Below are 72,089 nucleotides of genomic sequence, written 5' to 3'. Positions count from 1 at the left end.
ATTACTACTACCCCAAGTGTGTCGCTTGGGGTGTTCTCTTCGGTTCGAAGAGAGTTAGGAACGGCCACTTCAGTCATATCCACCATCCGTTGACTTCGATGGGAGATATCCTCGATTCCCAATGGCTCGGGGACTTTTCCCGAATCTTCCTCCAATATTTCCTCAGTTCGAGGCAGAGCTTTGTAAACCACCATCGATCTAGCTGCCTGTGGGGCATCGATGGTTTTACTCATTCGAGCCACCAGTACGGGCCCCTTGTCTTTTTTTTCTTCCTCGTCTTCATCCCTCAAATGCCGAACTAATTCTAAGGTTAAAGGGATGGTGTTCTTCTCCGACTTACGAGCCTTCGGTTTTGGGTTTTCGGAAGTATAGGACCTTTTTCTCTTATTGTCCTTCGCCGGTTTAGAAACCGGGGCCGAAGTTTCCTCCTCGCCGGACAAGGGGTCTCAAAACCGCATCCTTGCCCAAACCTACACACAAGAAAATTGATTATACGAAAAATAGTTCTAACTATCAATGATGAAAGAGAGGAGATTACCATGATTTTTGGCCTCCAATCGGCCCTTTGACAAGTCGCGCCATGAACGCTCGGCATACGTAGAAGTCGAAGCCAAGGCCCGTACCCAGTCCTTGATATCAGGGATTGCACTAGGCATCCAAGGAACCGCTACACCACAAAATGGGATATCAGTAAGAAAGGAAACGAAGAGTCAAAATAATGGAAGATAACAACCGAGTTACACTTACGCTTCACGTTCCATTCTTCGGGAAATGGCATCTTCTCGGCCGATATTAGGTCCGACGTCTTCACTCGAATGAACCTTCCCATCCAGCCTCGATCCTTGTCCTTATATATGCTCGAGAACAGAACCTTAGTAGCCCGACACTGTAGTTTTATTAACCCGCCTCGAAAGAGGCGGGGGCAGTACAATCTAATGAGGTGGTCGAGGGTGAAAGACATCCCCTCGATTTTTCTCACAAAGAAACGAATCAGAATAACGATCTGCCAGAAAGAATGATGGATTTGGCCTAAGGTTATTTGGTATTTAAGGCAAAAATCGATGATAACAGGGTTAAGGGGGCCTAACATGAAAGGGTAAGTGTACAGACTTAAAAACCCTTCCACATGAGTATTGATATCCTCTTCGGGAGAAGGGACTACCACTTCTTTGTTTCCCAAGTTACAATCTTTTTTTACCTATTCGAGATATCCCTCGGTTATCGAACACATATACCTCAATGCCGGCTCACATCAACCCGGAACCGAAGAGCCTTTGTCGACCTTAAAATCAGAGGTAAGAACACACGCCGCTGGGACGCACTCCTTAGGCCGTTGATCCACCGGTGTTTTGTCGGCGGTAGATTTGGAAGAAGAAGCCTTTTCTTTTTGGGGGACGATTTTTGATGTTTTCACCATTTTATAAGGTGACAGGGGTTTTGTGGTTTTGAAGAAGGATTTTGCAGAAAAGAATCACTGATTTCCGAATGAACTCAGAAGATACGAAAAGAAACTTGCAAAATTTGGAAGATTGAAGATGTACAAGTGATAAATGGTAAAAGGAAGGGTTATTTATAGATTGAAGCAATGGTGGTTGAACAATATCGGTGGCCGACCACCGTCTGACACTCATTAAATACCTTGGTAAGCTAAACCGATGGGACAACTATCACGTACGTCATGGTTGGGCTCGAAGCAAATGTCAGTGCATATCCAATCTAGGCATTGAGTAATCATATCGTTTCTCACCACATTCTCCTCGAGAAACGAAGGGACTATCTGTATATGGTCAAAATTGATTTTGGCCTTCGTACGATTGATCGATATGGGATCATAATGGACCAAAGGAAGACTTAGTAATATTGAAATGAGTTCCGAAGATGGTACGAACGAGCTTCAGATTTCAGGTATAGGTCAAACACCAAGTTCGAAGTCATTATCGAGCTCGGGTCCGAACCGAACTATGATGAGATGTTATGGAATACAGCTTAGGGGTCAAAGGCCAATCGATACCGAGCCCGAATCATTACCAGATCCCGAGTCGGCAACGAGCTCAAGTCCGCATCGAGCTCTAAAAACAATATTGACCAGCACCGAGTCTGACCAAGTTCGAGCTCACAGACAATAGCCATTGCAACCGCACTAAGGGAGAGAATCTCGGCAGAAATTGGGGAAAAGCTGATTTATCATGGGTTCCCCACTATGTATTTTTAATTATATCTACAGTAAGATCCTCCGCTATAAAGAGGATGGCTACATTTCTGTAAAGGAGGCCTTTTTGCTTACATTGTAACTCAAATACCATACACTCCTATATTGAAGGGTTATTCTTTTGGGCTTCAGAGATTGATTCATCTTCTTTGCAGCCTTGTGTATTTTTCATTCTTTACAATCCATATTTGATACTCTCTATTTATCCTTACGATTTGTGTTAAGTTATACCACATATCCTTAGAACTACGTATAAATTCAACTCTATTCATTTTTCGGGTAAACATATATCTCGTCCAGGAATAATATCCACAGCAAATAATAATAACACAAGAGAGTAACAATAACACCAAATATTTTAACGGGGTAAAATACGATACCCGAGCGGAGCAATATTACCATTATAATATTACAACTTAGTAGTGCCAAGAGACTACTACAACTTCGAAAGAAATAACACTCTTTATTTTAAAACACCTAGCTACAATAATATTGCCACTCACTATTTATCTCACAGACAACAATATGAGGATTACTCTCACTGCATTACTTTCTACTTAGCTTCTCTTTGTTTTTGGTGTATTTAACAGAGAGGGAAGCATCTCTATTTATAGGCAAAGTTGCCAACCTCTCAGCCAATCATATTGATTGGTTCTTTGCAATTTGCATCGTCCACACATTATTTTGGTTGCAATTTGCAACCTTTTTCCAGTCGCTCTCATTGGCAACATGCTTATCTTTTCTTTCATTTTAATTTGGGGCTGGTCTCACAAATTTCTCCCTTAATTTTGATTTTTCTTCTTCATTCTAATTCTTGATCTCAATATGTGAAAATCTTCAAACTTCAGGGTCTTTGTAAAGATATCCACAACTTGATCATGAGACTTCACATATTTGAGCTCGACTTCCTTCTTGGCAATGCATTCTCTGATGAAGTGATACCTTGTGTCTATATGCTTGCTTCGATCATGATATACCGGATTCTTGACGAGTGCCTGTGCAAATTTGTTGTCATTACAAATCTATGTAGCTTCAATTTGTGATAAATTGAGCTCCTTCAGCAATCTTCTCATCCAAATAGCATGAGATGTACAAGATGTTGCTCCTATATATTCAGCTTCACAAGTCGAGAGAGTAACGATGGATTGTTTCTTTGAACTCCAAGAAATAACGGAATCACCCAAGAAAAACACAAAACCAGTTGTGCTTTTTCTACCATCAATATCTCCCACATAATCACTATCACAAAATCCCATAAGGTTGAAATTACTAGAAGAAGAATAAAATAGCCCAAAGTCAATCGTACCTTTTAGGTAACGAAGAATTCTTCTAGTGACTTTCAAATGGGTGGAGGTAGAAGCTTCCATGAAGCGGCTTACTACTCCAACAACAAAGAATATATATGTCCTGGTATAAGTCAAGTACCTCAAACTTCCCACAAGACCTTTGAAAAATGTGGAATCAATATTTTCTCCTTCATCAAACTTGGACAATTTTGTCCCACTATCCATCGGTGTGTTCACGGAGTTGCAATCGAGCATGTTGAACTTCTTCAAGATCTCCTTCGTATAGCTTTCTTGAGAGATGAAAATTCCATCCTCCATCAGCTTCACTTCTAGGCCCAGGTAGTCTAACATGAGCCCTACGTCTGTTATCTCGAACTCACGGGACATATCTTTCTTAAAAGCTTCAAACAAAATTGGGTTATTACCCATGAAAATAAGATCATCAACATAAAGACAAAAAAAGCAAGGTATCTCCATTAGTATGAACTTTAAGGTAAAGAGCATATTCATGGAGACAACGAGTAAACCCATTGTCTTGAAAATACTTGTCGATGCAACTATTCCATGCTAGCGGGGCTTGCTTCAATCCATATAAAGCTTTCTTCAACCGCAACACTTTATCTTCATGGTTTTTGACCACGAAGCCCAATGGTTGTTCAACATAGACTTCTTCTTCAAGATAGCCATTCAAGAAGGCTGACTTGACGTCTAGTTGATGGATCTTCCACTTTATTTGCATCACCAAAGAGATCAGCAAACGAATCATCTCCATGCGGGCAACAGGTGCAAAGACTTCTTCATAGTCAATGCCTTGCCTTTGCTTGTAGCCTTTAGCAACAAGTCGTGCCTTGTATATCTCCACATCTCCATCAGTATTTTTCTTTGTCTTGTATACCCATTTTACTCTAATTGCGCGATGACCCTTGGGAAGCGTTGTTAACTCCCAAGTGTTGTTCTTTTCTATTGACTCTCTATTGACTCGATCTCCTCCTCCATGGCTTGTCTCCACCTTTTTTTGTAACAGCTTCATCAAAGTTCATTGGTTCACTATCAGTAAATAGACAATATAAAAAATCAAAATTAGTAACTTCTTTTGTGCCATCATAGAGCTCTTTAATGCTCATTGTCCTGTGCGGTTGCTCATTTGAACTTTGTTGAGAAGAAGGAGATGAAAAATTGGTTGGAGAAGGAGGTAGAGTTGTATTCTGCACAAGTTCCATGGTCTCTGGTTCTTCTTCATCGCCAAAGTATGAAAGAAAATCATATGAAGTTTCTTCCTGAGCTTCCCAATTCCATGCCAATTCTTCATCAAATTCAACATCACGACTCACCACCGTCTTGCCGCTACTTAGGTTGTATAGCTTGTAGTCTTTTGAACTCATATTATAGCCAACAAATGCATGCTTGACACTTCGATCGTCAAGCTTTTCTCTCCCTTTATGTGGCACATGAGAATAGGCTATGCTCCCAAATATTCTCAAGTGATTAGCACTTGGCTTTCTTCCATTCCATGCTTCTTGAGGGGTTTGATCTCTAACATTCCTTGTTGGAGACCTGTTGTTCAAATAAACTACACAAGATATAGCTTCTGCCCAAAATTACTTGGGCATACTTTAAGCTTTTAACATACATCTAGCCATATTAAGAATCGTTTGATTCTTTCTCTCTGCAACTCCATTTTGTTGGGGTGAATAAGGTACCGCTAGAGGACGACGAATTCCATGAGACTGGCAAAAGTCATTAAATTCTTTTGAAGTTAATTCGCCTCCTCTATCGAACCTTAAAGCTTTTATTTCATAGCCACTTTCTTTCTCCACAAGTACTCTGAAATTTTCAAAAGCAGCAAAAGCTTTAGATTTTTGGTTCAAGAAATAAACCCAAGTCTTTCTACTAAAGTCATCAATGAAGAATAGAAATTATTTACTTTTACCAAAGGAAGGTGGATTGATTGGCCCACACACATTAGTGTGAACAAGCTGGAGCGGTTTGGTTGATCTTGACATGACCTTCTTTGGAAAACTCCTCCTTGCATGTTTTGCAAGAAGACAAGCTTCACACAATTGATTGGGATGGTTGATTGATGGTATCCCATGCACCATGTTCCTTTCTCCCAGTGATTTGAGTGCTTCAAAATTCAAGTGCCCGAATCGCATGTGCCAACACCATGATTCATCTTGCACATTAGCGTTCAAACACTTTGCATAAATTGTTTTAAGCTTCAGAGAAACTAATCTATTCTTTGCCATATGCACTTTAGCAATTATAATTCCACCTGAATCTCTAAGCCACATATGCATATTTTTCATGTGGATGTCATATTCCTTTTCAAGAAGTTGGCCCAAACTCAAAATATTACTTTTTAAATTTTGGCACATAATAAACATCTTGAATTAGCTTATGACTACCATCTTTACAGGAGATCAGAATCGTACCTATCCATTAGATTTGAATCTTTGAGGCATCTCCAAAGGACACATTACCTCTCGTCGTGTTATTGATCTCCACAAATTTCTCTTTGCATCCACACATATGATTGCTTGCTCCATTGTCCAAATACCACGAGTTGCAATCATCCATGTCTTCTTCCTTGAGTGCCATCAACAACGTTGACTCATATTCTTCTTTCTTGTCGTCAACAAGGTTAGCTTTTTTTTCAACATTGCTACGACATTCCCAAGAGTAATGGCCAAATTTATGACAATTATAACACTCAATTTTTGATTTGTCGTACCTTTGTCCATTATTTTCTTAGTAGTAGTCACGTCCTCTTCCTCCTCTATGTCCACGACCACGACCTCTGAATGTCTGGTGGATTTTTACTTCATTGTTGAACTTGTTACCATTACTTCTTCCTCTTCCATGACCGCCAAAACCTCATCCCCGTCTATTCCCTCGATAGCTCTTTTCACCTCCATAATCCTTGAAGGTTGCCTGAGTTTTAAGAAGTTGCTCCAATGACACTTCTTGTCTCCTTTTGTTCTTTTCTTCGTGGGCCTGTAAAGAGCCCTCCAATTGCTCTACCATCATAGAGTCTAAATCTTTAGACTCCTCAATAGCATACACCACAAAATCAAATTTAGGTGTTTAAGTGCGAATGATCTTTTCTACCACATGGATATCTTCTATGTCCTCACCGTATCTTCTTAGTTGATTTACAACAGCCTTCACTTTTGAACAATAATCCGAAATGCATTCGGATTCTTACATTTTTAAAACATCAAAATCAGCACTTAAAGTTTGAAGTTTTACCTTCCTCACCTTATCTACTCCTTGAAGAGAATTTTGTAAAATCCCCCAAGCTTCCTTTGAGGTGGTAGAGAATTTTCTCAAACATGGCATCATCCAAACATTGGTGGATGAGCGTGAGGGATTATTGATCCTTCTTCCTCGTCTTTTCCAAGACCTCTTTTTCATTTTGATGCAGAGCTTCCTCATTATCAAATTTTTCATACCCTTTGTCTACGATTTCCCATACATTGTGAGAGCCAAGAATGACTTTCATACATAGACAACATTCCTCATAATGATCTTTTCTGAGACGGGGGTACTGAAAAGATAACAGACCATTATTCGCCATGACTCTGATACCACGTTGTTGGGAAAATAAATATATCCCGCCCAGGAATAATATCCACGGAAAATAATAATAACACAAGAGAGTAACAATAACACCAAATCTTTTAACGGGGTAAAATGTCACGACCCGAAATTTCCCACCGACGGGACCGTGATGGCGCCTAACATTTCACTTACTAGGCAAGCCAACGTTAGAGAATCATTTACCAATTCCTTATTTCCGTTCAGTAATTAGCAATAATTAACTACGATGAAATATAACAAGTGCGGAATATCATAAATCTGTATTAACTACTACCACCCAGATCTGGAGTCACAATTCACGAGCATTCTAGAACTTACTACAAGTAATAGTCTAAAATAAATACAACTGTCTGAATGAAAGAAAATAGTAGGACATAAAAATATAGACGGGGACTTCAAGGTCTGTGAATGCCGACAGATCTTCTTTGAGTCTCCGGACATCAAGGTCTGTGAATGCCGACAGATCTTCTTTGAGTCTCCAGACAGCGGACCAATAGCAATCTCGATCAACCTGAGCCGGTATTAAAATGTGCGCAGAAAGTGCAGACTGCAGCATCAGTACAACCGACCTCATGTACTGGTAAGTGTCGAGCCTAACCTCGACGAAGTAGTGAAGAGGCTAAGGCAAGGCACCTACAATCAACCTGTACAATTTAACAGTGTATATGCAAATAACAGGAAATGTCGGGAGGGGAGACATACTGAGGGGAATACAAGATAAAGAACTCCAATAGAATGATCACCGGAGCAGTCAATATACCATGAATCAACAGGAATAGTGAATACAGTAAAGAAGAATGCACGACATCACTCTTCGTGCTTTTACTCTCAATCTCACCATAAAATTAATAGAAACGGCACGGCATCACCCTTCGTGCTTGTATTCTCATATCATGGCACAACATCACCCTTCGTGCATTAACACTCACATTATGGCACGACATCACCCTTCGTGCATTAACACTCACAATATGGCATGACATCACGCTTCGTGCATTAACACTCACAATATGGCACGACATCACCCTTCGTGCATTAATACTCACAATACGACACGACATCACCCTTCGTGTATTAACACGCTCCCTTACCATAATGCAATGCATAAATAACAACAGGGAGATAGAATAACAAGTACAAACCTTACTTTAACATTTGGTTCCATAATATCAATCTTAACTTTGAAATAAAAACTCAATTATCACCAGAAAATTCCGTAAACATGATAAGAACAATAATTTGAACAACACTAGTATAACACGTAGCAATTTGGCATAGGAATGAGACAATATCAGAAAAACAGAGAAACATGAAAAAATAGGTAAATTGGCGGCGCATAGGTACTCGTCACCTCACATATACGCCACTCACATACATTTCACTTAGCAAATAATCTAAGGTTCCTAATTCCCTCAAGTTAGGGTTAGACACAACACTTACCTCGCCCCGAAGGCCACTTAATTCTCAATCACAACTTTTCCTTTGGAATTCCAAATACTGCTAAAGGAATCAATTATATTGCATAAATTAAATTTCCCAAATTTTCCTCCAAAAGTCAAAAAATCGACCCCGGGCCCGCTTGGTCAAAACCCGAGGTTCAGACCAAAATCCTTTTACCCATTCACCCCCGAGCCCGATTATGTAATTAGTTTTTGAATCCGACCTTAAATTGAGGTCTAAATCCCCAAATTCTCCAAATCCCTATTTTCTACCCTAACCCCTAATTCTACCATGAAACTCTAGATTTCTAGGTTGAATTCTAGTGAAATGAAGTAAAAGATTGAAAGAAACGAGTTAAGGAACACTTACCTATGATTTGGGGAAGAAAATGTCTTTGAAAAATTGCCCTAGGCCTCCTACCCTTTTGAAAACGAGAAGAAAAATGGCTGGAGTCTGTATTAAATGTTCACTGCCCAGCGACCTTCGCACCTGCGGTGCTTTGGTCGCACGTGAGCATCCGCATGTGCGGACGGAATGTGCGCTTCTGCGAAAAAGGGCTGGGCCAACTGGGGCCGCACCTGCGTATAGGGTTCCGCTCCTGCAGTCTCGCTCCTGCGGAGAAAAGTCCGCATCTGCGGAAAAATGAAGTCCAGGCCTGGGTCACATCTGTGGGGCTTTCGCTCGCACCTGCGACCAAAGGCTCGCAGGTGCGGGCACACCAGATTTGGTGCACCAGCAGCCTTGTTGAGGTTTGAACTCAACTCGCGCATCTCCCGAATGGCACCCGAGCCCTCGGGGCTCCAAACCAAACATGTACGCAAGTCTAAAAATATCATACGTACCTGCTCGCGCAATCAAATCGCCAAAATAACACCTAGAACTCTAAATTTAGCACCAAATCAAATGAGATTCTCAAGAACACTTTAAAATTTCTATTTTCTCAATTGGACGTCCGAATCACGTCAAATCAACTCCGTTTCTCACCAAATTTCACAGACATGTCTTAAATATCATAACGAACCTGTACCGGGCTCCGAAACTAAAATACGGACCCGATACTAACAATGCCAAATATCAATCAATTCTTAAAAATAAATAATTTTCAAACTTTTAATTTACATAAAAAATTCATAACTTGAGCTAGGGACCTCCGAATTCGATTCCGGCCATACGCCCAGGTCCCATAATTCGATATGGAACAACCGGGACCGTCAAAGCACGGATCCAGGCCCGTTTACCAAAATTGTTGACCGAAGTCAACTAAAATTAACTTTTAAGGAAAAAATTCTTATTTTCATCAGTTTTTAACATAAAAGATTTCCGAAAACCTGCCCGGACTATGCGCGCAAATCGAGGTGGGTAAAAATGAGATTTTTAAGGCTTAAGAGCGCAGATTCGAGTTCTAAACCATAAGATGACCTTTTGGGTCATCACATTCTCCACCTCTAAAACAACCGTTCATCCTCAAACGGACATAGAAAAATACATGGGCTGGTGAAAAGGTGGGGATATCTACTCCGCATATCGGACTCGGACTCCCAAGTAGCTGTCTCAATAGGCTGACCTCTCCATAACACTCGAACTGAAGGGTAACTCTTTGACCTCAACTGACAAACCTGACGGTCTAGAATGGCCACCGGCTACTCCTCATAAGTCAAATCCTTGTCCAATTGGATAGAGCTGAAATCTAACACGTGGGACGGGTCACCATGATATTTTCGGAGAATAGACACATAGAATACCGGATGAACTGAGGATAACCCTGGAGGCAACGCAAGTCTATAAGCTACCTCCCCTACTCTCTCGAGGATCTCAAATGGCCCGATATACCTAGGGCTCAACTTGCCCTTCTTCCCAAATATCATAACACCCTTCATGGGCGATACCCGAAGCAATATTCTTTCTCCAACCACGAATGCAATATCATAAACTTTACTTTCAGCATAACTCTTTTGCATGAACTGAGCTGCACGAAGTCGATCCTGTATAATCTTGACATTGTCCAAGGCCTCCTGAACTAAATCTGTACCCAATAACCGAGCCTCCCCCGGTTCGAACCACGCAACCGGCGACCTGCACCGTCTACCATATAATGCCTCATAGGGAGCCATTTGAATACTCGACTGGTAGTTGTTATTGTAGGCAACCGCTAACGGAAACAACTGATCCCAAGAACCTCCAAAGTCAATAACACAGGCGCAGAGCATATCCTCCAAGATCTGAATAGTACGCTCGGACTGCCCATCCGTCTGAGGATAAAATGTTATGCTCAACCCAACCCGCGTACCCAACTCACGTTGAACTGCCCTCCAAAAGTGCGAGGTAAACTGCGTACCTCGATAAAAAATGATAGACACGGGCACACCGTGAAGACGCATGATCTCACGAATATAAATCTCTGCCAACCGCTCCGAGGAATAAGTAACTGCTATAAGAATGAAATGCGCTGACTTAGTCAGCCTGTCCATAATGACCCAAACTGCATCGAACTTCCTCTGTGTCTGTGGGAGTCCAACAACAAAGTCCATAGTGATATGCACCCACTTCCACTCAAGAATATCTAACCTCTGAAGTAAGCCACCAGGTCTCTGATGCTCACGTTTTACCTGCTGGCAATTTAGGCACCGAGCTACATAGGCAAATATGTCCTTCTTCATTGGCCTCCACCAATAATGTTGCCTCAAGTCCTGATACATCTTGGCGGCGCCCAGATGAATAGAATACCGGGAACTGTGGGACTCCTCAAGGATCAACGCACGAAGTCCATCCACATTAGGCACATAAATACGACCCTGCATCCTCAAAACTCCATCATTTCCAATAGTAACCTGCTTGGCACCACCATGCCGCACTGTGTCTCTAAGGACAAGTAAATGAGGATCGTCATCCTGCCGATCTCTGATGCGCTCAAATAAAGAAGACCGGGCAACTATACAAGCTAGAACACAGCTGGGCTCAGAAACATCTAACCTCACGAACTGGTTGGCCAAGGCCTGAACATCCAATGCAAGCGGTCTCTCACCAATTGGAATATATGCAAGGCTACCCATACTGACTGACTTTCTACTCAAAGCATCGGCCACCACATTGGCCTTCCGGGGATGATACAATATGGTGATATCATAGTCTTTCAATAGATCCAACCAACTCCTCTGCATCAAATTGATTTCCTTCTGGTTGAACAAAAACTGCAAGCTCTGATGATCAGTGAATACCTCACATGGCACACCGTAAAGATAGTTCCTCCAAATCTTTAGCGCGTGAACGATGGCTGCCAGCTCTAGATCATGAACATGGTAATTCTTCTGGTGAACCTTCAGCTGCTGTGAAGCATATGCAATAACCTTGCCACCCTGCATCAATACCGCACCTAGACAAATACGAGATGCATCACAATATACTGTATAAGATCCTGAACTTGTGGGTAACACCAATACCGGTGCCGTAGTCAAAGCTATCTTGAGCTTCTGAAAGCTCGCTTCACACTCGTCTGACCACCTGAATGGGGCACCCTTTTGGGTCAATCTGGTCAATGGGGCTGCTATGGATGAAAACCCCTCCACAAATCGACGGTAATAGCCCGCCAAACCCAGGAAACTACGGATCTCTGTAGCTGATGTGGGTCTAGGCCAATTTTGGACTGCCTCAATCTTCTTAGGATCCACCTGAATACCCTCTGCTGATACAACGTGACCCAAGAAAGCAACTGAACTCAACCAAAACTCGCATTTTGAGAACTTAGCAAATAACTGGCTGTCTTTCAGAGTATGAAGAACGATCCGAAGGTACTGCTCATGCTCCTCTTGACTGTGGGAGTAGATCAAGATATCATCAATAAACACAACCACAAAGGAATCCAGGTAGGGTTTGAACACCCGGTTCATCAAATCTATGAATGCTGCTGGGGCATTTGTCAGCCCAAATGACATTACTAGAAACTCATAATGCCCATACCGAGTCCGAAAAGCTGTCTTAGGAACATCGAATGCCCTAATCCTCAACTGATGGTAGCCAGATCTCAAATCAATCTTTGAAAACACCTTGGCACCCTGAAGCTGATAAAAAAAATCATCAATCCTCGGCAATGGATACTTGTTCTTGAAGGTGACTTTGTTTAACTGCCGATAGTCTATACACATCCTCATCGATCCATCTTTCTTCTTCACAAACAACACAGGTGCACCCCAGGGCGAGACACTAGGTCTAATGAACCCCTTATCAAGCAAATCTTGCAATTTCTCCTTCAATTCTTTCAACTCTAGCCGGGCCATGTGGTATAGCAGAATGGAAATGGGCTGAGTTCCCGGAGCCAAATCAATGCAGAAATAAATATCCCTGTCGGGTGGAATTCCCGGTAGGTCTGCAGGAGCCAAATCCATGGAAGGAAGCTCCGCACTAGAATCGCGGACATAAGCCAAATAAGCTAGACACCCCTTCTCGACCATATGCCGAGCCTTCACATAAGAGATAACCCTGCTGGCAGAATGGCCAAGATTCCCTCTCCACTTTAATCGAGGCAACCTCTGCAAGGCTAAGTTCACCGTTTTGGCGTGACAATCTAATATAGCATGATAAGGTGACAGCCAATCCATACCCAGTATGACATCAAAATCAACCATGTCGAGAAGTAGAAGATCTACATGAGTCTCAAGACTCCCAATGGTGACCACACACGAACGATAAACATGATCTACAACAATAGCATCTCCCACTGGTGTGGACATATACACAAGAACACTCAAAGAATCACGGGGCATAACCAAATAGGAAGCAAAATAGGATGACACATAAGAGTAAGTAGATCCCGGATCAAATAGAACTAAAGCATCTCTACTGCAAACTGAAACAGTACCTGTGATAACAGTGTCAGATGACATAGCCTCAGGCCTGGCTGGGAAAGCATAACACCGGGGCTGGGCCCCAACACCCTGAACTACGTACGTGGGATGACCTCTAACTGGCTGGTCTCCACCTCTAATGGCCTGACCTCCACCTCTAACTGTCTGGCCCCTACCTTTGGCTTCCTGACCCTTGCCTCTGGCTGGCTGAGCAGGTGGTGCAGCAACTGGTGCCAGAACCATGGCACAAGAATTCTAATGCTGTGAGCTGCTCGTTGCCCGAGGACAAAATCTAGCAATGTGCCTCGGATCACCACAAGTATAACATAACCTCGGCTGCTGACCCTGAAACTGAACCTATCGACCTGAATGACCACCCTAATAACTCTGGAATGGAGGTGCACTAATAGGAGCTGGTGGTGCACTGTAGGCTAGCTGGTCGGAATAATGCATCTGAGGGTCACGACCACCCAAGGCACCGTGGGATGCCTGGAGTGCTGAATAAAACGGCCTGGGAGGATGGCCTCTACCAAAAGTACTCCTGCCTCTAGATGAGGCACCGCTGAACTCACCGGAATGACGAGGACTCTTGTCAGACCCCTGACCTCCCTGAGTAAGAACCATCTCGACTCGTCTGGCGACATTAGCAGCCACCTGAAAAGAAATCTCACTCCCAGTCTCCTTAGCCATCTGCAATCTGATAGGCTGAGCAAGTCCATCAATAAACCTCCTCACCCTCTCTCTCTCGGTGGGAAGCAGAAGAATGGCATGACGGGCCAAATCCACAAAACGGGTCTCATACTGAGTAACAGTCATACCATCCTGCCGGAGACACTCAAACTGATGGCGATGCTCCTCTCTCAATGTGATAGGTAGAAACTTCTCTATGATGAGCTGAGAGAACTGGTCCCAAGTAAGAGCAGGCGACCCAGCCGATCTGGTCAACAAGTAATGTCTTCACCATTTCTTGGCGGAACCAGTCATCTGAAATGCAACAAAATCGACCCCATTAGTCTCCACTATACCCATGTTCCGTAGAACCCTGTGACAACTGTAAAGATACTCCTGGGGTTCCTATGAAGGAGCACCACTAAAGTGAACAGGAAAGAGCTTGGTAAACCTATCCAATCTCCATAAAGCCTCAGAAGACATAGATGGCCCATCTCCGACATGCGCCGCAATAACCGGCTGAACTAATCCGATTGGCTGAGCTACTGGAGCCTGATACTGGGGAGCTATCTGCTCCGGAGCGGGAGTGGTAGGAGTCTGGGATCCTCTTCCATCCTGAGAGACTGCTGGTGCCATGGGAAATGTGCCAGTTTGGGCCACACTCTCCATAAGGCCCACCAAACGGACCAAAGCGTCCTGAAGTACTGGGGTAGCAATGAACCCCTCCGGAACCTGATCTGATCCGACAGGAACAGTCTGGGCTGGAACCACCTCTTCAATCTCTATCTGAGGCTCCATTGCTGGGGCTGCCACTCGGGACCTAAGCTGAGCCCTGCCCCTGCCTCTGCCACGGCCTCGACCTCTGCCCCGCGTAGGAGCTATCACTGGAGGCTCTGGCTACTGCTCAGCTGAGGAAGCGGTACGTGTGCTCGCCATCTGCGAGAGAATAAGAGTAGATGAATTCAATCAGTTTTGAGAAAGCAAAATCGCACGACAAAGAAGAATAGAAGTGAAACTTTTTCCTAAACTTCATAGCCTTTGGGAGATAAGCACAGACGTCCCCGTACCGATCCTCCAGGCTCTACTAAGCTTGCTCGTGAATTGTGAGACCTAGACAACCTAGTGATCTGATACCAACTGTCACGACCCAAAATTTCCCACCGACGGGACCGTGATGGCACCTAACATTTCACTTACTAGGCAAGTCAATGTTAGAGAATCATTTACCAATTCCTTATTTCCGTTCAGTAATTAGCAATAATTAACTACGATGAAATATAACAAGTGCGGAATATCATAAATATGTATTAACTACTACCACCCGGATTTGGAGTCACAATTCACGAGCATTCTAGAACTTACTACAAGTAATAATCTGAAAGAAATACAACTGTCTTAATGAAAGAAAAAAGTAGGACATAAAAAGATAGACAGGGATTTCAAGGTCTGTGAAAGCCGAAAGATTTACCTTGAGTCTCCGGACAGTGGACCAATAGCAATTCTCGATCAACCTGAGCCGGTATCAAAATCTGCACAGAAAGTGCAGAGTGCAGCATCAGTACAACCGACCCCATGTACTGGTAAGTGTCGAGCCTAACCTCGACAAAGTAGTGACGAGGCTAAGGCAAGGCACCTATAATCAACCCGTACAATTTAACAATGTATACACAAATAACAGGAATGAAGAACTAAACAGGAAATGTCGGGAGGGGATACATACTGAGGGGAATACAAGATAAAGAACTACAACAGAATGATCTCCGGAGCAGTCAATATACCATGAATCAACAGGAATAGTGAATACAGTTAAGAAGAATGCACGGCATCACCTTTCGTGCTTTTACTCTCAATCTCACCATAAAATTAATAGAAACGGCACGGCATCACCCTTCGTGGTTTTACTTTCATATCATGGCACAACATCACCCTTCGTGCATTAACACTCACAATATGGCACGGCATCACCCTTCGTGCATTAACACTCACAATATGGAACGACATCACCCTTCGTGCATTAACACTCACAATATGGCACGGCATCACCCTTCGTGCATTAATACTCACAATACGGCACGACATCACCCTTTGTGCATTAACACTCTCCCTTACCATAATGCAATGCATAAATAACAACAGGGAGATAGAATAACAAGTACAAACCTTACTTCAACATTTGGTTCCATAATATCAATCTTAACTTTGAAATAAAAACTCAATTATCACCAGAAAATTCCGTAAATATGATAAGAACGATAATTTGAACAACACTAGTATAACACGTAAAAATTTGGCATAGGAATGACACAATATCAGAAAAACAGAGAAACATGAAAAAAATAGGTAAATTGGCGGCGCATAGGTACTCGTCACCTCACATATACGCCGCTCACATGAATTTCGCTTAGCAAATAATCTAAGGTTCCTAATTCCCTCAAGTCAGGGTTAGACACAACACTTACCTCGCCTCGAAGGCCACTTAATTCTCAATCACATCTTTTCCTTTGGAATTCACCTCCAAACCACTCGTATCTATTCAAAAATGACTCAATAATATCAAATATTTGTAAAGGAATCAATTATATTGCATAAATTAAATTTTCCAAATTTTCCTCCAAAAGTTGAAAAATCGACCCCGTACCCGCTTGGTCAAAACCTGAGGTTCGGACCATAATCCTTTTACCCATTCACCCCCGAGCCCGAAAATATAATTAGTTTTGGAATCCGACCTCAAATTGAGGTCTAAATCTCCAAATTTTCAAAATTCCTATTTTCTACCCTAACCCCTAATTCTACCATGAAACTCTAGATTTCTAGGTTAAATTCTAGTGAAATGAAGTAAAAGATTGAAAGAAACGAGTTAAGGAACACTTACCTATGATTTGGGGAATAAAATGTCTTTGAAAAATCGCCCTAGGCTTCCTACCCTTTTGCAAACGAGAAGAAAAATGGCTGGAGTCCGAATTAAATGTTCACTGCACAGCGACCTTAGCACTTGCGGTGCTTTGGTCGCACCTGCGCATCCTCATGTGCGGACGGGGTGTGCGCTTCTGCGAAAAAGGGCTGGACCAACTGGGGCCGCACCTGCGGACAGAGTTCCGCATCTGCAGTCCTGCTCCTGCGGAGAAAAGTCTGCATCTGCGGAAAAACGAAGTCCAGGCCTGGGTCGCATCTGCGGAGATTTCGCTCGCACCTGCAACCAAAGGCTCGCAGGTGCGGGCACACTAGATTTGGTGCACCGGCAGCCTTGTTGAAGTTTCAACTCAACTCACGCATCGCCCGAATGACACCCGAGCCCTCGGGGCTCCAAACCAAACATGCACGCAAGTCTAAAAATATCATACGGACCTGCTCGTGCGATCAAATTGCCAAAATAACACCTAGAACTTTAAATTTAGCACCAAATCAAATGAAATTCTCAAGAATACTCTAAAATTTTATTTTCTCAACTGGACGTCCGAATCACGTCAAATTAACTCCGTTTCTCACCAAATTTCACAGACATGTCTTAAATATCATAACGAACCTGTACCGGGCTCCGGAACCAAAATACGGACCCGATACTAACAATGCCAAATATCAATCAATTCTTAAAAACAAATAATTTTCAAACTTTTAATTTTTATCAAAAATTCATAACTTGAGCTAGGGATCTCCGAATTCGATTCCGGGCATACACCCAGGTCCCATAATTCGATATGGACCTACCGGGGCCGTCAAAGCACGTATCAGGGCTTGTTTACCAAAAATGTTGACCGAAGTCAACTAAAATTAACTTTTAATGCAAAAATTCTTATTTTCATCAGTTTTTAACATAAAAGCTTTCCGAAAATCTGTCCGGACTGTACACGCAAATTGAGGAGGGTAAAAATGAGATTTTTAAGGCTTAAGAGTGCAGATTCAAGTTCTAAAATATAAGATGACCTTTTGGGTCATCACATAAAATACAATATCCGAGCGGAGCAATATTACTACTATAATATTACAACTTAGTAGTGTCAAAAGACTACTACAATTTCGAAAGAATAACACTCTTTATTTTAAAACAGCTCACTACAATAATACTGCCACTCACTATTTATCTCCCAGACAACAATATGTAGATTACTCTCACAGTTTTGCTTTCTGCTCAGCTTCTCTTTATTTTTGGTGTATTTAACAGAGAGGAAAGCATCTCTATTTATAAGCAAAGTTGCCAACCTCTCGGCCAATCATATTGATTGGTTCTTTGCAATTTGCATCGTCCACACATTATTTTGGTTGCAATTTGCAACCTTTTTCTAGCCGTTCGCATAGGCAACTTGCTTATCTTTTCTTTCTTTTTAATTTGGGGTTGGTCCCACAATTTCTAACTCAAACTAGTTTGGACTCTGCACTCTTTCCCTTTTCAAGTTGCACTTTTGATTTCAATGTGAATGATGTGTGATCTTACTGCAGATGTTTCCCCCTGTTGAGCTGCTTGAACTTATTGAAGCATTTGAAAAGCCCCGGTCGATTTCTCTACGGACAAACACTTTTAAGGTCATATTTTTCTCTGCCTCTTTTCTATCCTTAACTTTTGTCGCTCTGATGGTCGACTCATAGTGTATTGCTTAGGCGGGATTTTAGACTCGCAGAAGGGATTTAGCTGGTATTCTTCTTAACAGAGGTGTCAATTTGGATCCATTAAGCAAACAGTCAAAGGTACAAGGCTTAACTGTGATTCACTGTGTTTTCTTTGGATTGACCCATTATTTAGGTATCGAAATTTGGATTGACCCATTATTTAGGTATCAATTTGGATATGTTATTTCGTATTTTCATACGTATCTTTACTTATTTCAATTTTCAGCATATGCATTTATGATTGTGTAGGTTGGACTAGTTGTGTATGATTCTCAAGTTTTAGTTGGTGCTACTCACGAGTATATGGCTGGTCATTACATGGTATCCTGACGTTACACTTTAAAAGATGGCTTTGCTCGTAGTATGCAACTGTAATACTTATTTCTAACAAATTACTTGCTTACAGCTCCAAAGTGCGAGTTCTTTTCTGCCCGTAATGGCCCTTGCCCCTCAGGAGAATGAACGCGTTGTTGATATGGCGTAAGTAAATAATTTTGTCGACAAATTGTTTGCTTCGATTGTCTATCCTTGAATTTTTTACTGTTCAGTTAGTTTTTAATTGAGATCCTTTTTAATCTTTTCATCATCATTTATGTATCGGTAAGAATTAACAAGTTGGATTGCTGAAAAAGTGGTCCGATGCATATTTAGATTGTCTAGGAAAAAGCTAATTTAAAAAATAAAGCATCTTTTATTCTCCTTCACTTGTAATTTCTCGTTTCTTTCTTTAAATAGGCAACTTTGTCCGTCCTTCTTAGGTTCAAGTTATCCATTTTTAATATATTTTCTTTTGAGAGGGCATCTAAAATAATTTTTTTGATAAGGTAAATGATATTATTAAAAAGGAGAGAAACTCCCATATACAAGAGGTATACCAAAAGGTAGAGAGTCTACATCAAAACGTGATTCTCTACAAAAGACACTCAATCATCTACACTAGTAGGAACTAAATGGGTGCACCAAGAAGCAATCAAAGACAAAAGACTATTCCTTAAATGGGCAAAATTATTTTTAATCTCCTCAAAAGCTCTCCTATTTCTCTCCCTCCAAACTACCCACATAAGTGCTAACAGAGCAATCTTCCATGCATTTTGTCTTCTTCTCCTATAAAAACCAGGGCCATCTATGCAACATGTCTCTAACGGGGCCTGGCATCGCCCATTGAACACCAAAAAAGTTTAGGATTACCCTCCACAAGCCCAATGACACAGAACGGTGCAACGAAAGATAATCAACTTCTTCCCCCGAGCATTTACACATATAGCACCAGCTTATGTGTGTAATACCTCTCTTCCTCAGATTATAAGCTGTCAAAATTGCTCCTCTCGCTGCCAACCATTCAAAAAAGCATACCTTCCTAGGTGCCCTAGGAATCCTGATATTTGGCTTAAAGTATGTATATTTATATGTATAATGCCTCGCATTTTACTCATGTTTCGTAGATTTCAGATGTGAAATGTAATGATTTGCAATATTTCATGGTATTTTTATGTGTAGGAATCATCCGGAGAGACAATGTGGGATGAAGGGGCAAGATTGGAAGAAAAAAGGAATGAAATGGGAAAAACGCCACAGAGTAGCGCCCATGCTAGCGTAGGGCGCTACCTGTGGCGCAGAAGTTAGAATTTCCAAAGGTCCCAGCGTCAGGGCTAGTGCCCCACGCTACCTTGGGCACTGATGATAGAAAATTCTCCTACCTCGACCGGGACAAGGTTATTTCGACCCAAGAACCCCCCTCCCTCCAACTCTTATAAAAACAAGCCTAAACATATTTTGGAGGGGGAGGGACACCACTTTGAGAGAAAAATACACATGCGGAACACTCGGGAGCAAGGATTCTCAGTCTTTCTTCATCTTTTCTTTGTATTCTCAATTATTCAACACTTGTGAATTTGTTTTGATCTTATCATGAGTGGCTAAAACCCATAGTTCTGGGATTGTGATTTAGCCATGAATATTATTTTTTGACGTTGACTTAACCTTGATTACAATTGCTAATATATGGTTGTTTCTTCAATTCTATGATTAATTGCTTAATTGTCTGGCCAACAGTTATGCTCTATTTACTATCTTCTATGCTATGCTTGGGAATGCTACGTCTATATTAGAGAAGAATTGAAGAGGGCATGATTTTAACCTGAGTGGGGGCAGATTTGTGGTTAGGATAGGAATATACCTAGTCACCATGCTCAATTTAATAACGTAATCTTAATGCGTTCTTAATAGATTGATTCCATAGAAATATATGTGTTAATCTATTTTGAATAGGCGAGTAGTAATTCAGGAGAATACTACGAGAGCAATTATTCGATTGATTAGCAACCATGAGTGAATTGTATGAAAGGGAGAGTTAATTAGAACGCAATAGGATTGGTGAATCGATCATAACTTTGGAATATTCATCTCCACTGAGTACACAACAACTATTTTGCTGCTTGATTAATTAGTTACTTGTTAGAATCGTAGCTTAGTATAATCACACTTTTGAACTCTGATTGACTCGACTGAATAATACTCTTGGTGAAACTAATGGGTATTTAACACAAGTCTCTGTGGGTTCGACACTCAATTTATCACTTTAATACTTGTACGACCACGTATACTTGTGTGTGTGTTTGGGAGGAACTAGTTTTTGGCGCCTTTTCCGAGGACTTGAATATTGACTATTTTACTAGTTTTTACTTTAGTTGTTTATTTAGTCAAGTCTAACGTTTCGTATTGGTTGTTCTGCTCTCAGGAACTTTGATTGAATGCGAAGGGTCAGAAGCCAGGATAGACTTCAAGGCTTTGACCCCGAACCTGAGAGAACATTTTGCAGGAGGTTGAGTGAAGCAAGGGACATAGATAATCTTCAGGCACTTGTTCAATTATATATGAACATGCCAGAGGAGCAACATATGGTTGTTCAGGAGGTGGCGAAGCCCAGCATTGCTAATGTCACCTCCAATATTATGAAGCCCGAAATCACTGGGCACTTTGAGTTAAAACAGAGCATGATCCAATTACTACATACAAATGGCTAGTTTATAGGTCTTCCACACGAGGATCCACAACAACACATCCTGAACTACTTGGATATTAGTGATACTTATATCACTAACAGAGTCACTCCAGACTATGTGAGGCTCACAATGTTCCCGTTTTCTCTATTGGGCGAAGAAAATCGGTTGTTGAAGGAGGAACCAACTAATTCTATTACATCATTCCATGATCTGGCGAGGAAAGTTTTAGCACGATTGTTTTCTTCAGGAAAAACTGCAAAGATTAGAAGTGAGATAGTCACCTTTAAGCAGAAATCGGGGGAGTCTTTATATTCATCTTGGGAGAGGTTCAAGGGGCTGCTCAGAGATTGTCCTCATCACAACTAGATAAATGAAGTGTAAGCTCACACCTTCGTAGAAGGGCTCCATACGGAGACAAAAATTGTGGTGAATGCTGCAGCGGGAGGTTAAGTGTTAGAGAAAAGCTTTGATGAAATTTGTTTCTTATTGAACAAATTCTCCAAAAGTAATCCTGATTGGCAAGGAGAGATGGGCAGAGACACCGTTCAAAAATCTGCGGGGTCCTCGAGTTAGATGTTATTTCTGTATTTTTAGCGCAGGTTACCACATTGGCCAACCAAGTCAATAAGATGACCTTGGTTTTTAACAAGCAACAAGCTCAGCCAGTGCAACGGGTTCAGATATTTTGTGAAGTATGTAGAGAGGGTCACACGAGAACTTATGCCCAGCTAATTCAGAGTCTGTATGTTTTGTGGGTAATGCAAATATGGGCCAGACAAACCAATATGGGAATACTACAATCCTAAAGGGAGGAACCACCCAAACTTCTCTTGGGGTGGAAACCAAGGTGCTCAAAATTAGTATAGGCCACAAGCTCCTCAACAGCAATATAGACCACCACAGGCTGAAAAACCTACAAACCCGATGAGTCACATTGAGGAGATGCTAAAGAAATTGATGGTTGATCAACAGGCCCAGGCAGCAGCCCACTCTACAACTATTCGAAATTTGGGGAGACAAATTGGGCAACTTGCCAGCGCCCAAAATACTCGACCAATTGGAGCTCTTCCAAGCGACATTGAGGCTAATCCTAAGGCATCTATTAATGCGGTGTCATTGAGGAATGGGAGATAATTAGAAGAAGTCCCATTAAAAAAAAGAAAGCAAGTGACATTTAATGAAAAACATGCCACCATAGAAGTAGAATCAGAAAAAGCAAAGGAGTCAGAGAAGCCAGTTGGAGAGGCAGTGGCAAAGCAAACCTAACCACTAGTTGCAAGGACACCACCTCCTTTCCCTCAGAGATTGCAGAAACTAAAGGATAATGCTGCTTATAAATTTTTTTTTGATATTTTGAAGTAGATGCAAACTAACATTACACTGGTAGACATCTTTAAAGAAGTTCCCAAATATGCCAAATATATCAAAGACATAGTGACAAATTAGAGGAGGTTGGCCGAGTTTGAGACTGTGGCACTCACTGAAGAATGTAGCTCAAGAATTCAAAGCAAGCTACCTAAGAAATTGAAGGATCCAAGTAGTTTCACTATCCAAATCTTGATTGGTAAGCACGCAGCCGGGCGAGCTTCGTGTGATCTTGGGGTGAGCATCAATCTGATGCCGCTATCTATTTTAAGACAGTTGGGGTTGGGTGAGCCGTGCCCAACTACGGTGATTCTACAGTTGGCCGATCGCTCCCTTGCTCATCCTGAAGGGGTGATTGAAGATGTGTTAGTTCAAGTGGGTTCTTTTATATTCCCTGCTAATTTCATTATCTTAGACTATGGGCCTGATCAGGAAGTCCCATTTATTTTGGGGCGTCCATTATTAGCCACGAGCCGAGCTATTATTGTTGTTTGTGAATGAAATAGGACAATGAGAGTGGGTGATCGAGTGAAGGTATTCAATGTGTATAAAGCACTCAGTTTGCCAGCCCACTATGAAGAGTTATCCATGATTTCTGTGGTGTAAAGTGATGTGACTTCATTGGTGTGGTATATGAGCCCCATAGATCCTCTTGAACGAGTTTTGATGGGGCATGAAGAAGAAAGTGAAGATGATATGGAAGAAATTGAGCAAGTCCTTAACATGTCTTGCAAGTATGTCCATGGGCTTAGAGATTTGAAGAGTTGGACAGACTTGTTACTCTGACCCCTCCTAAACCATCTGTTGAAGAAGCTCCAAAGCTAGAGCTTAAGCCTCTTCCAGCGCATCTGCACTATGCTTACTTGGGAAATTCTGAAATGTTGCAAGTGATTATCTCATCCAACTTGACCAATTTGCAAGAAGAAAAGCTGCTAAGAGTGCTTCGTGAGCATAAAAAAGCTATTAGGTGGACAATTGCTGATATCAAGGGGATCAATCCATCATTTTGCATGCATAAAGTTTTTTGGAAGATGGACATCGCCCCAATGTTGAGAAACAAAGTAGGTTAAATACTATTATGAAGGATGTCATGAAGAAGGAAGTAATTAAGTGGCTTGATGCAGGTATCATCTTTCCTATTTATGACAGCAACTAGGTAAGCCCAATGCAATGTGTGCCTAAAAGGTGGGGATGACTGTTGTAGAGAATGAGAAAAATGAGCTAATTCCTACTCTCACCGTGATGGGGTGGAGAGTTTGCATTGACTACAAAAGGCTTAACAAAGTAACCTGCAAGGACCACTTCCAACTTCCATTGATTGACCAAATGTTGGATAGGTTGGCTGGGTATGAGTACTATTTCTTCCTTGATGGTTATTCGGGGTACAACCATATTATCATATGCCCGGAGGATCAGGAGAAAACAATTTTCACATGTCCTTGTGGTACTGTTGCTTTCAAGCGAATGCTATTTGGTCTTTGTAATGCACCGGCTACTTTTCCGAGGTGCATGATGGACATTTTTACTAATATGGTGGAAAAATTTGTACAAGTCTTCATGGATGATTTTTCAATCTTTTGGTCTTCTTATGATGATTGTTTGAAGAATTTGGGCAAGGTGTTGGCACGTTGTAAACAAATTTGGTGCCAAATTGGGAAAGTGCCATTTAATGGTGCAAGAGGGCATCGTGTTGGGACATAGAGTGTCAAAGAGTGGCATTGAAGTTGAGAAGGCGAAGGTAGAGGCGGTTGTAAAATTACGTCCACCCATCTCTGTAAAGGGCGTCCGGAGTTTCTTGGGACACGCGAGTTTCTGTAGACGCTTTATTAAAGTTTTTTCAAAAATTGCTACTCCATTGTGCATGTTGCTTGAAAAGGATGTGACCTTCAATTTTGATGAAGCCTGCTTGAAGACATTTGAGGAGCTCAAATAAAAGTTGGTGGTTGCCCTTATTATTATGGCACCAGATTGGTCCTTACCATTTGAACTTATAAGCGACGCCAGTGACCATGCTATTGGAGCAGTGCTAGGCTAGAGGAAGGACAAGACTCCATATACTATGCGAGTAAGACTCTTAATGATGCACAACTGAATTACACCACCATTGAAAAGGAGTTGTTGGCAGTTGTGTAGGCCTTTGAGAAATTTTGGGCTTACTTGGTGGGGACAAAAGTTATAGTCCATATTGATCATGTGGCAATAAGGTATCTATTTACAAAAAAGGAATCCAAGTCTAGATTGATACGTTAGGTGTTGTTGTTGTAGGAATTTGATGTAGAAATACGAGATCGGAAGGGCGTATAAAACCAAGTAGCCGACCATCTATCAAGGCTAGAAAATCATGAGCAAGTGGAGGAAGGTGGAAAAATTAAAGAGACATTTCCTTATGAGCAACGTTTTGCTATCACCCACGACTCTCCTCCATGGGACACGAACTATGTGAATTGTATTGTGAGTGGAGTGTTTCCTACTGAAATTCAATCTGAGGCTAGGAAAAGGTTTCTTTATTATGTGAACTTTTACTAGTGGGATGAGCCATTCTTGTACAGACAATGTGCTGATCAGTTGATGAGGAGATGCATTCCTAAAAAAGAGGCAAAATTAGTGTTGTATGACTGCCATGCCTCGCCTTATGGGGGCCATCATGTAGGCGATAGGACAGCAGCAAAGGTTTTACAGTCTGGGTTCTGTTGGCCAACATTCTTCATGGATGCCCATTCATATGCTAAGAAGTATGATTAGTGTGAGAGAACAGGAACAATCACGAAGAGACAAGAGATGCCTTTGAATAACATCCTGGAGGTAGAGATTTTTGATATGTGGGGGATAGACTTCATGGGACCATTTCCATTGTCTATATGAAACAAATACATCTTGCTAGCGTTTGACTACGTGTCAAAATGGGTAGATGTGATCACATTTCAAACCAAGGATGCCAAGGTGGTAGCTACTTTTGTGAAGAAAAATATATTCTCAAGGTTTGGGACTCCACATGCCTTGATTAGTGATGAAGGGACACATTTCTGCAATCGGTTGTTGAATAACCTTCTAGCCAAATATGGGGTCCACCATAGAGTTTCCACAACATATCATCTGCAAATAAGTGGACAAGTTGAAGTGTCCAACAGAGAAATAAAGCAGATATTAGAGAAGACAATGAGTGTGAACAGGAAAGATTGGGCTGGAAATCTAGATGATGCCTTGTGGGCATATATAACTGCATACAAAACACCAATTGGGGCATCCCCATATAAGCTTGTTTATGGGAAGGTGTATTGGGCGATTAAAACGTTAAATATGGACTTTGAAGCCGCGGGCGAGAAGAGTCTCTTGTAGTTGAATGAGTTAGATGAGTTCAGGCTGCACTCCTCTAAAAATGCTAAGCTTTACAAAGAGAAAACAAAAAGATGGCATGATAAGCGTATCAATCTACGTCACTTTGAACCAGGCCAAAAGGTACTATTGTTCAATTCAAGGCTTAAGCTATTTCCTAGGAAGTTAAAATCAAGTTGGTCAGGTCCATTTGAGGCGGTGAGAGTCACTCCTTATGATGCACTTGAGTTTTAAACGGTGAAAGAAATTTTTTAGTGAATGGGCAAAGAATAAAGCACTATTAGGAGGTGTCACTGATCATCAGAAGTACAAAGTAATACTCGCTGATGAGTAAGCGAGGCCCTGCGTCGTGTCGCGATGTTAAATCAGACGCTTGTTGGGAGGCAACCCAATTTTTATTATTTTTGTAGCTTAGCTTTTCGTTTTTTTAGTTAGAGTAGACTAGAGTTGTTATTTTCTTTGTAATCGTAGAAATCATAGGTAGAATGGTGTGGGATGTGAAATAAATGGATATATTAAGTGCTCGGGGGATCGGGGATTTCATTTTTAAAAATAAAGGCAGAAAATCACAAAAGTAGCGCCCAACGCTACTTTGGGCGCTACTTGGGGCGCACAAAACAAAAAGGTTTTTTTTCCTAGCGCCAGGCCTAGCGCGACGCGCTGGGTTGGGGGGTGGAAGGTAATGTTTAAATTTGTTTTCTTTTCTTTTCCACATTATTAGTTAAAACACCCATTAAACCATAAAACCCGACTCGAATACCCATCTACCCTCACCTAATAACCCATACCTAATAACCCATACCCATTTCCACTCAAATTAAAAAATAACTCTAACCCCTAAATCTCTCTCTCTCTCTTTCTCACCCGTTCTCCCCGCTACTCTATCTCTCTCTGCCCGCTTCTCTCTCAATCTCCATCTCACTTTTCTAGTTTCTTTCTTACATTCATCTCCAATCCCTCCAGGTATGTTCTCCCATCTCCCTTCTTCTTTTATTTTGTGGATTATATTTCCCATCCCCCCCCCCCCAAACGACCCAACCCAAATTCCCCTATAAGTTGCTTCTTAGAACTTATTTTCTATGGTGGGTGGCCCTATTGTGGAATAAAATTGGTTATTAAACACTAGTTTTGAAGTTGTATACGGAATGTGTAAACTACAATTCCCTCTATTTTGTTTAAAATTTGGGAGGACCACCATGTTTCACCATTGTTGAATTGGAGTGCACACACTTAATGACCACTATGTGCTTGATAAAATGCTTGAAAGAGTAAACCGTGCACTGGTGAAGTCTGAGTAGCCGAATGTAGTTATATGTGATGTCAGGCTAAGTGTGGGGTGTTTGGGGGTGGTTTTACATAACCCGAAGCTTGTCTTTAATGTTCGCATGCCATAACTACACCACCCACACCATGTATCCTGTATTATGTATATTGTATCACTTTGTTAGAATTAGCTAGTGTAGTGTATTAGTTGTAGAGATTAAGGACCATGTGTTACTTGCTTGCACTAAGGTTAAGTCACTTCGCCATGTTCAATTACTGGATTTGCGTGGAATAGTTAGTGAATGATAATTGTGCGGCATGGGGAGGACTTGAGTACCCATCGCCTTGTGGTGCAACATTTGTGCACTTTGAACCTAAGTTGCTCGGACACGGCAATTTGGGTGCCGAACCTGTGTCGACATGACACTGACATAGGTAAGGGTATGGGATCTGTTTCGGATCCGATCACACAAGATGGGTGCGTTGACCAAAATTTTGGGAAAAATTTTGAGAATTGATTTCTCTAAGTAAGGATTTGAAGAGAAGAGAAACGATATACCTTCAATTTCGCTGCTATGTAGTAATTTATACTAGTCCTTTTGTCTCCTTTGAACATTTTTGTCTTGGTTAATCTTCTTGTTCATGCTGCATGTTTCTGAATTAAGAGCTCCTGTGTTTTTTAGGGCAGAGAAGCGGGTGATGGGTGGTGGACTACTAGATTGAGGTGTAACAAGCCGACCGGTCATTTTTGAGAGTTGTAGCCTCGTTTCCCCATTTACTGCTCATTTTGTACTTTATATCTATTATGTGACATTCCAGGGTAGTCGGTTTAAGTTCAGAGTGAATTCAAAATGGAATAAGATACTTAGTCTCAAGGTTGAAAGCTTAAGTTGAAATGATTGACCAGATGTCAATCTATGATTAAATGACTTCAGAATAGAGTTTTGATGGTTACGCTAGCTCTGTTGGGTAGTTTTGGACTTGAAATGTAATTATATATTTAACTGAAACTAACAATTAACTTTATTTGACTCATTTACCCGATAATAAAATATAAACACTATCATATGTAATTAAACAATGTATAAGGTTATATGATTTTGGGGTTTGAGGTTTGGAGTTTGATTAATAATTATATTTCTATTAAAACTTAAAATATTTTTAAATTAAAATGATAAAATCAAGTGGATAAAAATCTCATGTAATAGTATAAGTTTTGATATAATGAATTACACAAAGTTTAATCACATATTTCTTCAGGACTACAACTTAACTTTATCCAGTTAACCATTAATAAGACATTAGGATATATTTAGTTCTCAAACAAATCACATTAACCAATCAAACATGTTAGACATTTCTTTCATTTTATTAGTGTAACAACTCGATCGGTCGTTTTGAGCTCTAGCACATCGATCTGTGGTTTGAGGCCTTGAGTAGTCCCACTTCAGGTATTATGACTTGTACGTGTGGTCCGAATTAAATTTCGGAAAGTTCGGAGTTGATTTGGAAAGAAAATTCTAAATTCGGAAGCTTTAAGTTGGAAGGGTTGACTACGGTTTTACTTTTGAGTAAACGACTTCGGAATGGGGATCTGAAGGTTTTAATAGGTTTGTATGATGATTTCGGACTTGTGCGTATGTTCGGGTTGAGTATCGGGTGGTCTGAAAGCATTTCGGCGCCTATTATGGAAAGTTGGCATTTTGGAAGTTCTAGGATTTCATAAGTTTGGTTTGAAGTATATTTTGATGTTATCGATATCCGTTTGGAGTTCCAAGCCTTGGAATAGGTTCGTATAGTGATTTGTGACTTGTGCATAAATTTTGGCGTCATTCCGGAATGTTTAAGCGTAATTTGGATGCGTTCGATGAAGTTTGAAGGTTGGAAAGTTGGAAGAAAGGTTTTTCACCGCCGATTCATAATTTTGATGTTGTATGACATGATTTGAGGCTTCGACTAAGTCCGTATCGCGTTTTGGGATGTGTTGGTACATTTGGATGGGGTCCCGGGGGCCTCGAGTTTGAAATGGATTGAAAATGGATTGGAATTCAGATTTGAGGAGATGTTGTTGCTGCTGAAGACTGGTGTAATCGCACCTGAGGAAGGAGTGGCCGCAGGTGCGGTCACACAGGTGCACAGGGCGTCGTCGCATGTGATATTTTCATGAAGAAGGTTTGGGGGCGCATGTGCGAGGAAATTCCGCACCTGCGAAGTCACAGATGCGGAGAAGGGGTCGCAGAAGCGGTGCTGGGTGAGAGGCTGTGGTTCTGCAGGTGCCAGGGATTTTCTGCACCTTCGAGCATGCAGGTGCGGGCTGTTGGTCACAGAAGCGGGAAGGGGCCTTGGGCTGAAGGAGCGCAGAAGCGCAATGGTGGCTCTCACCTACGTTTACGCAGAAACGAACATTCTGTCGCAGGTACGCTGGAGCAGCTGGGCAGTGTACTTCGCAGAAGCAAGCTTTTCCTCGCAAAATCGAGATAGTAGGTGCGACAAATTCGTCCACAGGTGCGAAAGTAGCTGGGTAGTGGGGTATTTTTAATCCGAGACTTAGCCCATTTCTCTCACATTTTCATTTGGTTGGGCGATTTTTGGAGCTATTGGAGGGGAGAATTTCATCATCCATTGTGAGGTGAGTTATTCCCACTTATTATAAGTTAAATACTTGGATTCTATAAGGATTTAAACATGAAAATTAGTAGAAATTTAGGATTTTGGTATAAAACCTAGAAATTAGTATTTTTGAATTTTGACTACGAAATTGGACATGGAATTAGAAATAATTCATATATTTGAGTTCATGGCATCATGGGTAAAGTTTATCTTCGAAAATTTTCGGAACCTTGGCATGTGGGCCCGAGGGTTGACTTTATTGAGTTTTCGAGCGGAGTTGGGAATTTTTATAATATGATTAATTATAAGCATTGGAGTATATTTTGATTGATTTGCACATTGTTTGACTAGTTTCGGGTCGTTTGGCTTTGAGTTGAATAATTTGAGAGGCATTGGAGCCGGTTATGAAACTTCGGAGCGAGGTAAGTCTTCTGTCTAACTTTGTGAGGGGAAAAGTACCCCCTAGGTGATGTAATTATTATGTGCTATTAGTTGTGGGTGCTACGTACGCACGTAGTGATGAGAGTTCGTACGTAGCTAAAGTATGTTTATGTTCGGGTAGACTTAGGACTTTACCATGTAATTTGGAATATTTGGATTCATTCTGCTGGCTTAATTAATTGAAATTATAATTGAACTTGATTTAGAAATATATATATATATATATATATTATGACGAGCCTTATTACCTTGAGTTGTTGGCAAGTTATTTGAGAAACGGTAAAGGTTATACTCACCTTGTGTTCATTTACTGTATCGTAAGCTCGTGTCTCGTAATTCGGTAATTCCTTTCCTTTCTTGTGGAGTGGGCCGAACGCCTCGGCAGGATTATGTACCACACTCTCATGGAAGCGGGTCGTTCTCCTCGGCAGTATAATAGATGCATCTATGGTTCGTGCCGCTCGACCCTCGACAGTGTACACGTTATGATGGGATCTGGCCGATCGCGTTGGCAGTATCATATTCCTTCTGAGATCTGGTTGTATGACCTTGGCATAATCATGCGTTATATCGCTAGCAATCCGAATATTTGCGAGGATTTCCTTCAACTGATGCCTTGCTTTTTATATGGAAGTTTTTATCAGTTTGTTATTAGCACTTGATATTTCCGAGCTGTCGAGATAGACTATGAGATTGAGAAATTGATATTGTTAAAAGAAATTTTGGAAGATTGTGCTAGTTACAGATTTACCTCACTACTATTATTGTACTCTTATCTATTTATGATTTATCAAATTGATTTATTGGACCACTTGTAAGTGTCGATGTCGACCCCTCATCACTACTTCTCCGGGGTTAGGCTAGATGCTTACTGGGTACGTGTTGATTTACGTACTCATATGGCACTTCTGCACTAAATGTGCAGGATCTGACAAGTTCATTTGATGATCATCTTGGCGCGTAGGCACAGCTGTTGAGGAGACTTCATGTGAGCTGCATTCCAGGCTATGCATCATAGTCCACAGAGCCTCCATCATACTATTTATTTTATCATGTCTTATTTACATTCTTGATAGATGTTGTATTTGTAACAACCCGACCGAGTTTGAGCTCTAACGTGTCGCTCGGCGATTTGAGGTCTTGAGTGGCTTCACTTCATGTTTTATGACTTGTACGGGTAGTCGGAATCAAATTTCAGGAAGTTCAGAGTTGACTCGGATGGAAAATTCTAATTTCAGAAGCTTTAAGTTGGGAGAATTAACTAAGATTTGACTTTTGAGTAAACGACCTCGGAATTGGGATTTAAAGGTTCCAATAGGTTCGTATGATGATTTCGGACTTGGGTGTGTGTTGGGGTTGAGTATCGGGTGGTCTGGGAGCATTTCGATGCTTATTATGGAAAGTTGGCATTTTGAAGGTATTAGAATTTCATAAGTTTGGTTTGAAGTGTATTTTGATGTTATCGATGTCTGTTTGAGGTTCCAAGCCTTGGAATAGGTTCGTATCGTGATTTGTGACTTGCACGCAAAGTTTGGCGTCATTCCGAAATATTTAAATATGAACCAGATGCGTTCGTCAAAGTTTGAATGTTTGAAAGTTTAGAGAAGGTTTCGATCAACGATTCATGGTTTTGATGTTGTTTGGTATGATTTGAGGCCTAGAGTATGTTCGTGTTATGTTTTGGGACTGGTTTGTGTGATTGGATGGGGTCCCGGGAGCCTCAGGTGTGTTTCGGATGTGTTTGGATGGTGTCGTGCTCTTATTTGATGTTTCAGTGTCGTTTCTTTGGGCATAAAGGGCACTATATTAATAAAACGACATTTAATTTGTGATTAGATTAAACCATATCCGTATCGTAATTACAGATCCATAGCAACAAGAATCGTCGAATTCCGATGTCGTATGAGAGATTTATGTCCATTTTAGTGTTGGACGAAATTGCTAGCTTCTGGTGTGAAGCTTTGTTCTTCACGAACGCGATGAAGAATTTCTGGGTTGATCGCTCAATGCGAAAAATTTCTATTCGCGGACGCGAAGGTCTCCCACAAACGCAATGAAGAAAAATCATCTGGAGAGTGTTTTAAACCGAGAATTTTAGTATTTTGGGCATATCTTGAGTTCTAGAGCTCCATTTGAGGTGATTTTTGCGCCGTTATTCTAGTCTCAACAAGGGGGTAAATATCTGACCTTTATTTCGATGTTTATCATTATTATTTCCGTTGTTTATTATTCTTATCCGTGTTTAGATTGTGGAAATTAGGATTTTGAGCCCCATATTTGAGAAATGGTAAATCCTTGATTTGACGGTCGATTCATGGATGAAATTGGATGATTTTCTGGATATAGACCATATGAGTTATGGGTAATATTTATTTATAATAATTTTCGGAATCTGGGCACGTGGGCCGGAAGGTTGACATTATTGACTTTTCGAGCGGAGTTGGGAATTATTATAAATAAATTAATTATGATGTTGGAGTATATTTTTATTGGTTTTTCATGATTGTTTGACTAGTTCGGATCGATGTGCATTTGGTTTGAGGTGTTAGAGAGGCGTTGGAGCCAGTTATGGAACTTCGGAGCGACGTAAGTCTCCTGTCTAACCTTGTGAGGGGGAAATTACCCCGTAGGTGTTATATTCTTATGTGCTACATGTTGTGGGAGTTACGCACGTCTGAGGTGACATGTGTCCGTGCGTATGCTAGAATTTCTGATTATGTCCGGGTAGACTTGGGTTCATGCCATGCTATAATTGTAGTATTTGAGTTATCTTTGCTCGTTTAAATTCCTTTATTTCGCGTTACGACTTGAGACTAGACTTGCATATGGTGATAGATTCACTATTGTAGAGATGTGACAAGCTACTTGATAATCTATGGAATTATCTGTGCTTACCTTATGAATTTCTCCTACATTGTGCATATTCATCGCAAGGTTTACCTTAAAATTCATAACTCACACGTTTATTCGTGAGTGAGGTCAGGGATCCGTTAAAGCTTCTTATTCTAATAGGATCGGGTAGTTTGCCTCGACAGAATTATGTACCACACTCTTGTGGGAGCGGGCCCTTTGCCTCGGCAATATAATAGATGCATCTATGGTTCGTGTCGTTCGACCCTCGGCAGTGCACACATTATGATAGTATCGGGCCATTTTCCACGACATTTTTATAAAACACTCTTATGGATCAGGCTGTTCCCCTTGGCAGCGTCGTGTGTAATATCATTATAAGAAATTAGCATATCCGTGTGTTTGTTTCCTGATTTGCGTTGTGACGACCTATCTGGTGAGGTCCATTTTATATATACTCCGGTTGAGGAGGTAACTGCTAATTGAGAGCTTGAGTTTACCGTTCAGAGGACGATTGTACCTCGTATTTATATTGGTTTATACAGTTTATTTACTCTTCCTCATACTTGGTTACTTCTTACCATACATGATTTATTGGACCACTAGTAAGTGTCGATGTAGACCCCTTGTCACTACTTCTCTGGGGTTAGGCTAGATACTTACTGGGTACACGTTGATTTACGTACTCATACTACACTTCTGCACTTATTGTGCAGGTTTACATTTCTGGTGGTCTCTTGGGCGCAGAGGCCCAGCTATTGCGGAGACTTTACGGTGAGTTGCATTCTATATTACGATCCGCAGCATACAGAGTCTCCATCAACATTATTTATATTCTCTTGTCCAACTTGTATTCCAGACAGATGTTGTATTTTATTATATTTACTTGTTGATGCTCATGCACTTGTGACACCGGATTTTAGAGGTTCCTAATGGATGTTTAGTATGGTAGTTCACGTAATTATTATCATTTCACCATGGACCTTCATTTTATACTATTTAATTAATGGGAATTATGATTTTAAGTAATAAAAATGAGTAATGAAGTTGATCAATCATCGTTGGCTTGTCTGACAGCAGCGTTAGGCGCCATCACGGCCTATCTCAATATTAGGCAAGTCGACAATCTCAATAAACCACCATATCTTTTAAAATTTGAAAACATAATAATTATATTTAGCGAAAAAAATCTCACAAATACAAATATAACACTCCCAAAACCCAGTGTCACTGAGTACATGAGTATCTAATATGAATACAATGTCTGACTGATAAAAACCAATGTCTCAAAGTATAGAACAGTACAATAACTGAAGGAAAGAGAGACAAGGTCAGCGGATGCCAAGCAGCTACCTTGATAGTCTCCAACTGATAGTACTCTGAAATCTAACAGTCGTCGTGTCAGAAAGCACCTGGATCTGCAAACGAGGTGCAGAGTGTAGTATGAGTACAACCAACTCAATAAGTAACAAGACTAACCTCTGAGCTGAAAGTAATGATGAACTCCGCAGGTATAGTCTAGTGTAAATAATGGTACATAAATGTAGGCATGCTTTCAAGTTCAACAGTTAAACTCAGTACAAGTGAAATAGATCAATACTGCATGATATGAGGAATATGACATCTCAGTGGAAAGATCTCATGTAATACTGGTCATAAATCATTCGGTCACTCGGTACTGTTTATGGCCAATTCGGCCCAGGGATATTCCATCCAGTATATATATATATATATATATATATATATATATATATATATATATATATATATATATATATATATATATATATATACACACACACACATAGACTAATAGTCAGTCTCTCAGTACCGTATAAGGCCAATCCAACCCTGGGAAATTTATCCCAAAATGTAAATGATACGGACAAGATCCATGTCCAGGTAAATTCATCACATTATAAATAAGTAAGGCAAGTCCATGCCCTGGGAAAATCCATCTCAAATATATACAATCATCTATGCTCACTGGGGGTGTGTACAGACTCCGGAGGGGCTCCTTCAGCACCAAGTGTAATATAAAGCCGATATGGCCTACTGTAGGAGGGCAGTCCAGATCCGTATAATAAATAACCCTATAAGGCCTGCTGCAAGCGGGCAACCCCGATCCATATAATAATAAAGCCTATAAGGCCTGTTGCGGCGTGCTGCCCCGATCCAGAACAATAAAGCCTATAAGACCAGCTGTGGCGTGCAGCGCGATCCCATAATAATAATAATATATATATATATATATATAAAGCCGATATAGCCTACTGCAGGCGGGCAGCCCCGATCCCATAAATATCCTCACAATGGATGAATATGACTGAGTGTAAAATGTACATTTTTAAAACAATTAATTAAACAGCAACGCGACCCCATGGGTCCCAAAATATCGGCACGTAGCCTAAACATGATCTTTAATAAGAGGCTCATCTCAATTTCTCTAACACATGGAATATGTTCAGATAATAACATGATTCTTTAATTTTACAACTTCACAGTATTTATTCAAGTCACAATTTATATGGTGAACGTCCACACGCTTGTCAACTATCGTGTACGTCACCTCCAAACCATTTATATAACACAAATTCGGGGATTCATACCCTCAGAACCAAGTTTAGAAGTGTTACTTACCTCGAACAGTGTAATTCTCACTCCGTTATGCCCTTGCCTCAAGAATTGGTCTCCGAAAGCCTCGTATCTAGTCACAATTAATTCGTTTCAGCCTATAAAAGTTATAGGAATTATTCCATATGAATATACAATTTTTCCACAAAAATCCGAAATTTCACCCAAAAATCGACAGTGGAACCCACGTCTCGGAACTCGACAAAAGTTAGGAATATGAACGCTCATCTAACCACGAGTCCAACCATACAAATTTTACCAAATTTCGACATCAACTCGACCTCCAAATCCTCAGATAAAGTCTATGAAATTTCTACCATTTTCAATCCAATTCACTGATTTCGGGATAAAAACAGCAATGGATTCAGGTATTTTAACCAAAATTTAGTTAAGAACACTTACCCCATGGTTTTTCTTGAAATTCTCCCATAAATCGCCTCTTCCCGAGCACCAATTCGTCCAAAATGGAAAATGGGACGAAGTCCCATTTTCTGATCTTAAACATTTTGTCCAGGTTCGTATTTGCGGGCAAAAACTTCGCATTTGGGAATGAACAGTACCTCCCATGAACAGTGTTTTCGCAATTGCGATAAATGGTTCGCAATTGCGAATGAACAGTGTTTTTGCAATTTCGATAAATGGTTCGCAATTGCGAATGAACAGTACCTCACCAGAAACCAGCAAACTCAAACTTCTCCGAAATGATCTGAAACCACCCTGAAACTCATCTGGATACTCCCGGACACAAACCATATATGAATTTCAATCATAAAACATGCTACGGACCTGATCGCGCACTCAAAACATTGAAAAGAAGTCGTCATGACCCGATATTGACCATGGTCAAACTCCCAAATTTCTTAACTTTACTAGTCCTTTAACCAATGATCCAAAAATTCAACCAAGTCATCGGGACCCGTCAATTCATACCAACAAGTCCTAAAACATCATATGAACTTAGTCGAAACTTCAAATTACATCAAACAATGCTAGAACCACGAATCATACCCCAAAACATTCATACTCGAGACTGTACGTCACATCAAAATGAAAAATCATTCACCCAATGGCCCTTCCTTTACATTTCAAGGAAACACTTCTCATCACATTCAAATCGTCATATCACATCCCGCAATCACATCATACTCATCACAAAGCCATTCTACCGCTCATCAAGCCACAAATTTCACTCGTAGGGACATCACCGGACATATGAGTCCAAATGTACAAGTTACAACTGAAGCTACCGAGCCTAAGCTGCGGTCTAAACCTGGCCTCAAGTCCTCTAGATTGGCCCATCAGCAAAACACAGAATACTCATCTCGAACCTCATTCATGGAATTATAAGCCGGAGATGCACAACTGATATTGAGTGCTCATGTGCGCATACGAATGCGTGGAAGGAATTCAAATAGTTATATTTCAAGCTGATTCAATTTCGCATGATAAGGAAAGAAAGATGGGAAATTATCCTAAATGCCCTGTAGCCTCTCGAAGATAAGTATGGACGTCATCATACCGATCCGCAACACTCTACTACACACTTGCTCATGACTTGTGAGACATGTGTAACCTAGGCTCTGATACCAACTTGTCACGACCCAAAATCTCACCTGTCGTGATGGCACCTATCTCAATACTAGGCAAGCCGACAATCTCAATAAACCACCATATCTTTTAAAATTTGAAAACATAATAATTATATTTAGCGGAAGAAATCTCACAAATACAAATATAACACTCACAAAACCCGGTGTCACTGAGTACATGAGCATTTAATATGAATACAATGTCTGACTGATAAAAACCAATGTCTCAAAGTATAGAACAGTACAATAACTGAAGGAAAGAGAGACAAGGTCAGCGGACGCCAAGCAGCTACCTTGATAGTCTCCAACTGATAGTACTCTGAAATCTAACAGTCGTCGTGTCCGAAAGCACCTGGATCTGCAAACGAGGTGCAGAGTGTAGTATGAGTACAACCAACTCAATAAGTAACAAGACTAACCTCTGGGCTGAAAGTAATGATGAACTCCGCAGGTATAGTCTAGTATAAATAATGGTACATAAATATAGACATGCTTTCAAGCTCAACAGTTAAACTCAGTACAAGTGAAATAGATCAATACTGCATGATATGAGGAATATGACATCTCAGTGGAAAGATCTCATGTAATACTGGTCACAAATCATTCGGTCACTTGGTACTGTTTATGGCCAATTCGGCCCAGGGATATTCCATCCAATATATATATATATACACACACACACACATAGACTAATAGTCAGTCTCTCAGTACTGATCCGTATAATAAATAAGCCTATAACGCCTGCTGCAGGCGGGCATCCCCGATTCATATAATAATAAAGCCTATAAGGCCTGCTGCAGGCGGGCAGCCCCGATCCATATAATAATAAAGCCTATAAGGCTTGCTGCGGCGTGCAGCCCGATCCCATAATAATAAAGCATATTAGGTCTGCTGCGGCGTGCAGCCCGATCCCATAATAATAATAATAATAATATGTATAAAGCCGATATGGCCTACTCCAGGCGGGCAGCCTCGATCCCATAAATATTCTCACAATGGATGCATATGACTGAGTGTGAAATGTACATTTTTAAAACAATTAATTCAACAGCAACATGACCCCATGGGTTCCAAAATATCGGCACGTAGCCTAAACATGATATTTAATAAGAGCTTCATCTCCATTTCTCTAACACGTGGAACATGTTTAGATAATAACATGATTCTTTAATTTTACAACTTCACGGGATTTATTCAAGTCATAATTTATATGGTGCACATCCACACGCTCGTCAAATATCGTGTGCGTCACCTCCAAATAATTTATATAATACCAATTCGGGGATTCATACCCTCAGAACCAAGTTTAGAAGTGTTACTTACCTCGAACAGTGTAATTCTCACTCCGATATGCCCGTGCCTCAAGAATTGGTCTCCGAAAGCCTCGTATCTAGTCACAATTAATTCGTTTCAGCCCATAAAAATTATAGGAATTATTCCATATGAAAATACAATTTTTCCATAAAAATCCAAAATTTTACCCAAAAAAAGACAGTGGAGCCCACGTCTCGGAACCCAACAAAAGTTACGAATATGAACGCTCGTCCAACCACGAGTCCAACCATACAAATTTTACCAAATTCCGACATCAACTCGACCTCCAATACCTCAGTTAAAGTCTATTAAAATTTATACCATTTTCAACCCAATTCAGTGATTTCGGGATAAAAACATCAATGGATTCAGGTATTTTAACCAAAATTGAGTTAAGAATACTTACCACGCGGTTTTCCTTGAAAATCCTCCATAAATCGCCTCTTCCCGAGCTCCAATTCGTCAAAAATAGAGATCTTAAACATTTTATCCAAGTTCGCATTTGGGGACAAAAACTTCGCATTTGCGAATGAACAGTACCTCTAATGGACAGTGTTTTCGCAATTGTGATAAATGGTTCGCAATTGTGAATGAAGAGTGTTTTCGCAAATTGCGTTAAATGGTTTGCAATTGCGAATGAACAGCATTTTCGCAATTGCGATAAATGGTTCGCAATTGTGAATGAAAAGTGTTTTTGTAATTGCGATAAATGGTTCGCAATTGCGAATGAACAGTACCTCACCAGAAACTAGCAAACTCAAACTTCTCCGAAATGATCTGAAACCACCCTGAAACTCATCCGGATACTCCCGGACACAAACTATATACGAATTTCAATTATAAAACTTGCTACGGACCTGCTCACGCACTCAAAACACTGAAAAGAGGTCGTCTTGACTTGATATTGACCATGATCAAACTCCCAAATTTCTTAACTTTACTTGTCTCCCAACCAATGATCCAAAAATTCAACCAAGTCCCTCAGGACCCGTCAATTCATACCAACAATTCCTAAAACATCATTCGAACTTAGTTGAAACTTCAAATTACATCAAACAATGCTAGAACCACGAATCATACCCCAATTCAAGCTTAATGAAACTACGAAATTCCAACTTCTACATTAAATACCGAAACCTATCAAATCACGTCCGATTGACCTTAAATTTTGCACACAAGTCATAAATTATGCAACGAAGCTATGAAAATTTTCAGAACTGGATTTCGACCCCGATATCAAAAAGTCAACTCCCCGTTCAAACTTTCCAAAAATTCAAATTTTGCCATTTCAAGCCAAATTCCACTACGGACTTCCAAAAATATTTTTGGACACTCTCCTAAGTCCAAAATCACCATACAGTGCTATTATAATCATTAAAACTCCATTTCGAGGTCGTTTTCACATAATTTAGTATCCGATCAATTATTTCAACTTAAGCTTCCAAAACAAGAATTGTTCTTTCAATTAAATCCTGAATCATCCGTAAAACCAAACTTGACCACCCTCGCAAGCCATAATACACATTTCAAAGATGCTCAAGACCTTAAACCACCGAACAGAATGCTAATTCTCAAAATGACAAGTCGGGTCGTTACAACAGCTTGGTATCAGAGCTCTAGGTTCACATGGGTATCACGAGTCATGAGCGAGTCTAGTAGAGTCTTGCAGATTAGTACGAAGACGTTTGTAATTATCTTCGAGAGGCTACAGGGATGTTAGAAGCACTTCCCTTCTTGATTCCTCATCGTGCGATTTGATTCCACTAAAGCTTATGCCTTCATTTCATTCCTACTCAATTAATCGCGGCGTAGAGCACTTGTTACCAATTGGGAACCGAGGAGTTGTTGTGGTACTGAAGTCATGGTGTAGGATGTTTCTCCCTGCGTATTCGGGCAGGCTATTATCGTCGCTTTGCGGAAGGGTGTTCTATTGTTTTAGCCTAGTACTTGTTTTTCCTATGGTTTTGGGGCTATGCTCAGATTATTATGATGTTCATGCGTTGTTATTGTATAGTGTAGGTGTAATGGTAGGGTACTTGTTCATGTGTCGAGGCAGTGAATGACTCGAAAGGAGGATTTTTCAGTGCATGGTTTAGTGGTTCGACATTTAATTTCAGCGGAGGAAAGGCAATTGGAGTATGGTTGTTCGGGATCTGGTTGATGGAGTAACGAGACTTGATATTTCTGAGCGTGGTGGAATTCTTATTTGTGGTGTGGCGTCGCTATCCTTGTTGGAACACATTAAGGCCTATGGGTGTTAGGGCCTCATTTTATTTTCCTTTGGGGCAGGGTGTTGTAGAATGGTACCTAAGGAGCGGTTATCAGATATGGCGGTATATGTTGGCTTCAGAGTCGAATCAGTGCTTCTAATGTTGATGACTCGAGGGAAATGATCTTTGAGGAGGCTTAGAGTTGGTAGCAATTTATTAGTTCAGGTGCTACAGAGAAGGATTTTGATTTGGGGCAGCATTTGGGCAGCGAATGATGAGGAAGGACATGGTGGGAGGTGTCTCGCAGTGGTTGAATTGCTAGTAGGTCAAGTATGAAAATTAGAGGTTGAGAAGTTTCTTAGAGGAGACGGTTTAACCGAAGTGAGAGTGGCAGAGCACCATATGGATTCTGTGGTTGGATAGCCATGTGCCTTGAGAAATGTTTAGAGCGATTTGGGAATCGTGGTGAACAGTAACTAGGTCCAGGGATTCTATTTGGGATGTTGGATACTATGCTGGGGAAGGTTGAATATGACAGAAATGAGTTTTCTTAGAATGAAGAGGGGTGTTAAGCTTGATTTTCGTTATGGGATATGACGTGACTTTGAGTTTGGAAATGTATTGTCGGACTTTCAAACGATGTCAATGGGGAATGAACAAACTTTTATAGTTGGTGGGTGAGCATGGGCACAAGAGAGTTTACTGATTTCGTGGTAGGTATACCCAGTGCAGCGTTGTTGGAAGATATCGGTATGGAATTCCACTGGTGGGATATCTCCTATGAGCAAGTTAGCGGTTGCGTGATTTTGATAAAGTTTCTACGAGGAGTTCTACTTACTACCCGGCAGAAGGTCAAATATGCGATCGTGGCTAATAATTTGGAATGTTTATGAGAAGTTTAACAAGATATTACGAGAAATGTGGCGGGTTAACGGTGCGAGATCATGGTAATTGAGAAGGAGGAATCTTTGTGGGCTCTAGATTTATGTGATTGTAGCTTAAAGCTAAGTGGGGGAGACCACCGCCTACGATTGGATCTCGTGGTTGTTTGCTTGTGCGGTTTCTGGTTATCGGTGCATTGGTGGATTAAATATGACTAAGAAAAGAAAATATCAGGGGTAATTCGAGCAAAGAACTTGATGAATATGTGCTATATTTTGCTTTATCAATTCACGTGCATGTTTTGGGAAGACTCAGAGTTTATGCTTCTTGTGGATGTGATGTGCAATGAAAAGAATTTATCCGGTTGCTTCTTTGGGAGTGTTCATGTGCTAACAAAGCATTGGAGTTTTATTATACTCGGGACCAGGTCAAAGTGGGTGACTCCTATTAGTGGTTCTAATGGGTTTAAGGAAGTAAGCGCGGTGTCTAAGGATTTTAGATCCGTTGTGTGGTTAAGGATCGAGTTGTAGCAGTAGGTATTGAGACAATGAGATCTCGTGATTTGAGTCACTCGAGATGACTGTTGATCAAGTTTCGTTATGTTTTTGAATGGAGCTATTATTATTATTATTTCCAAGGCATGTTAAGAGTAAATTGGAGGAAGTTGGGTCGGTTGGTAATGGTATAAATCAGCATGATTATGGTAATGATTAGTTCCTTCGGCGCATTAAGTTATACAGTTGGTTATTGGTTGTACGTGAGGGCTTGACACCCACCATAATTTAATTTATTTGAGAGGTATTTGATTCTAATGGCCCTGTTATGTATAGATGGATCCCGGAAGAGTTATGACGGTTTAAACCATGACTCGAGGTTTGTATTTTCTAGGGTTATGGGAATTCAGTTACGTATTGCAATGGTTTTTCTGAAATGAGTTGAGTGAAAGGGATTCTAGCCAATGAATTGTTTATTCTACTAGTAGTTCATGGGTTATGATGAATTCTTGTACTCTCGCGTAGCGACGCGATAGGTGCAGTGAGCTACATGGGAATTGGAAGTTGAGGATCAAGGTTGCGGTTTGGTGTTGACAAAAATGTCACGAGCCCGTATGAGCAGGGAAGAATTCAGATGTTCAGAGTAAGCTGGCATTTTCTTTAGTGTCACCTGAGAACGGTGTCATGTGTAAGAGGCTTTGTGTATTGATTTGCGGACTCTTGGTTGGCTTTACAAAATTAGTACGGTTGGTGGTGAGGAGGTCCAGACTTTTCTACATGGTGCGGAAGGTCATGGGAGCGTATCCTACGGGAAAATTGTATAAGTGTGACATATTAGTCACTTGATTGTTAAAGATTGAAACCAATCATGGAGATTATGGTACTATCGTTAATGTGAGAGTTTATGTCTGGAAGGCGCTCTATTCCTTTGGTTGTGAATTATGGGAGTTTGTTCTGGATTGGGACGACTGCTCGTATGTGTCATGAATAGGGCCATTGTGGATCCTTGAAAGGCTGTTGGCCCAGTATGGGATGATCGGAATTGGCTTGGGGTCCGTTGGTGGGTCTAATGTGAATGTGTGTTCTACATCAGGTCGGATGTGTTCGTTCGGCATAGCATTGCTTGCGGGGGAGTCTTCGGGCGTTGGATGTATTCCCGTCGTCATCTATTCCATGTAATACTCTATTGTGCCATGTGGGTTATGAGATAGCTTGATTATTCACACATGTGTTGTGATCTCGTGTAGTGGTGTTATATGAGCAGGATGGCTCTTGAGATGCAGGTCATTTATTGCACCTTAGTTGTATGGCTCTATCTATCTCCCCAGGGTTATATTTTTGCACTTGGCATGTTTGTGGTCGATATTCGGGTATTTTGTAGGAATAAGCATTATGGCTTGATGGCCACTTCCTTATTTATTGTTATGTGTGGATTGGGTGGCACGCCACCACATGTATATTGTTTGGATCGGGTTGCATGCCGCAACGGTATCATGTTTGGATCGGTTTGCACGCCGCAACAATGTCATGCTTTGATCGGGTTGCATGCCGTAACAGTGAGATGTTAAGTACGGTTTCCTATACTTATTTCTGTGTATTTTGTTTCTCATTCCTTGAGAAAGGTTCATAGCATCTTTTCAGTTGTTTTATTCGTTACACGAGTTGGGTAGTTCTTTTCCAGAGTTCGTTCTTCCTTATGTGTCATATTTAAGTTGTAGCTTGTTGGCGCTGTATGAGATTTTAGACGGTGTGTGAGGTGGCTTATTGCCCAAGCAGCTTGTACTGGGTGAGACGAGGTTATTAGACCTGAGGTCAGTACAATCGGATTTATGTAGGGTATATTAAGGAGAAAATATCGTTATTCAGTTCAAAATGAGGTAATGATTCTTGTCAGGTGGAGAGACCCCAATGATTTATTAATTTGGTAGGTGGTAATGAGTTTCTACGCATCTATTTCGTCGTGGCAGCATTGCAATAGTTGGAACAGGGCTTATATGTGTCATGAGGTGTATTGCGTGCATCAGATTCGTGGAAGTTCAGCTATTATGGTCGGAGGATGTTATTATGGGCAGTCGACTTATGTGGTGCATGGTGTGATTTCAGCATAGGTGCATGATCAGGTTTTGGTACAGTGTGTAGGGATTGATGACGTGTTCGTATGTTAGAATCGGGTCTTGTGGAGATATCTGGATGTTGGAATTTAGTTCTAAGGCTTGTTAGCTAAGGTTATAGGGAGGATATTCAGTTTGGCTCGAGCTAATGTGCTCACATGGGTTGTGGTGGCACAGGTAGGTGCACGAGGTGTTAAATAGTGATTTTGGACAACTACGGATAGTCCTAGGCACGTTCGAGGATGAACGTATGTTTAAGTGGGGGATAATGTAACAACCCGATCGGTCGTTTTGAGCTCTAACGCGTCGCTCAACGATTTGAGGCCTTGAGTGGCTTCACTTCATGTTTTATGACTTGTACGCATAGTCGGAATCGAATTTCGGGAAGTTCAGAGTTGATTCAGATGGAAAATTCTAATTTCAGAAGCTTTAAGTTGGGAGAATTGACTAAAGTTTGATTTTTGAGTAAACGGCCTCGAAATCAAGATTTAAAGGTTCCAATAGGTTCGTATGATGATTTCGGACTTGAGTGTGTATTCTGGTTGAGTATCGGGTGGTCCAGGAGCATTTTGGCGCTTATTATGGAAAGTTGGCATTTTGAAGGTGTTAGAATTTCATAAGTTTGGTTTGAAGTGGATTTTTATGTTATGGATGTCAGTTTGAATTTCCGAACATTGGAATAGTTCGTATCGTGATTTGTGACTTGCACGCAAAGTTTGGCGTCATTCGGGAATATTTAAGTATGAACCAGATGCATTCGTCGAAGTTTGAATGTTTGAAAGTTTAAAGAAGGTTTCGATCATCGATTCATGGTTTTGATATTTTTTGGTGTGAGTTGAGGCCTCGGGTAGGTTCGTGTTATATTTTGGGAATGTTTTGTGTGACTGGATGGGGTCCCGGGGGCCTCGAGTGTGTTTCAGATGTGTTTGGATAGTGTCACGCTCTTATTTGATGTTCCAGCATCGTTTATTTGGTCATAAAGGGCAATATATTGAGAAAATGAGCTTTGATATGTGATTGGATTAAATATCGTAATTACGGATCCATAGCAACAACAATCGTCGAATTCCGATGTCGTATGAGAGAGTTATACCCATTTTCGTGTCGGACAAAATTGCTGGTTTCTGGTGCGAATCTTTGTCTTTGCGAACGCGAAAGAGGTTCCGCAAATGCGAAGAAATATTTCTGGGTTGACCGGTCAACGCGAAAAATTGCTCTTCGCGAACGCGAAGGTCTCCCATGAAGGCAATGAAGAAAAATCATCTAGACAATGTTTTAAACCGAGAATTTTAGTTCTAGAGCTCCATTTGAGGTGATTTTCATGGTGTTGTTCTCGTATAAACAAGGGGGTAAATATCCGACCTTTATTTTGATGTTTCTCCATTTTTATTTTCGTTGGTTATTATTTTTATCCGTTTTTTGATTGAATAAATTGGGATTTTGAGCCCCAAAGTTGAGAAATGGTAAATCCTTGATTTGAGGGTCGATTCTTGGACGAAATTGGATGATTTTCTGGATATAGACCATATGAGTTATGGGTAATATTTATTTTCAATAATTTTCGGAATCCGAGAACGTGGGCCCAAGGGTTGACTTTATTGACTTTTCTAGCGGAGTTAGAAATTATTATAAATAAATTAATTATGATGTTGGAGTATATTTTTATTGGTTTTTTATGATTGTTTGACTAGTTCGGATCGATGGGAATTTGGTTTGAGGTGTTAGAGAGGCGTTGGAGCCGGTTATGGAACTTTGGAGTGACGTAAGTCTCATGTCTAACCTTGTGAGGGGGAAATTACCACGTAGGTGTTATATTCTTATGTGCTACATGTTGTGGGAGCTACGCACGTATGAGGTGACGAGTATCCGTGCGTATGCTAGAATTTCTGATTATGTACGGGTAGACTTAGGTTCATGCCATGCTATAATTGTACTATTTGAGTTATCTTTGCTCATTTAAATTCCTTTATTTCGTGTTACGACTTGAGACTAGACTTGCATAGGGTGATAGAATCGCTATTGTAGAGATGTGATGAGCTACTTAATAATCCGCGGAATAATTTGTGCTTCTCTTATGAATTTCTCCTGCATTGTGCGTATTCATTGCAAGGTTTTCCTTAAAATTCATAAATCACACGTTTATTTGTGAGTGGGGTCAGGGATCCGTTAAAGCTTCTTATTCTAATGGGATCGGGTCATTCGCCTCAGCAAGATTATGTATCACACTCTTATGGGAGCGGGCTATTCGCCTCGCCAGTATAATAGATGCATCTATGGTTCGTTTATGGTAGGCTATAATTACATGTTTTTGTCATTTATTTCACTTTAATTTACTACACTTTAATTGAGTTAGAGCTTTAATCACTAGTGTTTTGCACTTATTGTGTGTTTTATGCCTTGTAGGAGTGATTTCGAGTGATGTAAATTTTGTGGAGCTAATTCGAGTGATTTCGAGCTTTGAAGTCTGAGTAAAAGCCTAAGGGATTAAGCCGGGATCGTGTTCGAGGGTCGAGGACCAAGTCTGGATGTCAAAATCGAAAAACAATCTGTACTCTGAGAAATTTGCACTAATGTGACACACTATGCTACGCGCTAGTGCAAAAAGTGCCCAGAAATTGTTTTGTGAAGTGTTCTGGAAATTGCCATAAGTGCGGTGCAGCATGCGGCGCGGTAGCCCAAAAATGTTAGAGTGACTTCTCATTTCCGCTAAAAAGGGTTGTTTCGTCCGGGGTTTGTTTTGGGGGCGGCTTAAATACACCAAAACACCATTTTAGAAGACTTTTTGACACATTTTCGACCTAAGAAGGCTAAGGAGGAGTTGGAAGAACACAAGCACAAGGATTTCATCATTCCTTCCTCATTCAAGATCCGGGTTTGCATTGAATTTATGTTTTCCTATACTTTAGTCACATTTGTGAAGAACTTCTCCATGTCTATGGAGTAGATCCTTTTGGGCTTTAATGGATTTGGTGTATTGATGATTGTTTGTCGATTATAACTCTATTTTTATATATTTGAATCATTTTTGAAAGATTTAATTGTTGCATCTATATTCACTTGTTCTTGTAATAGAAAGAGGCATAACTTGTGATATCTTTGCATTATATTGTTGGTTGAGTTCATATATTCTTCTAAGTAATCGAAAGAGGCTAGTTGAATCATTGATTAAACCTAGTTAGGAAAATAATCGAAAGAGGTTTTCCTAAAGATCGATCCACTATGCATTCTTGCATATCTTCACAATGCTTAAATTGGTTCATCTTGTGAGGTTAAGACTTAATCGAGAGAGGAGTTTTTGCTAAACGTTTGAACCAATAATAAAGTGAATTCGAGAGACTCACTTGATCATTAGAAGTGAATTATCTAGAGTTAGATCCCGAACAATTATCTTGCTTTTATTCCGTCAAAACCCAATACTCTCCCATCGATAACCTTAATTACTTATTCCTTATTTTGATAGTCACTAGTCAATAGCTGTAGATTTTAGATTATTAGTAATATAAATCTCAATTGTTGATCCTCCTGGATAGCAATAAAGCTAGAAACTACGAGAATATTATGTTATATCAAATCTAAATCGACCCTTGATTAAAGACCAGTTCGAGAATGCGGTACCAAGGCTTGGTAGAGCATTAGGTGACTATGCCAGACCAGTCTACAATCAAGGATTGTCAAGTGTTAGACCACCTCCAATTGCAGCCAATAATTTTGAGTTGAAGCAAGGTTTGCTTCAAACCATTCAAAACAATTGCATTTTCATAGGGAAGATGAACGAAGATCCAAACACGCATCTGATGGACTTTGAGGAGACTATGAACACCTTGCAATACAATGGGGTGTCACAAGATGCAATGTATTTAAGGGCATTTCCCTATTTACTTAAAGATGATGCGAAGTAGTGGCTTCGAAGCTTGCCAAATGGATCAATTAGAACATGGGTGGAAATGACCAGAAAACTTCTTAATAAATATTTCTCCTCAGCTAAGACGGGCAAGTTTAGAAGAGAAATCTATAACTTCTGCCAGAAAGAGAATGAAACTATTTTTGAAGAATGGGAGAGGTTTAAGGAGATAGTTAGAAGGTGTCAACATAGTAGAATTGAACTCTAGATACAACTCCAGGATTTTTAGGATGGATCGACACCGACCTCGCATAGATTATTTAGCAATGCAGTTGGAGGCCCCTTTATGAAGAAGACTCCAGAGGAGATAGTTACAATTCTTGATGAGTTATTCGAAGATGCTAATCAGTGGCCCTCTCATAGTGTGGAAAGAAGAAAATCAACCGATGTTCACCAAGTTGATGCTACTACATCTGCGCAAGTACAGCTTGATGTTATGGATGAAGAAATACGAAAGTTAATTGTAGCTTCGATGCAAAATGTGCACCATACATCTTGTGATATATGTGGAAGAGGACACACTACTCATGAGTGTCAAGCTTCAACTGAAGAAGTGAATGTTGTAGGGTACTATAATTTTAATGGAATGGGTCAGAGGCACCCCGAGTTTTCATGGAGTTCACCTGGGGGTACTGCAAAAGCATGGCAACAAAACAGCCCCAGATTCCAGGAACAAGGAGCTCCAGGTTTTCAAAATCAACAGAGGCAGCAGTATCAACCTCCACAGTCTAATCAACCCAGCATGGAAGATCTTATGGTGACCTTCATTATCAAGATGGATGATAGGCTTGATGCCCATAATGCAGCTAACAAAGAATTGGGTACATCTTTTTAAAGCCTAGAAAGACAGATTGGGCACTTAGCTACTCTAAATGTCTAAGAGAGCCCTAGGAACACTCCCGGGTGATATAGAAAGAAATCCCAAGGAAACAGTGAATGTTGTAACTTTGAGAAGTGGGCAAGTGTTGAAAGATCTCACCCCAATCCACAAAGATATGAGACATGAAAAAGAAAGTGAGGAGAAGTTGAAAAGTGGTGTCGAAAAGAAGAAGGAAGAAAACTCGAGAAGGGAGGAACCTGAGGCGAGCAAGCATATGCCTGCACTTCCTTTTCCCCGAAAGCTAAGTAGATAAAAGCTGGACAAGCAGTTCGAGAGATTTCTAGATGTGCTTAAACAGGTTCATGTAAACCTACCATTCACATAAGTGCTCTCACAAATGCCGGCTTATGCCAAGTTCTTGAAGGAGGTCTTGACAAAGAAGAGGAAAATAGAAGAGACCTCAGTGGTCAACCTCACAGAGCATTGCAGTGCAACATTGCAAAACAAACTCCCACAAAAGTGTGGAGATCCAGAGAGTTTTACCATACCTTGCTCTTTAGGCACTGCTAATTTTGATAAGTCTCTATGTGATTTTGGTGCCTCAATTAATTTAATGCCTCTATCTATTTATAGGAAACTGGAGAAGGAGATTGGGGAGATAAGGTCTACACCAATATCTTTGTAGCTGGCAGACCAAACGACTCTAATACCCGAGGAAATAGTTGAAGATGTCTTAGTTCGGGTAGATAAGTTTGTATTTCATGTTGATTTCATAGCGGTTAATATGGAAGAGAACAAGGAGGTCCCCCTCATCCTAGGAAGACTATTCCTAGCAACGGGTAGAGAAATATTAGATATACATGAGAGAAAACTCATGCTTAGAGTGGATGAGGAGACTATGACTTTTGAGATGGATGTAGAAACAGGGGTAAAAGAGGAGAAGCTAGCTGTTGGTGTTGTGTAGAAAGTAAAGGGAGAGAAAGAGAAGGTTGCAGTGAGTGAGAAAGAAAAGTGTAGGGTGTACCCCAAGAAGGCCGAGAAGAAGCTATCTGCATGGATGAGTGCACTAGTTCGAGCGCAAGGGATGGATCCCAACTTCGACTCAAACCTCGACTAGATGTTCAGGGAAGTTTTCCTTACCACTAGCTTTTATTTGTATGTCATAGGGACATGTCACAATTTAAAATGTGGGGTGGGGATGTATAAATGTCTATGTATATGTGTGTTTTTGTAATTCATTCGAATATATATATGTATAAATGTCTATGTATATATGTTTTTGTAATTCATTTGATTGAAAATTTTAAAATTTTTTATTTTTCCCGACGATGGATGTCATTCAACAGGTTTCTTGATGGATTAAGTCGAAAGAAAAAGACAAAAGATTTTGTTTAGGTAGTGTCTGAATTTCCCCCTTTGGTTTTTCTTTGTGCAACGGTTCATTTCCAAGGGTTTTGTTTGAACCGGGTATAGTTAGTTTTTATTTTTTATTTTGAAGTAGGAAACCTTGTGCTGTGATTTGAAATGAAAGAAATATCTCTTGACTGTATTATGCCTTGAGAATAGTAAGTGCTTTAGTTGTGACGCTTAGGCTCAGTTTTTGACTCTTGTGTAAGAACCTTAAATTGTATGATCTTAACTTTGCTTAACTACTTTGATTAGAGTGTCTTGATGAGCCCGATCCTTAGTGAGTTTTGTTTCATGTGTGTGTGAGGTTTTGCTCATTCTGTGCATTGCATTTGATGTCTAGAACTTACCCCGTGTGTTTGTAAAGCGAAATAGTTGTTTTATTCAGTCTTGGAAGTGATATAGGCGTTTCTTTGTTGAGCCAGTTATATGTTGTTATCCACCTAATTGTTATGTATTTTAGTTAACCCCTTTGAGCCTGTGATCCTGTTTCTTTGGCAACCACATTAAAAGCCTTACCCATTTGTTTGAATTGACCATCTAGTTGAACTTTTAACCCCTCGTGAGCACTTGAATTTGTTATGAACTTTGTAAAGGTTTAAGTGTGGGGTGGGGTGTTGAGCACTTGAAATTTGTTATGAGCACTTGATAACCTTAATTGCTTATTCCTTGTTTCGATAGTCACTAGTCAATAGCTGTAGATTTTAGATTATTAGTCATATAAATCTCAACTATATATCCTCCTGGATAGCAATCAAGCTAGAAATTACGAGAATACTGTTTAAATCCAATCCTTGTGGATACGATATAAAACTATATTATCTTTGACTAGCGAGTACAATTTAAGTGTGTGTTTTACGCTCGTCAAATTTTGGCATCGTTCGACTCTTGGCAGTGCACACATTATGATGGGATCGAGCCTTTCGCCTCGGCAGCGTCGTTCATAATATTTGATAAGAAATCAGCGTATCTGTGTGTTTGTTTTCCTGATTTGAGTTGCGACGACCTATCTGGTGAGGTCCATTTTATATATACTCTGGTTGAGTAGGTAACTGCTAATTGAGAGCTTGAGTTTACCGTTCAGATGAGGATTGTACCACATTTTTATATTGGTTTATACCGTTTATTTACTCTTCCTCGTACTTGTTTACTTTTTACTATACATGATTTATTGGACCACTAGTAAGTGTCGATGTCGACCCCTCGTCACTACTTCTCCGGGGTTAGGCTAGATATTTACTGGGTACGCGTTGATTTATGTACTCATACTACACTTCTGCACTTATTGTGCAGGTTTACATTTTTGGTGGTCTCTTGGGCGCAGAGGCGCAGCTATTGCGGGGACTTTACGGTGAGCTGCATTCTATATTACGATCTGCAGCATACAGAGTCTCCATCAACGTTATTTATATTCTCCTGTCTAACTTGTATTCCAGACAGATGTTGTATTTTATTATATTTTCTAGTTAATACTCATGCACTCGTGACACCGAATTTTGGGGTTTCCTACAGGATGTTTAGTATGGTAGTTCACGTAATTATTATCATTTCACCCTGAAATCTTCATTTTATACTATTTAATTAATGGAAATTATGATTTCAAGTAATAAAAATGAGTAATTAAGTTGATCAATCATCGTTGGCTTGCCTGGTGGCGGTGTTAGGCGTCATCACGACCTATAGTGTATTTTGGGTCGTGGCAGTATTTTTATTGTAGTCCATAGTATATACTCATGCACTTGTGACACCGAATTTTGGGGGTACCTACTGGATGTTCATTATTGTAGTTCGCGTAATTATTATCATTTCACCTTGTAATTTATACCTTATACAAAAATTGGAAAATAAAATTATGGGTTTTCTACGAGTACTAGATTTTACACTACTTATTCAATAGGATTCATGATTTCAAAAATAATAAAATGAGTAAATAAGTTGATTAATCATCGTTGGCTTGCCTGACGGCGGTGTTAGGCGCCATCATGACCTATAGTGGATTTTGGATCGTGACAATTAGTATAAGTTTTGATATAACAAATTGCATGGAGTATAATTACATATCTGATTAGGGCTAAAATATAGATTTATCTAGTTATCTATTAATAAGGCACAACGATCATATTATTCTCAAACAAATCACATTTACCATCCAAATGTAATAGAAATTTGTTTCGTTTTATTAGTATAAGTTTTGTTATAACGAATTGCATGAAATATAATTACATATTTGATTAGGACTAAAATTTAGATTTATCTAGTTATCTGTTAATGAGGCACTACGATCATTATATATATATATATATATATATATATATATATATCACATTAACAAATGTCTATTTAATATCTATTTGATTAGGACTAAACGTTAGTCTATTTAATAACATTAACAAATGTCTATTTAGTTGTTAGTGCCTATTTAAATATTAGTATATATGACAAACTACTAAAGTATATATTAGTCTATTACAAGCAAGAATTAAAATAAATTGGTAACATATTTTGCATTAAATGCTTCTGACTTGATGTTCATCCCCCACCGTTGGATTTTCCTCAAAAAGTACAAAAGCAACATTATAGCCACAAGGCTACTAATTTCCTTTCAAAAGTCTTTTCCTCACCAAACAAACTCCCTCCAAACGCTACTTCCGTCTCCATTGTGTTGCATCTTCATCTTCTTCTTTTTTTCATTTTCTTTACCTCTCAAAAATGTCTTCTTCTACCTCCTCAACAACAAATCAAAAGGGGAAAGGTTTGTTAAGACCAATAAAAAGTGTAGGCCGACTTTGATGATAAATCACTTTGGAACCATCTCAAAGTTCTTTCACTTACTCCAAGTGGTGGTGAAAATAGAATATGGTCATGTAACTATTGTAACAAAAGAGTTACGGGATCATATTCTAAAGTCAAAGCTCATTTGTTAAAAATCCCTGGTCAAGGTGTTCAAATATGTAAATAGATAAGCAGAGAAGTTTGTGAAGCTTTGAATCAAGAACATGAAGAAGTTAAAAATAAAAAAGCATATGTACAACTTGATGTGAGGAAAAAATCAGATTACATATCTCTTCCTGAAGGTTAGGTTTATCACATTTAAAAAAAAAAAGGTTCAAACGTGGGAGCTCTAGAGAAGTCGTTCGGCATTGAGAATAGAAACATCGTAGACAAAATGACTACCTGCATGTTCTACGCTTCAGGTTTATCCTTTAACTTTGCGAAGTCTCCTTATTTTAGAAAGTATTCAGAGTTTTTGTCAAAGACTTCTATACCCGATTATGTTCCGCCAACGTACAATAGGTTAAGAACTACTCTTTTAGCTCATAAAAAAGCTCATATTGCTAGAAATTGCAACCTATTAAGGATGCATGGAAGAGAAAAGGGTTGTCTACTTGTTCCGATGGATGGTCGGATATTAATAGGCGACCATAGATAAATATAATGGTTGTCACGACCCAACATCCACTATAGGTCGTGATAGCGCCTAACGCCACCGTCAGACAAGCCAACAGTGATTGATCAACTTAATTACTCATTTTTATTACTTGAAATCATAATTCCCATTAATTAAATAGTATAAAATGAAGATTTCCATGGTGAAATGATAATAATTACGTGAACTACCATACTAAACATCCAGTAGGAATCCCCAAAACCCGGTTTCACAAGCACATGAGAACCAACTAGTAAATATAATAAAATACAATATTTGTCTGGAATACAAGTTAGACAGGAGAATATAAATAATGCTGATGGAGACTCTGTATGTTGCGAATCATAATAGATTGCAACTCACTATAAACTCCCCACAATAGCTGCACCTTCGCACCCATAAGACCACCAGAGATATATGTATCTGCACAATAAGTGCAGCAAGTGCAGCATGAGTACGTAAATCAATACGTACCAAGTAAGTATCTAGCCTAACCCCGGAGAAGTAGTGACGAGGGGTCTACATCGACACCTCCTAGTGGTCCAATAAATCAAATACAGTAGGAAGTAAACAGATGTGAGGTAGAGTAAACAAACGAAACAAACAAGTATAAATACGTGGTACAATCCTCCTCTCAACAATAAACTCAAGCTCTCATTTAGCATATACCTCCTCAAGAAGAGTATATGTATATAATGTACCTCACCAGATAGGTCGTCACAGTTCTAATCAAGAAAACTCACAGATACACTGGCTTTAGATTAAGAAGCTTTAACGGGTCCTTGACCCCATTCACGAATAAATGTGCGAGTTATGAACTTTAAGGAAGATTTTCGATGAAAACGCACATCGCGAGAGAAATTCGTAAAGGGAGCACAATTATTCCCCGGCTAAATCAAGTAGCTCGCCACATCTCTACAATAGAGAGTCTATCACTCTATGCAATTCTAGTCTCAAGTCGTAACGCGAAATAAAGGAATTTAATTGAGCAAAGATAACTCAAATAGTACAATTATAGCATGGCGTGAACCTAATTCTACCCGAACATAATCAGGAATTCTAGCATACGCACGGACACTCGTCACCTCATACGTGTATAGCTCCAATAACATGTAGCAAATAAGAATATAACACCTACTGGGTAATTTCTCCCTCACAAGGTTAGACAGGAGACTTACCTCGCTCCGAAGTTCCATAGCCGGCTCCAACGTCTCTCTAACACCTCGAACCGATGGCCATCATTCAAAAACTAGTCAAACAATGTGCAAACCAATCAAAATATACTTTAATACCCATAATTAATCAATTTAAACAAATTCCCAACTCCGCTCGAAAAAGTCAATAAAGTCAACCCTCAGGCCCACGTGACCGGATTTCGAAATATTTTGATAATAAACTTTACCCATAACACCACGAACTCAAATATATAATTTATTCCAAATTCCACGTCCAATTTCGTGGTCAAGGTCCAAAAATACCAAATTCTAGGTTTTCTTCAAAATCACACAATTTCCACCAATTTCCATATTCAAATCCATGTATAATTCATGTATTTAACTCACAATGTGAAGAAATCACTTACTTAGTGATGGGTGATGAAGAAGCTCCCACAAAATCGCCCCAAGCTCGGCTCCCATGAAAGATTTGAGATAAAATAAGCCAAAATCCATTTTTGCAAACTTATATACTGCCCAGGCGACCTTCATCACGAACGCACCACTGCCCTCGCGTTCGCGAAGCTCAACAAACTCAGGACCCAAAACTCTTCTTAACGAACGCGAGGTTGGTATCACGAACGCGATGCTTCACCAGGATGCTCTATTGCGAACGCGTCCACTCCATTGCGAACGCGAAGACCAATCTCCCCCAGGCTAGCTTCCCCAGCGCGAAGGCATAGAACTGCTGCCCAAACGTACGCGAACGCGAGCTACCAGTCGCGAACATGAAGCACAAAATCTCAGCATCCAAAAATCCTTTTTCACGAACGCGTGAATCCCTTCCCGTTCGCGAAGAACAAAACCAGAACCAGCAACAACAACAGCCAAAAATAGGGAGAAATAACCCAAAACTATCCTGAAACACACCCGAGACCCCCGGGACTCCATCCAAACATACCAATGCATCCCAAAACATAACATAAACCTACTCGAGGCCTCAAATCACACCAAACAACATCAAAACTACAATTCAACGATTGAAAGCTTTCTTTAAACTTTCAAACCTTCAAACTACGACGAACGCGTCCGATTCATATTTAAACATTCTGGAATGACACCAAACTTTACGTACAAGTTATAAATCACGATACGAACCTATTTTAAGGCTCGAAATATCAAACGAATATCGATAACACCAAAGCCTACTTCAAACCAAACTTAGGAAATTTTTAAATCTTCAAAAATGCTAACCTTCCATAATAAGTGCTGAAATACTTTCGGACCACCCGATTCTAAACCCGAACATACTCCCAAGTCCGAAATCATTATACGACCTATTGGAACCTTCAAATCCCGATTCCGAGATCTTTTACTCAAAAGTCAAACCTTAGTCAATTCTTCCAAATTGAGATTTTTCTATCTGAATCAACTCTAAACTTTCCAAAATTTAATTCTGACAATGTGTTCAAGTCGTAATACATGAAGTGAAGCTACTCAAGGCCTCAAACCGCTGAACGACACATTAGAGCTCAAAATTATCGATCGGATCGTTACAATGGAAACTTCTAGTGGTGGTCCAGTATTTTGAAAATCAATCAATTCAAGTGGCGTTGTGAAGGGTGGCGAATATATAGCTAATTTGTTCATTAAATCAATTGAAGAGGTTGGCGCAAGTAATGTTGTTCAAGTTATCACCAATAATGCAAGTAATATGAAGCTTGCCGGTTCTACAGTTGAGCAAACATTTCCACATATATTTTGGACATACATGTTTAAACCTTGCACTAAAACGTATGTTCCAACCTTCCAAAAAATCAACTCAATTTATAAATTGTAAATGGATTTTAGATTTTATTGGTGAAGTAAGTAGCTTGAAAAACTTTGTATTGAATCATGATATGGCTCGTGCTCTTTTTCAAAAGCATTCGGCGTTGTCTTTGTTGAAAGTTGTCGAAATGAGATTTGCATCTCATGTTGTCATGACTAGTCGTGTTCATCAAGTGAAAACATCTTTGAAAAGAATGGTAATGGATGATGATTGTAGAAATTATAAGGGAGATAAAGTGATTGAAGCTAAAACGCGTAAATTTAAATCGCTTGTAATGAATGACGAATGGTGGGATAAGATTGAGTACTTTTTAAAGTTTACCGAACCAATTGTGTCTATGCTTAGAAGTGTCGATCTTGATGCTCCAAACTTGCATCTTGTTTATGATATGTGGGATACAATGATCTAAAAGGTGAAAGCAATTATCTTTGAACAAGAGGAAAAGGATCTTATTATCGGGCAATCAGATATTTTTTATACAATTCAAGAAATTCTTGTTGCTAAGTGGAATAAGAGTGACACCCCTTTACATTGTATGGCACATACTTTGGTACCAAAATACTACCATGAATCATGGATTAAAGGTAAGTCAATGGGGTTCGAAGGCTTGCTCCAAATGAGGATAGAGAGATTTCCTTAAATAGAGTTAAATGCATTCAAAGATACTTTAAAGATTCAAATGATCTAAAACAATCGTCTTTGGAGTATGGAGCATTCGCAAGTGGGAGTGGTTTCTTTAGTGAGCCTCATGTGGTTGAGGTTATGATGTATGATGAGTCTCTATCTTGGTGGGCTAACCATGGTGTAAACGCTCCACTTTTGCAAAGCTTAGCATACAAATTGCTTTCACAACCGGCTTCTTCTTGTTGTTGCGAAAGGAATTAGAGCACCTATTCGTTGATCCATAGCATCTAAAGAAACAAGTTAGAGATTTCAAGAGCTGAAGATCTAGTTTTTGTGCACTACAATCTTCTCTTTCTTTCTCATCATAACAAAATATACAAGTGGCCCAAGCAAGTATTGGGATGTTGGTATGTCTATAATCTATGTTTTCTTGAATTTATATTTTCTTTAGTATTTTTTTTATTTTTTAAATCATTTTTATTTTAATTTTGCATTAGATGGAGATCGTTTTGATGTTGATGAAGCCACCAATGATCTACTTGACTTATCAATAGATGAACCTCAACTAGAAGGAATCATCTTTGAAGAAGATATTGAAGATGTGCAAGAAAATGATCTTGAAAATATTGAGGAAGAATGCTAAATGTTATTGTTCAAATGCTAAAACTTAATAGTTACCCTCTCCTAATTTTTATTAGTTTATATAGTTTAATGTTAATGTAACTTTGTATGGGAAATGCTCGAATGGTGATTGTAATTGTAGTTTATTTTTGCCTTTTTAGTGCTCATGCTTATTTTGATTGACTTAATGAGAATGGCTAATGTCACGACCCAATTTCACCTATAGGTCGTGATGGCGCCCAACACTACAGTTAGGCAAGCCAACTAATAAGTCATACGTACATTGGTTAAACTTTTATTCCAAAAAAATAATAAAATAACAACTTCTACCAATGTGTGTGTTCCAAGACCCGGTGTCACAAGTGCATGAGCATCTAGTAGATTATACAAAACTCCAAATACTGTCTGAAATGAAATAGACAGAATATAAATATAAGAAGAGACACTGGTAGCTGCAGAACGGCTCAGAAAGGCAGCTCACCACTATGCCTCGGGATGACGTGGGTATGTGATGATAGGTCCACCACTAGCACATGTCTCAGATCCTGCACAAAAAATGAAGCAAGTGTAGTATGAGTACGTAAACAACGTGTACCCAGCAAGTATCAAGCCTAATCTCGAAGTGGTAGAAACGAGATGGCCGACTTTGACACTCACTATGGGTCAATAATAATAACTGAAATATATCTAGAATATTTAAATCAGCATAATTTACAGAATTTACAATAATTTGTTTAATCAGCAGAGATAATCAAATTCCTTCAATTCAGAAAAATCCCAATTTATCAATTTAAATCTCATTTACAGGAGTAACAATTAATTCCATAAACAAGCAAGAATAATAATTCATTAAATTCCAAGGATTTTTCCAATTTATTAAATAGCTTCTAAAGCTGAAATAAATTATTAAAGTATCGTGTAATTATTATTATTAAGCACGATTTCTGCCGAGGACGTACGACCCGATCCAGAGTGTCGTGTACACTGCCGAGGGACGTGCGGCGCGATCCATAGATGCATCTATCCTGCCGAGGCGTTCGGCCCGCTCCACAAGAAAGGAGGACATTTTCTTATGTGCCTCCGGAAGGACAGTATGTTTATTATAAGATAAACTTGGGAGGAGAACAATTTCTTTTGATAATTAATTGATTTAAATAGAAATCAAACCTATGAGATTTTCATCCTTTAATATCTTTATCAAATAATTCACAATATATTCATATATATATATATATATATTATATATCAATTAATATTAATTAATCAAAGAATACAATTTACACAAGTAATACATGCTTTGAGTCCTAAACTACCCGGACTTTAGCATTAATAGTAGCTACGCACGGACTCTCGTCACCTCGTGCGTACGTAGCCCCCACAATTAGCAACAATTATTTAATCTTAATCACCTATGAGGTAATTTTCCCCTCATAAGATTAGACAAGAGACTTACCTCGTCTTGCTCCAATTTAATCCACTATAAGGCCTTTTCCACGATTATCCAACTCCGTCTGGCTCGAATCTAGCCAAAATAATTTGATACAATCACTAAATATTATAGGAATCAATTCTATAAGAAAATACTACATTTTAAAGAAAAGATCCGAAATTAATTAAAAATTTGCCCGCGGGACCCACATCTCGGAATCCAGCGAAAGTTATGAAATCCGACAACCCATTCAATTACGAGTCGAACCATACCAGTTTCACTCAAATCCGACTCCGAATCGATACCGAAATCTCAAAATTTCGTTTCTATGAGATTTCTAAACTTTTCCAAATTTCAATCTCAAAACACTAATTTATGGTGAAAACAATGATATACCTGTATATGTAAACCAAATCCGAGTTAGAATTACTTACCCCAATATTTTTCCCTTGAAAATCTGCCAAAAGTCGTCTCTGCTCAAGCTCAAGTTCGTCAAAAATGGCAAATGGGACGAATGCCCTCTTTTATAAAATTGTCCGGCAGCCTTCGGAACTGGTCCTCGAACTGGGCCTCGATCACGGCATCGAACCTGTGCCTTCGATCAGGGCATCGAGGTTGGGTCTCGATCCTAGCCCTCGAGCCATACCTTCGATCATGCCCTCGAGCCTTGCCTTCGATCGCGGCTTCGATCACAGGCTCGAGCCTGGACCTCGGTCATGGCCTCGATCAGGGTATCGAGGTTGGGCCTTCGATCATATCCTCAATCATGGCATCGAGCTTGAGCCTTCGATTGTGACCCTCGATCTTGGGTCTCGATCCTGGCCCTCGAGTCTTGCCTTCGATCATGGCCCTCGAGCTGAACCTTCGAACATGGCCCTCGAGCTGGACCTTCGATCATGGCTTCGATACACTAGCTCGATCCTGTACCTCGTCAACCCCGAGCTCGATATCTGGGCTCAATATCTGGGCTCGATATCTGGCTCGATATCTGGGCTCGATCACAGCCCAGAATGTCCAACAGAAGAGGAAAAATTGCAGCAGCTTTTAACTTAAATTTTTGATCTGTTAACCATCTGAAACTCACCCGAGGCCCTCGGGACCTCAACCAAATAAACCAACAAGTCCTAAAACATCATACGAACTTAGTCGAACCTCTAAATCACATCAAACAACGCTAAAACCATGAATCATACCCCAATTCAAGCTTAATGAAACTAACAGTTTTCAACTTCTACATTCAATGTCGGAACCTATCAAATCAAATCCGATTGACCTCAAATTTTACACACAAGTCATAAATTACATAACAGAGCTATGAAAATTTTCAGAACTGGATTCCGACTCCGGTATCAAAAAGTCAACTCCCCGGTCAAACTTTCAAACTTTAAATTCCTATTTTAGCTATTTCAAGCCTAATTTCACTACGAATTTCCAAATAAAATTCCGTTCATGCTCCTAAGTCCAAAATCACCATACAGAACTGTTGGAATCATCAAAATTCTATTCCGGGGTCGTTTTCTAAAAATGTTGACCGAAGTCAAACTTAGCACATTAAGGCCAACTTAAGGAACCAAGTGTTCCGGTTTCACCTCAAACACTTCCAAATCCTGAACCAGCCATCCCCGCAAGTCATAAATCATTACAAGCACCTACGGAAAGTTTTATTTTAGGGAACGGGGTTCTAAAAGTTAAAATGACCGGTTGGGTCATTACATTCTCCACCTCTTAAACAAACGTTCATCCTCGAACGGGTTTAGAATTATACCTGAAGTGCTGAATAAGTCTGAATATCTGCTCCGCATGTTTTCCTCGGTCTCCCAAGTCGCTTCCTCGACTGGTTGGCCCCTCCAATGGACTTTTACTACAGAAATCTGCTTGGATCTCAACTGGCGAACCTGTTTATCAACAATGGCAATTGGCTCCTCTTCATAACCCAAACTATTATCTAGCTGAACTGTGCTAAAGTCTAACATATGTGATAGGTCGGCATGATACTTCCGGAGCATAGATACGTGGAAAACCGGATGAACTCCCGATAGGTTGGGAGGCAATGCAAGCTCATAAGCAACCTCCCCAACTCGTTTCAACACCTCAAATAGGCCTATAAACCTTGGGCTCAACTTGCCCTTCTTCCCGAATCTCATGATTCCCTTCATCGGCGAAACCTTCAAGAGAACTTTTTCACCTACCATAAATGATATATCACGCGCTTTCTGATTCGCGTAACTTTTCTGCCTGGACTGTGCTGTACGAAGTCGTTCCTGAATCAACTTTACCTTTTCCAAGGCATCCCTTACTAAATCAGTACCATATAACTTAGCCTCACCTGGCTCAAACCATCCGATTGGTGAACGACATCGCCGACCATATAAAGCCTCAAATGGAGCCATCTCGATGCTTGATTGGTAACTGTTATTATAAGCAAACTCGGCCAACGGCAGGAAACGATCCCACTGACCTCCAAAGTCGATCACACATGACCTGAGCATATCCTCCAAAATCTAAATTGTCCTCTCTGACTGTCCATCGGTCTGCGGATGAAAGGCTGTGCTGAGCTCTACACGGGTCCCCAACTCACTCTGTACTGCTCTCTAGAAATGTGAAGTAAACTGAGGGCCTCCATCTGATATGATGAAAATTGGCACACCGTGCAACCGAACTATCTCCTGAATATAAATCTGGGCCAACCTCTCTGAAGTATATGTAGTCACAACAGGAACAAAATGTGCCGACTTGGTCAACCTGTCAACAATGACCCAAACTGCATCAAACTTCCGCAAGGTTCGCGACACCCCAACTATAAAATCCATAGTAATTCGTTCCTATTTCCACTCTGGTATGGTCATCTGCTGAAGTAGGCCACCTGGCCTCTGGTGCTCATATTTAACTTGCTGGCAATTTAGACACCGAGCTACATACTGAACTATGTCCTTTTTTATTCGTCGCCACCAATAATGCTGCCTCAAGTCACGATACATCTTCGTAGCACCTGGATGAATAGAATATCGAGAACTGTGTGCCTTCTCCAGGATCGTTTTCCTCAGTTCACCCACATTAGGAACACACAGACGATCCTGGAGTCGTAGAACACCATCCGCACCAATAGTGACTTCCTTGGCACCACCTCGTAGTACCGTTTCACGAAGAATCATCAGGTGTGGATCATCATACTGGCGAGCCTTGATCTGCTCAAATAGTGAAGATTGGGCAACAACACATGCAAGAACTAGGCTGGGCTCTGAAATATCCAGCCTCACAAGTTTGTTAGCCAAGGATTGAATATCTGAGGCTAATGGCCTTTCCTCTGCTAAAATGAAAGCCAAACTACCCATACTCTCTGCCTTTCTGCTCAAGGCATCTGCAACCACATTTGCTTTGCCCGGATGATACAGGATAGTAATATCATAATCTTTTAGTAACTCCAGCCATCTGCACTGCCTCAAATTTAGGTCCCTCTGTTTGAACAAATGTTGCAAATTGTGATGTTCAGTGTAAACTTCACAAGACACCCCATAAAGATAATGCCTCCAAATCTTAAGAGCGTGAATAATCGCAGCTAACTCCAAATCATGTACCGGATAATTCTTTTCGTGGTGCTTCAACTGACGTGAAGCATATGCAATAACTTGCCCTTCCTGCATCAATACACAACCCAAGCCAATGCGCAAAGCGTCGCAATACACTGTATACATCCCCGAACTGGAAGGCAACACTAACACTGGTGTTGTAGTCAATGATGTCTTGAGCTTCTGAAAGCTCACCTCACAATCATCGGACCATCGGAATGGAGCACCCTTCTAGGTTAATTTAGTCAAAGGTGCTGCAATAGATGAAAAACTTTTCACGAACCGACGATAATAACCTGCCAAACCCAGAAAACTCCTGATCTCAATCGCCGAAGTGGGACGATGCCAATTTTGAACTGCCTCAATCTTTTTGGGATCAACTTTAATACCTTCGCCTAACACAATATGTCCCAAAAATGCTACAGACTCAAGCCAGAACTCACATTTAGAGAACTTAGCATATAGCTTTTGTTCCCGCAATGTCTGAAGCACTAATCTCATATGCTGCTCATGTTCCTCCTTACTGCGCGAATAGATTAATATGTCATTAATGAAGACAATGACAAACAAATCAATATATGGCATGAATACCCTGTTCATCAGATCCATAAACGCTGCTGGGGCATTAGTTAAACCAAAAGACATTACCAGAAACTCATAATGACCATATCTAGTACGGAAAGCGGTCTTTGGAACATCCGAATCCCGAATCTTCAACTGATGGTACCCCGACCTCAAGTCGATCTTAGAGAATACCTTAGCACCCTGTAACTGGTCAAATAGATCATCAATACGCGACAATGGATACTTGTTCTTAATAGTGACTTTGTTCAATTGGCGATAATCAATACACATTCGCATTGTTCCATCCTTTTTTTTCACAAATAATACTGGTGCACCCCAAGGCGATACACTCGGTCTGACGAACCCTTTGGCTAGTAACTCTTCAAGTTGTTCTTTCAATTCTTTCAATTCTTTCGGAGCCATGCGATACGGTGGGATAGATATAGGCTGGGTATCTGAAGCCAAGTCAATACAGAAATCAATATCACGATCAGGTGGCATACCTGGAAGATTTGACGGGAATACATCGGGGAACTCCCGAACTATAGGCACTGAATCAATAGCCAGAATTTCTGCAGTAGTATCCCGAACATAGGCTAGATAAGCCAAACAACCCTTCTCAACCATGTGTTGAGCCTTTATAAAAGAAATAACTCGATTAAATGAACTAATAGGCGAACCTTTCCACTCCAGCTTAGGCAATGCTGGAATAGCCAAAGTAATAGTCTTGGCATGACAGTCTAGAATAGCATGATATGGAGATAACCAGTTCATGCCCAGAATAATTTCAAAATCGGTCATCTCAAGCAATAGGAGATCTGCTCTAGTTTCATAACCACAGAATGTAATAATACAGGACCGGTAGATCCGGTTCACAACAACAGAATCGCCCACAGGAGTGGACACATATACAGGAGTACTCAAGGACTCACGAGAAACACCCAGGAATGGAGAAAATAGAGATGACACATATGAATACGTAGATCCTAGATCAAATAATACTGAGGCATCTTTGCCACAAACATAAATAATACCTGTAATCACGGCATCTGAGGCCTCTGCATTTGGTCTAGCCGGAAAAGCATAGAACCGAGCTGGAGCGCCAACTGTCTGGCCTCCACCTGGCTGACCTCCACCTCTAGGACAGCCCCTACCCACCTGTCCTCCACCTCTGGGTGGTCGGACTATTGGTGGAGCAACTGGTCCGGTAAGCATAGGCTGCTAACCCTGCTGTACTGGTCTACCTCGAAGCCTGGGGCAAAACCTCCACATGTGACTGGGATCCCCGCACTCATAACAACTCTTCGATGCGATGGGCTGCTGACTAAGTGTCTGGCCCTGGGGACCTGAATACCCACTGGGAGGACCCTGAATAGCTAGTGGGCGGTAAGAACTCTCTGGGATAGCATTGAGATAAGGTCGCACTGGAGCACCTCGAGGAGGTGGTGGTGCTGGATATGGGGGTCTGTTGGACTGTCCCCTCACGAACTGACCTCTGCCCCCGGACAGAGCACCTCTGAACTCTCCAAAGTACCTGAACCGCTTATCTCTCATAATCTACTCTCGGCTCCGCTAACGTACACCCTCAATCCTCCGGGCTATATCCACAACTCGCTCATAAGAAGTACCCATCTCAACCTCTCGAGCCATAGTGGCCTAAATACCAGTATGTAAACCGGCTACAAACCTCCGCACTCTCTCCGCCTCAGTAGGGAGTATCATTAGTGCATGGCGAGATAATTCAGAAAACCTCGCCTCATAATCGGTCACTGACATCTGACCCTGCTAGAGCTGCTCAAACTGAAACCGCAACTCTTCCCTCTGGGAGGGTGGAATATACCTGTCCAAGAAGATACGGGTGAACCTGTCCCAAGCCATAGGAGGAGAATCTGCTGGTCTGCCAAGAGCATAAGACTACCACCATCTACGGGCTCTACCCTCTAGCTGAAAAGTAGCGAAATCAACCCCATGGGACTCCAATATCCTCATATTGTACAGTCTATCCTTGCAACGATCAATGAAATCCTGTGGATCCTCATGTCGCTCACCCCCGAAGACAGGAGGATGTAGCCTAGTCCATCTGTCCAATAGTTTCTGAGGATCCGCGGCTACAGCTGGCCTGGGCTCAGGTGTAGCTGCTGCCACTGGCTGGACTCCACCCATGGGAAGTGCACCCTGGGTCTGATATACAGCTGCTGCTTGTCTATGAGCCTTCGCGGTAGGGGTCTGTGCTCCCCCGCCCGCCTAAGATGTGGCTGGGTCTGCCGGAAATAAACCAGCCTGAGTCATATTATCCATGAATCGCAGCATACGACCCATGACATCCTGAAATCCCGGTGCAGATATGAAGTCCACCGGAGCTGGCTCTGCCAAAGGCACCTCACCCTGCTCCTCAATAATGGGATTCTCTACTAGATCCACTTGCGGCATAACCGGAATAATCCCGGGACGTCCTCGCCCTCTACCACGGGCTGGAGCCCTCCCTCGGCCTCTACCTCGGCCTCTAGCAACTGGGGGAGTAGCTCTTCCCTGGTCTGGAATCACATTAGAGCGTGTTCTCACCATCTGTGAGAGAATAAGAGAAGGATATTTAGTACTACATCAATTGCACGACAGAATATGAAGAAAGGTATTTTCCTAACACCATATAGCCTCTCGAAGATAAGTACAGACATCTCCGTACCGATCCAAAAGACTCTATTAGGTCTGCTCATAACTTGTGAGACCTACGTGATCCTAGTGCTCTGATACCATGTTGTCACGACCCAATTTCACCTATAGGTCATGATGGCGCCCAACACTACAGTTAGGCAAGCCAACTAATAAGTCATACGTACATTGGTTAAACTTTTATTCCAAGAAAATAATAAAATACCAACTTCTACCAATGTGTGTGTGCCAAGACCCGATGTCACAAGTGCATGAGCATATAGTAGATTATACAAAACTCCAATTACTGTCTGAAATGAAATAGACAGAATATAAATATAAGAAGAGACACTGGTAGCTGCAGAACGGCTCAGAAAGGCAGCTCACCACTATGCCTCGGGATGACGTGGGTATGTGATGATAGGTCCTCCACAAGCACCTGTCTCAGATCCTGCACAAAAAGTGCAGCAAGTGTAGTATGAGTACGTAAACAACGTGTACCCAGTAAGTATCAAACCTAATCTCTAAGTGGTAGAAATGAGATGGCTGACTTTGACACTCACTATGGGTCAATAATAATAACTGAAATATATCTAGAATATTTAAATCAGCATGATTTACAGAATTTACAATAATTTATTTAATCAGCAGAGATAATCAAATTCCTTCAATTCAGAAAAATTCCAATTTATCAATTTAAATCTCATTTACAGGAGTAACAATTAATTCCATAAACAAGCAAGAATAATAATTCATTAAATTTCAAGGATTTTTCCAATTTATTAAATAGCTTCTAAAGCTGAAATAAATTATTAAAGTATCGTGTAATTATTATTATTAAGCACGATTTCTGCCGAGGACGTACGACCCGATCCAGAGTGTCGTGTACACTGCCGAGGGACGTGCGGCGCGATCCATAGATGCATCTATCCTGCCGAGGCGTTCGGCCCGCTCCACAAGAAAGGAGGACATTTTCTTATGTGCCTCCGGAAGGACAGTATGTTTATTATAAGATAAATTTGGGAGGAGAACAATTTATTTTGACAATTAATTGATTTAAATAGAAATCAAGCCTATGAGATTTTCATCCTTTAATATCTTTATCAAACAATTCACAATATATTCATATATATATATATATATATCAATTAATATTAATTAATCAAAGAATACAATTTACACAAGTAATACATGCTTTGAGTCCTAAACTACCCGGACTTTAGCATTAATAGTAGCTACGCACGGACTCTCGTCACCTCGTGCGTACGTAGCCCCCACAATTAGCAACAATTATTTAATCTTAATCACCTATGAGGTAATTTCCCCCTCACAAGATTAGACAAGAAACTTACCTCGTCTTGCTCCAATTTAATCCACTATAAGGCCTTTTCTACGATTATCAAACTCTGTCTGGCTCGGATCTAGCCAAAATAATTCGATACAATCACTAAATATTATAGGAATTAATTCTATAAGAAAATACTACATTTTAAAGAAAAGATCCGAAATTAATTAAAAATTCACCCGCGGGGCCCATATCTCGAAATCCGGCGAAAGTTATGAAATTCGACAACCCATTCAATTATGAGTCCAACCATACCAGTTTCACTCAAATCCGACTCCGAATCGATACCGAAATCTCAAAATTTCGTTTCTATGAGATTTCTAAACCTTTCCAAATTTCAATCTCAAAACACTAATTTATGGTAAAAACAATGATATACTTGTATATATAGACCAAATCCGAGTTAGAATCACTTACCCCAATGTTTTTCCCTTGAAAATCTGCCAAAAGTCGTCTCTGCTCAAGCTTGAGTTCGTCAAAAATGGCAAATGGGACGAATGCCTTCTTTTATAAAATTGTCCAGCAGCCTTCGGAACTGATCCTCGAACTGGGCCTCGATCGCGGCATCGAACCTATGCCTTCGATCAGGGCATCGAGTTTGGTTCTCGATCCTAGCCCTCGAGCCGTACCTTCGACCATGCCCTCGAGCCTTGCCTTCGATTGCAGCTTCGATCACAGGCTCGAGCCTGGACCTCGGTCATGGCCTCGATTAGGGTATCGAGGTTGGGCCTTCGATCATATCCTCAATCATGGCATCGATCTTGAGCCTTCGATTGTGACCCTCGATCTTGGGTCTCGATCCTAGCCCTCGAGCCTTGCCTTCTATCATGGCCCTCGAGCTGAACCTTCGAACATGGCCCTCGAGCTGGACCTTCGATCATGGCTTCGATACACTAGCTCGAGCCTGTACCTCGTCAACCCTGGGATCGATATCTGGGCTTGATATCTGGGATCGATATCTGGCTCGATATCTGGGCTCGATCACAGCCCAGAATGTCCAACAGAAGAGGAAAAATTGCAGCAGCTTTTAACTCAAATTTTTGATCCGTTAACCATCCGAAACTCACCCGAGGCCCTCGGGACCTCAACCAAATAAACCAACAAATCCTAAAACATCATACGAACTTAGTCGAACCTCTAAATCATATCAAACAACGCTAAAACCATGAATCATACCCCAATTCAAGCTTAATGAAACTAACAGTTTTCAACTTCTACATTCAATGTCGGAACCTATTAAATCAACTCCGATTGACCTCAAATTTTACACACAAGTCATAAATTATATAACGGAGCTATGAAAATTTTCAGAACTGGATTCCGACTCCGGTATCAAAAAGTCAACTCCCCGGTCAAACTTTCAAACTTTAAATTCCTATTTTAGCCATTTCAAGCCTAATTTCACTACGGACTTCCAAATAAAATTCCGATCAGGCTCCTAAGTCCAAAATCATCATACGGAGCTGTTGGAATCATCAAAATTCTATTCCGGGGTCGTTTTCTAAAAATGTTGACCGAAGTCAAACTTAGCACATTAAGGCCAACTTAAGGAACCAAGTGTTCCGGTTTCACCTCAAACACTTCCAAATCCCGAACCAACCATCCTCGCAAGTCATAAATCATTACAAGCACCTACGAAAAGTTTTATTTTAGGGAACGGGGTTCTAAAAATTAAAATGACCGGTTGGGTCATTACAGCTAACTTTTCATAATTTGTGACTTGTAAGAAAAATGCTAATTTCCAAATGATACTTACATCTTTTATTCTCTATGTTCATGTCAAGGTCAAGTTCTTTGACAAAAGCAGTACATATATAAAAGGTATGTTTTCTTTATCTTTATATATCTAACTCTTTTATTTATGTATTTATATGATATTTATTATGTTTTAACATACGTTGTGTAACTTGTAGGAGAATCTGAGAATGGAAGAAAATCTAGAAATCGTGCCTACAATTTGAGAATAAAAAAGAAATCCATACTTTACAAGCTATACGTAAGTATTCTATATAATTTATCATAATTTAGAGATAGTTTTATTTTTATTTTTGAATTATTTTTCATAAGTATCCCCAAATCTTAAAATTTCCATCTCAAAGGATCCGGCCTCTAGATCTGCATCCGTGTTGGATACCCGCACCCGTGTCAGAGCAACTTAGCTTTGAACCACTATTGTGAGTATATTACATAGAGCCTTCGATTTTAAGTGTGAGGTCATCTTTGACTCTCACGATAACCTTAGGCGGATTTCTTGATTCATTCTCACATTCATGTTGATCGTGTGTAGGTTGCTATGGTTCGTGATAGTGCTACCAAGGGCAAGGAAACGGGGAAGTCCTTTACTACTGCTCCCCCTCCTAAAAAGCGCAAGCAAGGTGAGGGGTCATCTCGGCAAGCTAAAGGGAAGCAGGTTTTTGATGGTTCAAGGAGAGCATCATCGGGACCACGACTCCACTTCGATATGGTTCGAGAGGACTCCGTCCAGTGGTATCATAACTTTGAGCCATATGGGATGTACATCTCTGAAATGGGAATCAACGTGAAAACTTTGGAGAAGAACTTCCCGGATGTGCTAGCCCGGTTGAGAGAAATAAAGATGGATAAGTTCCTTGAGAGCCCGGGGCATGCAAACTTTGAGCATGTTGAGGAAACTCTATGCAAATTGGAATGTGGTTCATATTGTGGGTTCGAGGAAAGGAAATGCCATTGGACAAGGCGTCCTTGTGCAAATTCTTGGGAGTTGATTTCCCTAACCCGCGGAGGCTGCAAAATTTTGTCAAATGCCCAAGCTACCAGGCTATACGTCATACTCTATGTGGCGTCGATTATAAATATAAAGTGGACAAGGACTAACGATGATGCACATCTTGAGATAATCCGCTTCGACTTCAACAAAACTGCCAAGGTGTGGCAGAACTTTATGCAGACCAGACTGATGCCGGTTGAACACAACAGTGAGTGCACTCAAGCCCGAGTGTGTTTGATATTTGTTTTAGGACTGGGCGACCCATCAATGTGGGTGAGATCATGTTAGGAGAGATGGACCGCACACGGTTTGGGCAAAAAATAAAAAGATTCTTCTTTGGCAACCTGTTGACGCAGTATATGATCTCTAGGGAGGTAACTGAATACCCGAGTTATGATGAGGTTGTGGAGGCACCAAAGGGGTTGATGGACATTACGTCTTTGTTGAAATCTACGTCCAAGCTGAGCTAGGCTGCGCGGAATGAGAGTGACGAAAACTTCAACAGATATCTATATAGCTCCTTGAATGTGATAATGAGCAAATTGGGCGTGACGGATGAGGAGCGTATGCATCTACACAATGATCTATCGAGTTCTTCAAAATAAATATCGGGATTTGCACCTGGCAGTCCCATTCACCCGTCAGAGGAAGAAAACACCCACAAAGGCTCAGATGATGAGGAGGATTTTGGTGCTGACATCACGGGGCCAATGGTTGTTGTCCCTGGGAGCGGATGATGATGAGCCCGGAGCTGCCGCTGGTGGGATTTCTGAGGATAAAGGATCCGAGTATGACCCCCATGGGTCCGACTAGCAGGGAGTTGTTCTTTCCACCTTACTTTGCTTTCAATTCTTACATGCATCTGGGACTATGCATAATCTAAGAGTGGGGTGGGGGAACTACTTTGTGTAATGTAATTGTATAAAACTATTTTTTTTAATTAGTTTTTCTTGTAGGAACCCATAGTAGACATAGTCTAGTTTCTAAGAAAGAATGTAATTCTTCAATTTTGTGATTAATTGCTTAATTGTCTGGCCAACAGTTAGGTTCTGTTTACTATCTATGCTATGATTGGGAAAGTTACGTCTAGATTAGAGAAGAATTGAAAAGGGCATGATCTTAACTCTGAGTGGGGGGTGAATTTGTGGTTAGAATAGGAATATACCTAGTCACCATGCTCAATTTAATATCGTAATCTTAATGTGTTCTTAATAGATCAATTCCATAGGAATATAGGCGTTAATCTATTTTGAATAGGCGAGT

At 40.5% G+C, this 72,089-nt stretch overlaps 1 protein-coding gene and 2 non-coding genes across 3 annotated transcripts; all 3 read right to left on the bottom strand.

Annotated features, from left to right (window-relative positions):
- Positions 1-3,231: 3,231 nt before the first annotated feature.
- Positions 3,232-3,720, bottom strand: LOC138895292 (secreted RxLR effector protein 161-like). The gene has a single exon (XM_070179968.1). It carries the CDS (start codon positions 3,718-3,720, stop codon positions 3,232-3,234), a length of 489 nt encoding a protein of 162 aa, XP_070036069.1.
- Positions 3,721-21,904: 18,184 nt separating this feature from the next.
- LOC117277694 (small nucleolar RNA R71) lies at positions 21,905-22,011 on the bottom strand. The gene has a single exon (XR_004508021.2). It is a non-coding gene; the product is annotated as a small nucleolar RNA R71 (small nucleolar RNA).
- Positions 22,012-48,734: 26,723 nt separating this feature from the next.
- On the bottom strand, positions 48,735-48,841 carry LOC138896611 (small nucleolar RNA R71). The gene has a single exon (XR_011409977.1). It is a non-coding gene; the product is annotated as a small nucleolar RNA R71 (small nucleolar RNA).
- Positions 48,842-72,089: the final 23,248 nt, after the last annotated feature.

Source organism: Nicotiana tomentosiformis, chromosome 7 (genome assembly GCF_000390325.3).
Source record: "Nicotiana tomentosiformis chromosome 7, ASM39032v3, whole genome shotgun sequence".
Lineage (NCBI taxonomy): Eukaryota > Viridiplantae > Streptophyta > Magnoliopsida > Solanales > Solanaceae > Nicotiana > Nicotiana tomentosiformis.
Note: the sequence above shows the minus strand (reverse complement) of the source record. Positions and strands in the feature narration are given on the sequence as shown.

Bases quoted from the DNA above. Each gene is read 5' to 3' on its own strand.
- LOC138895292 (XM_070179968.1), bottom strand. From the start codon at position 3,720: ATGGATAGTGGGACAAAATTGTCCAAGTTTGATGAAGGAGAAAATATT.